The sequence below is a fragment of the Stegodyphus dumicola genome, chromosome 5, assembly GCF_044657685.1.
Source record: "Stegodyphus dumicola isolate Sdum_Otavi_A_Nest chromosome 5, ASM4465768v1".
Classification (NCBI taxonomy): domain Eukaryota; kingdom Metazoa; phylum Arthropoda; class Arachnida; order Araneae; family Eresidae; genus Stegodyphus; species Stegodyphus dumicola.
This window is the reverse complement of record NC_140772.1, coordinates 191,980,319-192,052,407: the sequence shown is the minus strand read 5'-3', so window position 1 is coordinate 192,052,407 and position 72,089 is coordinate 191,980,319.

Genomic DNA, 72,089 nt, shown 5'->3' with positions numbered 1-72,089 from the left:
TGGACATCTATGCTATCTTCGGATTTCGAATCCGGGTCATTCGATATGATAGTCAGCGTGGCTAACCATCCTCCCGATTGGGCGGCTAATTAATTCATTAAATCAATTAAAATCATAAAAAAATGAAACTCTTAGACTCATACGTATGTATAGTTAGTAGATAAAAGGCCAAAGGGGTAAGTTTAGCAAAAATAACTATTGCGTTGAAAAAAGTTTAATACCTATTATTAAATTTCTTTTTTAAAAAATATAGATTACCAAAATATTTAAATTTAAGAGTTAATTGATTGACGTGTTTTACATAATTAGCAATAAATTAAATGCACTTTTAGATGCATTTTCTACGATTAGAAAGTTTAATGTTTTACAAACATAACGCAATCAAAATCACAATTGTATTTGAAAATGACGGTAACAGTTTCTCATTAAAATTTGTGTAATACATGTGATACAGCTGTTTAAATTATTATTTCTTGTAAAACTGGCATTCAGCGTCTAAATAGCATGCGGCATTCTTTAAGGCCATTCTTCAAAAGAATATTTCGAGAACTATATTCTTCAGAAGACGCTCGATATAAGAAACGCGTAGTTAGTTAATAGTTCTTCAAAACGGAAGTGCGATGAGAAATGTTCTCACTAAATATTTATTCGTTGCTGCTCGTTAATGCTCACCATAATTATTCGGATAGAGGAAGGAAGATATGTGGTAAAGAATTTCCATGGAAGATCTTTAAAATAAATCGGCTCAGTTACATTTCATGAGTAAAACGAATTAATAAGTTTTCGTAACTAGTGTATTACGACGGAAATTTAAACTATCCAAAAGAAAGAGTACTTAGAGAGAGATTTTATGCATTCAACTAAATTATTTAAAATTAAATTTAGAGAACAGAGTCAATAAAAACAATGCAAACTGATTTTTTAGCTTTATGCTACGTTAGCAATCTTTCTACTATTTTTAATGCAGATTAACATATTTGTAACTATTTGGTAAGCAATATTAACGAGAATAAATATGAATTAACATTTAAATAAAGTTCTCAATTAATTCTAATGTTTAGAATTACGCAAATTCCGCAAATTCATGATTTCTTTTCCACCAGAAGTCGTTTCTTCTTTCTCAAGTTTAAAATTGGACTTAGACCGCTTGTGGGCTCAAGATTCAACTTTTGGATATGGAAAATTCGTTGCACGATTTTATATAGGTAAGGGAAAAGACGAGGAAGGTCTTTTTTTTTTTAGCTTCCTTTCGTTTTTCTAGCTTTATTTCATCCTTGCTTATTCCCTTATTCCAAACTTGAAACAATAGTGGAAGAAGGAATAGGATTCCCATTTCAGCTGAGAAAACGTGCAAATGTGAAATATATATGCAGCTCGGGTGTCTGCCTGTTTTGCACGTGAACGCTTTTCCTGATAAGATTGACCCTCGCTGCTTGAATAAGAAATGTGACTGAATAAATATAAGAATAGTATCGACGGCGCATGCTTCAAATTTGCCTATGTGAGACATCGGAGTAATATAAGGTGTCCAAATGGTGGAAAATCAAATGCCATATGTCCATCAATCATCTTGTTTAAGGTTTCTATTATTTTTTAGAAGAAAACAAAATTTATGCATATGCAAGGAAGATAGTATGTTTTTTTATCTAAAAAGCTAAATTGAAAAATGAATCAAACACATTTTATAATTAAATCCTTCAAAATATTTAAGTATGTTTCAAACGGACCTGTAGATAGAACACTCGGTGCTTATTCGAAAGGTTCAGGTTCAAAATACCTATGTCTCCTGCTTCAAAATATCTAATTTCACTACAGTGGCGACCGAACTAAAAAGATAGCAGATGATGATTTTTCGCCACTAGGATTTGGCAAATGGTTCTCTTTATCCCCAATCGCCTTTTAAAAGGGAGAATACGTAAGGTTTTTTTTTCTTTCCTGCTTTCTGCATGCCTGCGTGGTGTAACCATACAACACTTGGCGCGTATTCGAGAGGCCCAGGTTCGAGTTCCGACGAGGGCACTGCAGATTTTTTACTCCCTGCTTAAAAAAATAACCTAACTGACTCTTCAGTGGCACCCGAACTATAATAGTGGATGATAACTCTTCACCACCAGGAATTGGCTATTGGGTCCTCTAATCCTCTGCCTCCCTTTAAAAGGGATATGATATCAGGTGATTTTTTACCTCCTTTCTGCATGCCTTCGTGGTGTAACGGTAGCATACTCGGCACATATTGAAGAGATCCATTTTCGAGTCCCGGTGAGGACATTGTTCATTTTTCACATCTCCAGCATAAAATGTCTAATGACTCTACACAATGACCTGAGTTCCAATAAACTTAAGTGTCGCATTTTCCAAGATGAATTAGAAAATTTAATGGTTTGTTTTTTATAACTCATAAGGGCTTTTCGGAAAATCATCTCAAGATTTCTACTAAGGAGGATTTAAATGCCGTCTAAATGCTGCTTTTGAATATTAAGTTGCAGGAAGCACTATGGCTTCTAATATTTTGATGGAAGAGCAAAGTATTTATGCAAAGAAGAACGCAAAAGTTGTAGAAAAAAGGACAACTTTAAAGACTTTTTAAGAAAATTTAAAATTACAAACGCCCTTATTCCTGTCCCCCCATTTCAAATCTTGTTACTTTGCTACTTAAATAAAGTAAAATTTTAAAACAGGATTTTTACAATAAGCTTTCATTTAAAATGGGTATGATAATTAATGCTCTAAAAAGAGAAAAATTATTCATTATATAATTTAATGGAAATAATAAGTTAGAGTAATTCTATTTACAGAACTCATCTACAGTTTCATATCGAGAATAATAAAAGACTGGTGCTCCCATGATAAATTTAAACAGCTTTTATATAACAGCTCTTTAGTATTTTATATAACACGTTTTTGGCTTTTTATATAACAGTTTTTTTTTGGTTTTCTCTATATAAAAGCTTTTTGGCTTATATACTTGATAATACAATTAAATTAATAGAACATTTAAAAAGAGAATGGCATATACATTAAACAACGCAATTAATAGATTTCGTTATTTAGGCCCTCCATGCTTTCAAGATGTAAAATTGTTGCTCAATTCTGTCAGTTGATTTATTTAAACAATTTTTCATATTAAACTATAGGATATAGAATTTTTCTCCTTTTAGCGCATTAATTATCATATCCATTTTAAATAAAAGAAAGCTTATTGTTGGAAATATTTTTTAATTGTATTTAATTTTCAGTTTTTTAGTCTCAGTTACACGTTATCAATGATGAAACTTTCAGTCATTATTAAAACACAAGCAATAAATTACAAGAAAATTATGGTGTGAAGAAAAATAACTTATACATATAAAGAATGTCTGTTTTTGTGTTTGTTTGTTCTCGTTATTGATTTCTGATCAAGTATGATAAATGTTTTGCCACATTTAATCGACTAAAATTGTATATGGGTAAAATATTGGATGGAACTTGAGCTTTTACAACCATTTGATTAGAAAGACAAAAATCATTAAAAACTGCGTGCTATTGTTGCTGATATAATGAGAGAGAATTACCTTATTTTTCTATCGAAATTTTTTATTTGGGTTTCATATCACATCAGACTGAAAAATTTATGACTTTGAATAGTAATTTTTGCATCGTTATTAGAAAAGGATTATAGCGATATCGTCATCGAGAGAATGGAGAAATAGCTTAGGAAGCTCAAAAGCAATTTTTTCCAAAATTTCAAAATTTTAAATACGAACTAGTACTTTGCGCACGAAATGTCTAATTTATGTCTGGGGAGAAAATCACGTCAAAAATTCCATTAAATAACATCGATCGTTTTAATTTAAGTCTATTTCAGATATCTCGACCCAAGGCCTAATGACTTCAGATCCGGGAAGCTTAAAATAAAATTAAAAAAAAAAAAAAAAGAAAAAGAAAGAAAGAAAATCCTGCATTGAACTATTTTAAAATAAATTCGACTGATTGTAGTAATGTAAAAAATAGAGATGAAATTTCCTAAAGCAATTTGAACATTGATTTGCTTTACATTACCATCACCCCAGATAAGAAATAAAAAAAATAGTTTAAGTCGTTTAAAAATGCGACCAAGCATTCAAAGAATACTGTAGAATAAAGCCTGTAACTACACTGATAAAGGCTTTACCAATAAATATTAATGGTTCAGGAAGGAGGCGAGGGATATTTTTCCTTTCTTGAGCATGTCTTTCGGGTGCAATTGCAAACACTTTTAGCTAGTATCGACTAGCTAAACGTGTTTGCGGTTTGTGGTTCGAATTCCTACAAAGGCGTTAATGATTTTTCTTGTTTCCTGCTCCTAATCACTCTATAAGACTAATTGTTTTCCAGTTTCAAATGTAATTTTAATTTTATGGTAAGAATTTGAAATGTAATTCCTTGGTTTGGTTAAACATAAAATATTTTAACTTGACAGCAAATAAGATATTTTAGAGGTTAGCGTAATTGATAAGGTAAGCATCGTCTTAGAGAACATTATTACACTGAAGCTTATTCATGTACTTAGAAACATTGGTCACTTTTAGAGTCTGTCGCCTACGAAGGTAGTCCTCATAGTATTTATAAATGATATAAGCAAATAAGATATTTTAGAGGTTAGCGTAATATATATTTGTCTGTTTTGATAAGGTAAGCATCGTCTTGGAGAATATTATTACACTGAAGCTTATTCATGTACTTAGAAACATTGGTCACTTTTAGAGTCTGTCGCCTACGAGAGGTAGTCCTCATAGTGTTTATTATGACTCTTTGTGCTTATAAAGTGCTGTTCCAACAGCAGACTATTTGTTAACAATAAAATTTTCATAAGAAGTCGGAAAGTATTTCTGTTGTATGGATTAATACTCGTACTATGCTAATAAATTTGAAAGCTGCATTAAATAACAATGCATAATAATAACAATCCCTCAACTTCAGGTGCAATTTTTTTTTTTTCGTGTTATGTGCTAAAAGTCTGTTACTGATGGCATTAAGATTTTATTTTGTATACAGAGAGTAGCTGTCGTACATATAAAATCACTGTAATGTTCGGCATGTCAGTTAAAGCATAAATATTGAAAAGTATAGTGGAAAAATAGTTTTAAAATATTTCAAGGGTTGTCAAAACGTGTATTGATCCAAAATCTCAACTCTCGAAGCTTGTGATTGCCATTCTTGCTCTTCTAAGGACAAGAGTCAAAAAGAAAAACAGAAATGCAATTGATAGGAATAAAAAGATTTGATATGTCTTTTAAAGAGCAAAACAAAAACAAAACCTTCCCCTGAATGTTATTCCTCCTCTCCCGATCCTGAGAGGACCGAAGTTATTCCTTGTTCAGAGATGTCAGATATCATCCTTGTGACGAAGAAGGTCAAGAACTGGACATTATACCCCGCAGTTATCTGCTGCTTCAGGAGATAAGGATGTCAAAACCAGTCGTCTGTTTCTCTCCTCAGTACTCAATTGCGAAACTTAGTCTGAATGGTCATTTCGACTTGTTTTTTGGTTTTGTTTATCGGGCAAGGGAGAGCGATATTTTGATCGATGCTATAGAACGTTACTTACAGGCATTATTTCCGTGGGAAGAAGAGAAATGAGTTGCGATCTTCTTTAATCAATCACATGACAATGATCGAAAAAGTCACAGAGGAAAAGTTCCAAGTACTCTTGAATAATTAACCACAGATAGAAAACTTCCAGCTAATATCTAATGTCTAAATCTTTAGATTCTGTCTGTTTGTTAGATTACATTGGACTGCCTATTATCCGTACTAATTATTACACTGAAATGTACTGGGAAACGATAAACCAGTAACTTCTTAAAATAAATAAAAACGAACACTTTAGTGGTCTTAAATAATCGATGTTAACAAGATCTAGGTGCAAGGTGGAACGAGTGAAGCATTTGCTTCAGGTAAAAGATGAGATATAGACGAAAATTAAAATATAATAAATTAAACATTATGAGAAAATGGTAAGAATAATATCTCGAGAGTGCAGTAACGGGATTGGCAACTATTACTGAGCTAATCTTACTTAGACTATTAATTGTTGCTTAAGGTAGAAAATGTTTCGCGGTCAAGAAGAAGAAAATAATTTAGGTGTTCAGGAATTTTTTTCTGGTGAAAAGTAATTAAGTGAATGTGACTATATTATTGTTATGAAATCACATGCGCATCCTTAGGAAATTAAGTAAGCAATCATTGCTGCGTTACTAATGTGATTAAAAGTTTCACCAATTATCTTTTTATATCTTGAATTAAATTGCTCTTTAATGGCAACATTGTTAATAAATCTTTAATTATGTTTTGAAAATATTTTGTTGTTCTCTTGTTAAACGAAAAAACGGAGTTCAAGAAGAAACAGTTTGAATTTCTTTTGTCTTATCTAACAGTCATGAACTATTTAGCTCATGCATATAATTTTAAATACTGATGCAATTTTCCACTTCATGGTCTTTACAATTTTCCCATTGTTTGCATTTCTTTTACCTAGTAGCTTCTTCCTAACAAATTACATACCTCCTGCATGTCTGTAGAGGTGTATTTTTAAACTCGTAATCTTTAGTATCAGGAAGTTGAGTAGGTTTATCCTATATTGCTTAAAGAAGAGTTTAATCAGAACATAAAATATACATAGAACTTCAGTTATTATTTAAGAAAACTCTTACATTTCTTTGGTATAACGCTTTACTTTATTAATTAAACGATATTAGCTTTATTTCGAACCTGTTTTTAAAAATCTCAGTTAGCTATGAAGTCATTAAACTCAGTTTGTCGAGTCGTACAATATGACGGGTTGACTCCCCGAAATTTTATAATTTTTGTTTAAGTCACACGTTGATTTTCTTTTGCGAAATAAATCCGAATGTGTAAAGTAGAGTTAAATTAGTTTGTCAGCCCACATAGTTCAAGAACTTATTTACGCAATGCCCTTTAGAACAGGCTTTGGAAATTTTCTCTTTCCTTTCACTTCTTTCTTCTCACACTTCTACACTGCTGTTTTAATTGCTACGCCGTAAGAAAGCGTTCTGTTATAAAATTACACTCTTTTGTGTTCTTTTTTTCTTCCAACCATTATTCCAATTTTTCTTTTTTTTGCTTAAAAATGCATCAACATGAACATGAACATCAGACTGATTTTTAAAATGTCCGATTATGTTATTTCTCCATCAGTAAAACACTTATTCTGAATGATTTGATTAGTATTTTCCTAACTATGAAAGAGAATTAAGTATCTAATTTCATTTCAAATCATGACACTGACATTTAGTGCATCAAAACACTTCTTTAGCATTTTTGGTTGAAGCACAAGATTTTTAGAATACTGTATTACATCTCCAGGGTGTCCGCCGATAACATCGCGGCAAAAATATCGCGGACGAAAACGTCGCGGAGAAAACAACGCAAGGCGAAAACGTCGTGCTACAAAACATCGTGGGAGAAAACATCGCAAAGAGAAAACATCGCAGTTCTAAAACATCGTGGTACAAAACATCGTCGTCGAAAATAAAGCGGTTCAAAAACTTCGCAGTTTAGAAACATCGTCATCGAAAATATCGTGGTAAAAAATAAAGTATCTACAAATCATCGCATGACGATAACTTCGCAGACATGCTTTTTTCAGGTTTTAATTATTGTAAATGGATATTTCCATAATGATTTGTGAGCTCAGTATGTAAAGAAGGATAATTTTTATTTTCACATATTTTATTAACTAATAAATGTTTGCTGAAAAAGTAAGAAGGAAATTAAGCATAAAATCTCAGCAAAAATTTATTTGTTAATAAAAAGTATGAAAGTAAAAATTTTCCTTCTTTCCATCTTGCGATCACAAATCAATATGGGAATATCCATTTACAGTTATTAAAGCCCCGCTTTATTTTCGACGACGATGTTTTGTACCACGATGTTTTAGAACTGCGATGTTTTCTCCCACGATGTTTTGTAGCACGACGTTTTCGCTCTGCGTTGTTTTCTCCGCGACGTTTTCGTCCGCGATGTTTTTGCCGCGATGTTTCCGGCTGTAACCCATCTCCAGAGCCTCATTCTTTTCTCTTTAAACTTCCAGTTGAGAAATGAGAACATAAATATGTTTTGTAATTCGTTGTTCTTACCTCCTCGAAGAATTGTTATTGTTTTTAATTTACAATAAAAACCCTGCCTGTCGTAAATAACTTTGTCCCTAATCGACGATGCGCAAAGAATTTTTATTTATGTTAGGTATTTTTAAAATGCGTTGCTCAAAATAGTGTAAGTTAATCATTTAAAAAGTCATTTTGACTCGATTTCTTACCGAAATATTTCAACAAGTACTATTTTCTACCCTAAGTGTTACAAATAAAAGTTTTTATATGCTCTATAATAGGATGTAAAAATTTTACATTTTCTTTTGCACACTGTCATTTTCGTTAAAAATAAAATCCAATAAGAATGGTGAACTTTCGTTGCAACATGCAGATTGTAAACTTCTATACGTATTTCTTTCTTAATTTCATTTAAAGCGTAATTGTTCTGCTTATACCATTTAATTTTCGAAAAAGTTGCTAGGAAAAAAGCGCAGGAGTTCTGAAAATTGAAATTCGTTTTCTGACTATGCCAGTTTTTTGAATGTACATTTTGTTTTCATTTAAGAAGAATAAGACATGTTGATGTAACATTTTATATTTTTTATACATTTAGTTTTCTTTTATTTAAAAAATTATTAAATGCCCATTCGTTTCCGAATGGCAGCAATCTGGAATTTTCAGATTTACGTAAATTTTTCTTTACTACTCATGTCACCATCGATTTCCTCATACCTTTTTCAATAAAGAAATTTAGCATTTTCCCTCTTTAAAAAGCGATTTGCATAATTATAAATGCATACGTATACATACGTATATTTATACAAGATCACACACATACATTTATATATGTAATTATCATTACTATTATTATTTACTTGTTCTGCCCTAAGGCACTATGCGGAAGGGAGGATGCATTCGGGGAGGACTTTCTAAGGAAAACTGGCTAGTATTAACACTTTACACACAGAAGAAAGCCACGAAAGCACCCATGCAAACAGCACTTTCGCGGGATTGGAATCTGGAACCGAACTACCAGTGTTCAAAGACTTTACCGCTCGGCCACTGGTTAGCCTTATATATGTAATAATAAATTGTTCCGAGGAGGTTATTAAGTAGATGAAAGTTGCTGCGTTGTAAATAACTGGAAATTGTCAATTACTTTATAACAAGGCACAGCACAATCGGGGCAATCTGAAACCCATAATTTTAATTAAGGCGTATTAAATTTTTAATAATGAATGGAAACAGCCAAGCGAAGAGACGTGGTTTAATAAGAAACGTAGGGCAGAAAAGAGAGTGCATATATTATGGCCAGAGTATTCATAATCTCAGGACACTCTGTTTTAATCCTGCACAGCGATTGGGCAAAAGTTTTCGCATTGCGGTTAATGCAGGGAATATGTAGATGCCTTGAAGCGGCTGTATTTATATTTTGAATCAGAAATTTAAAGGTCTATATCAACTGAGTGTCTTTCATATATTTTGCTATATACATATATATATATATATATACATATATATATATATATATATATATACATATATATATATATATATGGAGAATGTCGACTTTCACCGGAGAATGTCAACATTCACCAAATACGTCGGTGAAAGATCGAATATTTCTTTACATTCTTGTACATTCGGACCCTCACCGGTGTATGTCGACAATCACAGATATGCTCTGGTGTAGGTTGAAAAGGTAGGAGTATATGTACACGTTGTCATTGCAAAAGGAAGTGTTCCACAAATAAATGCAGTTGTAAAAGCAAGGGCCTCTTGTGCAATTCAAAGTGTCATAATAGCTTAAGTTGTTGCAATAAATAAGATTTGAATCACATAATTTGGTAAGTTTATAACTTCTATTATTTTCCTTTCTCATTTTGAATGTACTATGTGTTTTAAGTTCTTATATTCTTAAGTTCTTATTCTGAATTTCAAGTGCGTTTTTTCGCGAATAAATTACGGAGAAGGAAATATAATATTCTTATATGTTCAACATTCACCATTAGTACATGGTGAATGTTGACATACACCGGTGTAAGTCAGAAATAAGAGTATTTAGAAAATATTTCGAACATACACCAAGCGACTATGTGAATGTTGACATTCAGCGGTGAAAGTCGACATTTTCCAGATTTCGGGGTTTCACCGTAACATATATATAATTTATAATAAGAATATAGGCATTTTAATTTAATTTTAATTACTTTATGTTGAATTTATTTACGTATATACATATATATATATATATATACTAGGAACCCGGCGGTCATACGAAATGACCGCTGTTCTAGATATTATAAATTGTAATTAAAATGATTTGTGCAAAAGTGTCTGCTAATTTAAACTGAGTTACCCAGGACAGGCGCCTAGGAAGCCCCTTGTGCTTACTGCCCCATGGGGTTTCCTCCTTCTACTTGCTTAATTGCTTAAAGTAGAGTGCAATGAAGGAAACCATTGGCGGTACATTTCTTAAGAACCACCGCTAACTCAATAAAGAAAGGCGATTTAAATAATGAAATGTTAATTCACATGTCAAAGATCTCTTTCTACACAACATTTCTTGTGTAAATCTTTCCATCATTTTAAGCTCGCCTTGCAGAGGACCATCCATTATTTTTAATTTTACGTCCGTTCTTTCAGGAACTCTTGAACAGGCAACATAATGTTGACCGTGTCCAAATGCAGTCGCAGGTAAAAAAATGCCAACACGTTTAAGCATTTGGCCCTGAGACTTATTGATGGCCATAGCAAAGGGAAGTTTTACAGGAAATTGTCTACGTCTCAATTGAAACAGCAACCCTGTGCCGTGGCAACTTCACCCCATTGGCTAGTACAGTTACGCTAGCAACCAATAAACTATCGGCGACAAACAGACACTTAAGTTGCATATATATATATGAGGTGAAGTAGCAGTTTCTTCTCCGAAAGGCTCCCGGGCTTAGCGAAGCACACCGTTAGATTCTGCAGGTCCGTGGCACGCCATTTTGATCGTTCGCGTCTTCTTGGGACTTTTAATTAGCCGAGATATTAATTAAAAACTAATTTTCCCCTACGTTTTCCCTACACTTTCCACTTTCTTTCTTGGGTTTTCTCTATTAGAGGGATTTAGCTACGTGCAAATTCTTTTTTCTCGAATATCTACGGAACAGCGTCGAGTTGAAATTCGAGACGTGTATCCTCGGATTTCAAAAAATTCTCCGAATCCATCGATACCGTTCTCATCTTCGTACGTTTTTAATCGGCCGAGCTATTCATTAAAAACTACAGAAACGGTAATTTCCGCGCTAATTTTTCCGAGTGGCAACAATAAACTATCGGCGACACACACTTTAGCGGCTTATATACGAGTATATAAAATTAATCTCCTTTTACTGAAACTCTAATTCAGAACTCATCAGAGGAAAATGAATAACACATACATATATAAATATAAAGAAATATGCATATCTATAACACACACATATACACTCTTTTGCCAAAAAAAAAAAAAAAAAAAAAAAAAATTGAAGCACCATGAAGGAAGTAGTTGTTTTTGATGAAATTGAATATGTTTATAGCTCATACACAGATAATAAAATGATTAAAAAATCAAGATAGTACCTATTCACGGCTCACAATCACCCATTGAGTGTTCAAATTAGTAGTAGTCGAACCGCCCCTGGCGGCAATGCATGCTTGATTTCGTCGAGGCAAGGAGTGGTAGGGATTCCTAATGTCATCCTGCAACACATTCTGCCAGGCATTCATCAGTTGTCGCTCCAGGTCTTATATTTTATGGTGCTCAAATTTGGCGACCTACCATGTCCCAGACATGTTCAATTGGTGAAAGGTCTATTGACCTTGCTGTCCAAGGATGAGTATCAACCGCAGAGACAGTCCAGATATATGCGAGCGGTATGTAGCATGGCATTATCTTGTTGGCCCTAGGATGGACCCAGGATGACGTGCCACGAGCCCCCACGATGACGTGCCATGAAGGGTAATGCAACTGGCCGCAGGATGGTATCAACATATTGTTGAGCTGTTAAAGATGTACGGAGGATGTCTAAAGATGACCTGCTATCATAAGAAATAGCGCCCCACATCATCACACCAGGGGTTATGGCTGTATGCCTTTGTAAAACAAAGACTGAGTGGGACCGCTGGCCCCGTCCTCTACAGACACGAACACGGTGGTCATCTGCTTCAAGAATGAAGCGGAGTTCATCGCTGAACATGTACAATGCCAGTCTGATGGCAGCCATGATGATCGGCTGCGACACTACTCCAGACGAATCTGCCAATGTTATGGGGTCAAAGGCATACGTCTTAAAGGCCTCTGTGAGCGTAACCCTGCCTCAGACAAGCGTCGTGAGATGGTGGACGGTACCACGGGAGGTACAGGCGTGGCTGTAGTGCGTTGAATAGTCGACAATGATACCGCTGGGGGGATTCGGGCCTGGCGAACAATCATCCTATCTTGCCTTACATTTGTGCTCCTAGGCCTTCCAGAGCCTTCAGATCGTCGGCAATTTTTTTGTAGTTCAGTTCTTCTTTCTGCCAATTCTGCTGACAACAGCAGTGTCTGTACGCTGCAGGTGGCGGCTTATTGCTCGGTATGACGACCCAGCTTCACGCAACCCTATAATGCGACCACGTTCGAAGTCATTTAGTTGTCTGTAATGTCTTCGATATCGTCGCAATAGCATAGTTGCTTCATTACGGAATTACAATGGCAGGAACAAAAAAAGATAAATTTTCCGCCTCTGTTACTGGTTTTATACATTGCGAATTGCGCACTAGAAATGCGCGCTATGATCGCATTCATATGTTCAGTTGCCTTGAAACTTTGATCATTTGCTTGTTCTATCAAGATGTTTTTGCATACCAAATTTCGTCACTATCGCAAAAGTACTTCTTGGTGCTTCGATTTTTTTTTGCGAAAGAGTGTATATGTAATTTACCTTCAAATGCAGCTCGTGAATGTAGATGACATTTTGTAGCTAAAATTTTTTTTTAAAATTTCTTTACTTATTAATTTCGTTCACTGAACGTGATAATTAAAGTAAATTTTCTTACTCAACTTTAGAAGAAGAGAAGTTTACAACTTTAAAAGTATAATATGTAAGATAAAAGTGCGACAGTTTTATTTTAACAAATTTTAAAAAAGTGTAATAAGTACTAACAATTGTAAGACATTTCTCATACATTTCGTCTAATAAATCCTTCATAATAATTTATTAAATGAATAATAATAATTTAATTTTAAGGAAGGAAATTGTAATTTGTTCAAAATCGATTTTATTTGCTTTGTGCTATCTTCTCCAAGATTAAAATGTATATGTATATAAATATAAGTAGTATAGACACACACACACACACACACACACACGCACACACACACACACACACATATATATATATATATATATACAGAGGCAGATACAGACTAGTGAAAATTATCTGTATAAATATATTGAAATGTTTGCAGGAAACAAAACAGAAAAAATCTGAAATGAAACAGAAGTGTGGCACAATTCCTGAAATAAATAATTTAAGAATATTTATGATAAATATAATTTCATTGCATATGTGTGAAAATCATGATTATATTAATAAAAATAATGGTAAAATTTGCAACTGAAAATGTAGAAAACGTGAATACTTTCGAATACCAGTTCATATCTTTTAGTGAAACATCAGGACATATTTTTTATTGTAACATCCTAAGGTAATGTTTCTTTTTAGATGCATTTCTTTTTAGTTTTCATAAAATATTAAACATTTGCTTCAGAATATACAATAAAATAATAAATTGTTTAATATAGTAGTCTGATTAAGCAGTAGGAATTAGAAATGAGATACATTCATAATTATACCTTTAGTAACTGATCTGAAATATCGCATTTCCTGAATTCATATTTTTGGGGGGAATTTTATTTCAAAAATTTGAATTATTTGCATTTGAAAAATTATTTTATATATATATATATATATATATAAAAAGAAAAAAAAAAAAAAAACACTAAACCAATTTTTTTTATCAGGAGCTACCCATTGAGCAATTTGTGCTCTTGTGGTGTAATACATGGTCCGTGAGACTGGTAATACTAATATCCAGGCATTGAGCTAGGCCTTTTGTCCCCTGCTGTAGTCTTTACGTTCCCATGAATTGCGTCGTTCTGTCGCCAGTTGCCAGCTTAAATTCTAAAATTTTGCAGCATGGGTTGCACCGAGTTTACTAGCATCTCAGCTTTGAATGCAGGCAAACAAGTGGTCAATTTTCTTGTAACTCGCTTCAAAACTTTCCTTTCTTGTGCATTGGCCTTTTTTAAAAAATAGTTATCAGTTTATGTCGAGCAAATCTCAGACTTTTCACACATAGCACATAGTTTATTCTAATAATAAGTAATAGAAACATAGAACTAATAGCTCATTTGAACAAAAACGTCTCCCGTCCGTAGGAATTAAGTATTTCTGCCAGAAACGAGGAAACTGGATTTGGACTTCGTTTAAAATATAAAAAAAAATTATTAGAAATTTGTGTTCAAAATCAATAAAGCCTAGCAGAAATAAAGATTTAAAAAAATAAGAGTAACAACGATAGCAACAATAAAAAACGTGTTAATTAACTTTATATTTCTTTTGAGTAAGATGACAAATTTTACTGGCCCAAAGCAATCGAAAGAAATACTTGACCACATTGGTAATCGTTTATTTCCCTTCGATGGGTAGTATTTCATAATTCAGATTTACGACAGATGCCTGAGAAGATATGCCTGACATCTTGCAATTTGCCATCAGCAGAAAAACGAAATTATTTCATGGGAGAAAATACGTGGTGAATCGAAATAACTACAGCGGACAGTTACGGCCATTATCAACCGTATCCATCCCCACAATATTCAAGTCGATCTCTGAGCTCCGAAAGAATATTACATTATCATCATCGAAATCTCCAATAACAGCTACCATAAAAATAGCAATACACTTAAGCTTAACGGAATGCCTTAACAACTCTTGTCACAGAAAGAAGCACGCGGAAACAATGTTCCGCTGTAGAAGTCGTTCAGAGGGAGGGTCAGTAATATATAGTGGCTTCAGTGACCCTCCCCGCTCACTGCTGGATGACTGGTGATTCGGGAGGTAGGAGGATTGTTCTCAATCACGTGACGTACCGTCGATTAAGTGGAGCGGAATGCGATTGAGGAGGAGGGTGCTGCAGCAAAAAGTCTTTTTTCTCTTCTCTTCTCTGTTTTTGTTTTTCGTTCTGACTACAGAGGTCCAGCGTCTTCAACGGAAAAGACGGAGAGCAGGATGTCGGAATTCCAAATAGTACATTTTATTAGGTCTCTCGTGCGGCGTGAGTACACAAGGGGAGAATAAGGTAATAATTGTGATAATACGAGTCTCCCTAGAGAGCAATCAGATATGTACCTGAGTATGATCTACTTCTACCAGCATCGAACTCTTTTATTCGAACGCTGAATGAGAATCTAGTATTGAACACAAGTTAAATTGAAAAGTAGATCTTTCCCAACGATTAAACAATTCGTAGCCTAAGGTAAAGTTTGCACATCTTACCTGGTCAAAACCATCAATCTGATAAATCATTACTCAAGTAAAAGTCATTTAATTGTACTTTCTCGCAGCATTCAAAAAGGAAGAAATTGAATTACGACACCTAACAGTTTAATAATTGAATCCTTTTACGTGCATCTTAGGAAATTTCAATTTCTTTCTTTTAGAGTAGTATAAAATATAGAACAATAACCTAGAGTATGTGTGTATCCCAAAGTGTAAATCGCAAAACACACAGATTCTGCTTTTGGTATGGTTTTGAGGATATGCATTTAAAGGTTGGCTTCAAAATCCATTTCAAAGCATTCTTAAATTCGTGTCAACAAATTATGCTAGTGAGTAGCAACATAGTGGAAGAATACTAAAGAAAGTTAATAAATAATAATAATAATATTTTAAACCTAGCTAATCAGCTAGGTTTAAAATACGACATCAATTAAACAAACAGAATTTTAAAATTTCATAGTAACGAACATAAATTTTAGGTCATAAAAAACGTTAATATATATATTTTTAACTGGGTATTTTAACTTCATCTCATTCTATATTTATTCAGAATATTTCTACCTTTGTTCAATGAGTTTGCCTTGAAACCTTTCATATTTATTAAAATTTATCAGCTGACGTAATTTTAATTTTAATTACACTATACAGCTTCTAACCAGTTTTGTTTAAGTTATTTCTGCGGTAATATTTTTCTTATTTCATCTGATCTTATCTAGAAGATATAAATGTTAATATAAGGGTAGTTTTCATAACATACGAGTATACCTTTCGGCTTGTTGACACTTTCAAGACATCAAGTGCTATTTTATTTTGGCTGATTTCAAATTATTGATCTGTAGTTAATCCGACAGTTCTGCTTGTTATCAGGCCAGAAGCAGGAATGCTGCATTTTCAAATTAAAACTGCAATTAATATTCAATCTTGAATAATTTCTTTGGAGATTATTTTTTGTGATTAATAATTTTTGGGATATTATGGGATAAGTATTACTTTAACATTTAAAGTTTTTTAATGTCACTTTAAGGTTGTTAAATATAGCAAAAAAATGGTGCAGCAAAAAATGGTTATTAAGTTTCGTTTCGATATATAACATACAAGTTCATAGTGTTTAATAAAGGTTTTGTTTTATTGCCAGACTTTCGTAGTTATTCTTCGTTTTAATTAATGTAGTTATGCAGAGGGAAAAAAGGTTTCAGAGCCATTAGGATCTACCCTTCGGCTATAATGAATCCAATTATTGACTATAATCTTACAAACCCTTAAAAATATTTTCAAAATCATGGCTGAATTTTGCCTTTTTGTTTACACTGTTTCTCTTCATTTCTCAGAAACAGATAGCGGTTTTTAGTTATTTATTTATTTATTTTTGTTTCCCATTTATTTAGTAAATAGCACTTGAAAATTAGTGTTTCAGGTTTCGGCTCTCAAAACATTGCTTATACCAAAACGGGACATGTCAAACCTTGTGCCTTAACACCGATTGGTAATAATTTGATGATTATGAATTAGTTCAAAACAATTAAGGTTTTTTTCACCCTCCCGCTGAGCTCGTAGTCTATAGACTGCTGATACCTTCACTCTTGTTAACACATCTTTTTAGCTCAAAGGGGCGTTAGGCCAGAAGGGCTATTAGTCTCGAAACGGTATTTTGTGTCAGTTCACTAAAAATGTCTGTTTCACTTATCAGATTGTTGCCACCAAATATTATCGTCCTGTATTATATTTAAAGAAATTTAATAAATAAGAATTTATATGAATGTATGTATATTTCTCGTACTGTGTCAAAACGACTTTACATAGAGTCCTAAAATTCTAGATAACGTAGACCTCCACCGGAATATGGACACCTGGAAGCCCGAATTAGGAATTTGCTTTATTGTCTATTTCATATTTTGTAAAACTTTAAAATGAATTTTAAAATGAATTTATGTCTTGCATTATATTTGAAGAAATTAAATAATAAAAAATCTGCATAAATGTATGTATTTTTATGGCATGTGATAAAACAACGGTACATAGAGCCATCGAATTTTGGAGGACGTAATCCTCCTACGAATATGGGCATGTGGAAGGCCAAATTTGAAATTTGGAATTTGTTTTATTATTGATTTCATATTTTGTAAACCTTTAATGAATTTTTGAGTGACAAACTCAACGATTTAAAAGCGAGCAATGGTAACACTCTATGGGAAAAAAACCATTTTATCTCCAGCTGGCGGAATTGTGTATCGGAAATTCTAAAGATATGCTCATTTTAAAATTATTTTGTGACATTGCTATTGAACTGAATTTTATGGTTTAAGTGCAAAGAATATGATATTTAATAAATAAAGATAACACACAAAACGTTTAAAAAACTCCTCTTTGGACGCAATTTAAAATCTGAAAACTTTCAGATATTTTTTTTTTAATTTTTAGCTTTTTTATTATTTAAATCAGTCTGATTCAAAAATAAGAAACAAATATTCTTAAGAACTGCATCTGTTGCATTTAAGTAGCTTAGTTTGTTAATCCACGACAGACAGATTCAGTTTGAAAAATAACTATCTCACATTTTGTCGAATGGCAACAGACTCGAGTGAAAAGTGAAACGACACATTTAAGGCGATTCGACGCAAATCCCATTTCGAGACAAATAGCCATTTTTGGACTAAAAAGCTATTACAGGCCCTCTTCCTTCCGACTTCTTTAAGCAATGAACTTATGGCAGACACTGAAAATTTTTTTGTAAAATTAACTTCATTTAATGGTAGGAAATTTTCGTGTTTTCCTACCTTATTTTCACCAAAGCGTTATAAATTTAAAGCTTCAAGAAATCTAATTATAAATTGAAATTCTGTTAAAAGTATTTCTATGCATCTGCTGTGATCAGATTTATCGATTAGATTTTTATTTATTAGATTTATAGATAGAGCAGTTTAAAATGATTTCATAAACTACCCTCACACTTCATAACGAACTAAACTCTTAAAATCTGCAAAATATAGCAAATGAACACACACTGGTGTGCAAAACTTAAGCAACAGGTGTTCTTTTTGGCATAACTCCCCGAGAAAACATCTGAGAAACATGAAATTCAGAATTAAGAGACAGCATTTTGTATTTAAACGATGACGAAATCATAAACGCTCTAAAAATTAACACAATGCATACAGTATGGAACCAAAGAAATACAGGCTTTATTGAACTCATAGTATTGTTACACATCATTGTCTGCACAAGAGGAAGAACATCAAGCAGGTGTTCCTTAATATGGGATATGCACTTTCCTTATTGCAATGGTTGCTTCGAACGGTCTCTCCATACTCAGCACCAGATTTTCCAACAGATCTTGAGGTAAGAGTGCCCATTCCTCAATCAGCATCTGTTCCAGTTGCCGAGTGTTCCCCGGAGGATGTAATCGTGTCACAAACGTCTCTCCAAAGCATCCCACACATATTCTCTGGGGTTTAAATCAGGAGAGCACGCTGGCCAATCCATTCGAGTGACATCTTTAGTTTTCAGTAGCTTCTGAACAGCAAGAGTCCGGTGTGGCCGTGCATTGTCATCCATAAAAACGAAGTCTGCTCCAACGGCACCTCGGAACAGACGCACATGGAGAAGGATCACCTCCTGACGATAGCGATCTCCGGTTACAGAGCTTCTGTCGAAAACGTGGAGCTCTGTCCGCCCGTTCAACATAATGCCTCTCCAGACGAGATCTTCAGAAACGGTCTCTTTCCCTAATGTTAGTGAGATTAAACATGTCCCGATGTCTCTCCAAATCAATTTGTGTTGAGAATCGTTTGAGGCACTAAAACGATTCTCATCCGTAAGGAGGATACGATTCCATTGATGAGATGTCCAGTTTTTGACCTCCTTGCACCCCTGTAAACGGTGACGCCGATGGCCCACTTTCAAAGGGATGCGGCGTTCAGGATGGCAGGTGCATAGGCCACCTTTATGAACGTGTTTGGACACAGTAAACCAAGACAATTGTCGCCCGTTGCTGTTCACAGTTGTTGAGCTGTGGCGCTTGCTGACTGGTTTCGGGCTCTTTTCGTCTACAGGACTATATATCGGTTATTTGGTGCAGTTGGTTTCCTGTGATGGTCACCACCAACCTTTATAATAGATATAATAAATGTACCTATGGTTTGGAAGGCTTTCTAAACGCGAGAAACGCCGCTTTTCTTGATTCCGAACTCTTCAGCTATACTGGTCACACTTCGCCCCTACTCCAGATTTTCGATAATACTTCCATGTGTGAAGTCATCCAGATCATTTCTTACAGCCATATTTCACGAAAGAACTCCTTGTACTTGCAGTGAATGTCTTTAATTGCATCTCCATCCTTCCTTTTATGGTAATCTCGAGTTGAGCGCGCCGACCGTACGCGTTTTGCGTACGCTCATGTAGCCTGTGAAGTTTTCTTCTTGACATTTGCATACGTATGACCTATCTACTGAATTGCGTGTTCATTGTACTGAACGCAAGAACCCTTTTTCTACAATTTTATGGCAATCTGATTAAAATTTACATTGTTGCTTAAGTTTTGCACACCAGTGTATAATATTGATAATGAATGCTGTACTATATAAAATGCTTTACAGAATACTTAGAATGTATACCAATTTAGATTTCGGTTTTTAATGAAACATAAAAATATGTTTAAAACAGTTTTATAAAGAATGTGTAGCAGTTTATCCATATTATATGCAAAATTTAGAATATTTAAAAATTAAATTTGCTTCGTATTTGCGTGGAGTTTCTGGTTTCGGATTTTGAATCTGTCTTCTGTGTTCTTCAATCGTTTGGCGCTTGGCTTTTGTCAGCAGGTGCAATTCCTGCGACTCTGAATTTTACCGGATGTTGCCACTTTAAACTCTTCAAAATGTGTTGTCCTTAAATGCTGCCATCCAGGGTAGAAGCAGCTTTTGCAACTGCATTAGTTCTGCACAAGCTTTCGAATTTCTTTAATGCAGTTGTCTAACTAAAAGTAATGAAATAATATTAGAAAATATGACTCAAAATAAAAATGAGGTATTTCTGTATACTCTCATATGAGCTTCAAATCATCAAAGCAATAGCCTTGTGTTGGCTTAGATTTATTCAATAACTATTTGGCGTTGACTAAATCTACGCCAAACACCAGGTTGTTGCTTTGCTAACTTTATATTTCATTTTGGCGTGTTTCCCTTCTTTTTTGATCATATAAACTATAAAATAAAACGTGAGTTTAAGGAATGATTGAAAGAATGTGTGAACTATGAGAAATAATATTCCGAGTTCAGTTAAAATATTTCCTATTCTTTAAACACTTTTTAATTTTTTTTTTTTTATTCAATAACTATTTGGCGTTGACTAAATCTACGCCAAACACCAGGTTGTTGCTTTGCTAACTTTATATTTCATTTTGGCGTGTTTCCCTTCTTTTTTGATCATATAAACTATAAAATAAAACGTGAGTTTAAGGAATGATTGAAAGAATGTGTGAACTATGAGAAATAATATTCCGAGTTCAGTTAAAATATTTCCTATTCTTTAAACACTTTTTAATTTTTTTTTTTTTATTCAATAACTATTTGGCGTTGACTAAATCTACGCCAAACACCAGGTTGTTGCTTTGCTAACTTTATATTTCATTTTGGCGTGTTTCCCTTCTTTTTTGATCATATAAACTATAAAATAAAACGTGAGTTTAAGGAATGATTGAAAGAATGTGTGAACTATGAGAAATAATATTCCGAGTTCAGTTAAAATATTTCCTATTCTTTAAACACTTTTTAATTTTTTTTTTTTTTTATTCAATAACTATTTGGCGTTGACTAAATCTACGCCAAACACCAGGTTGTTGCTTTGCTAACTTTATATTTCATTTTGGCGTGTTTCCCTTCTTTTTTGATCATATAAACTATAAAATAAAACGTGAGTTTAAGGAATGATTGAAAGAATGTGTGAACTATGAGAAATAATATTCCGAGTTCAGTTGAAATATTTCCTATTCTTTAAACACTTTTTAATTTTTTTTTTTTTATTCAATAACTATTTGGCGTTGACTAAATCTACGCCAAACACCAGGTTGTTGCTTTGCTAACTTTATATTTCATTTTGGCGTGTTTCCCTTCTTTTTTGATCATATAAACTATAAAATAAAACGTGAGTTTAAGGAATGATTGAAAGAATGTGTGAACTATGAGAAATAATATTCCGAGTTCAGTTAAAATATTTCCTATTCTTTAAACACTTTTTAATTTTTTTTTTTTTATTCAATAACTATTTGGCGTTGACTAAATCTACGCCAAACACCAGGTTGTTGCTTTGCTAACTTTATATTTCATTTTGGCGTGTTTCCCTTCTTTTTTGATCATATAAACTATAAAATAAAACGTGAGTTTAAGGAATGATTGAAAGAATGTGTGAACTATGAGAAATAATATTCCGAGTTCAGTTAAAATATTTCCTATTCTTTAAACACTTTTTAATTTTTTTTTTTTTATTCAATAACTATTTGGCGTTGACTAAATCTACGCCAAACACCAGGTTGTTGCTTTGCTAACTTTATATTTCATTTTGGCGTGTTTCCCTTCTTTTTTGATCATATAAACTATAAAATAAAACGTGAGTTTAAGGAATGATTGAAAGAATGTGTGAACTATGAGAAATAATATTCCGAGTTCAGTTAAAATATTTCCTATTCTTTAAACACTTTTTAATTTTTTTTTTTTTTATTCAATAACTATTTGGCGTTGACTAAATCTACGCCAAACACCAGGTTGTTGCTTTGCTAACTTTATATTTCATTTTGGCGTGTTTCCCTTCTTTTTTGATCATATAAACTATAAAATAAAACGTGAGTTTAAGGAATGATTGAAAGAATGTGTGAACTATGAGAAATAATATTCCGAGTTCAGTTGAAATATTTCCTATTCTTTAAACACTTTTTAATTTTTTTTTTTTTATTCAATAACTATTTGGCGTTGACTAAATCTACGCCAAACACCAGGTTGTTGCTTTGCTAACTTTATATTTCATTTTGGCGTGTTTCCCTTCTTTTTTGATCATATAAACTATAAAATAAAACGTGAGTTTAAGGAATGATTGAAAGAATGTGTGAACTATGAGAAATAATATTCCGAGTTCAGTTAAAATATTTCCTATTCTTTAAACACTTTTTAATTTTTTTTTTTTTATTCAATAACTATTTGGCGTTGACTAAATCTACGCCAAACACCAGGTTGTTGCTTTGCTAACTTTATATTTCATTTTGGCGTGTTTCCCTTCTTTTTTGATCATATAAACTATAAAATAAAACGTGAGTTTAAGGAATGATTGAAAGAATGTGTGAACTATGAGAAATAATATTCCGAGTTCAGTTAAAATATTTCCTATTCTTTAAACACTTTTTAATTTTTTTTTTTTTTTTATTCAATAACTATTTGGCGTTGACTAAATCTACGCCAAACACCAGGTTGTTGCTTTGCTAACTTTATATTTCATTTTGGCGTGTTTCCCTTCTTTTTTGATCATATAAACTATAAAATAAAACGTGAGTTTAAGGAATGATTGAAAGAATGTGTGAACTATGAGAAATAATATTCCGAGTTCAGTTAAAATATTTCCTATTCTTTAAACACTTTTTAATTTTTTTTTTTTTATTCAATAACTATTTGGCGTTGACTAAATCTACGCCAAACACCAGGTTGTTGCTTTGCTAACTTTATATTTCATTTTGGCGTGTTTCCCTTCTTTTTTGATCATATAAACTATAAAATAAAACGTGAGTTTAAGGAATGATTGAAAGAATGTGTGAACTATGAGAAATAATATTCCGAGTTCAGTTAAAATATTTCCTATTCTTTAAACACTTTTTAATTTTTTTTTTTTTTTTATTCAATAACTATTTGGCGTTGACTAAATCTACGCCAAACACCAGGTTGTTGCTTTGCTAACTTTATATTTCATTTTGGCGTGTTTCCCTTCTTTTTTGATCATATAAACTATAAAATAAAACGTGAGTTTAAGGAATGATTGAAAGAATGTGTGAACTATGAGAAATAATATTCCGAGTTCAGTTGAAATATTTCCTATTCTTTAAACACTTTTTAATTTTTTTTTTTTTATTCAATAACTATTTGGCGTTGACTAAATCTACGCCAAACACCAGGTTGTTGCTTTGCTAACTTTATATTTCATTTTGGCGTGTTTCCCTTCTTTTTTGATCATATAAACTATAAAATAAAACGTGAGTTTAAGGAATGATTGAAAGAATGTGTGAACTATGAGAAATAATATTCCGAGTTCAGTTAAAATATTTCCTATTCTTTAAACACTTTTTAATTTTTTTTTTTTTATTCAATAACTATTTGGCGTTGACTAAATCTACGCCAAACACCAGGTTGTTGCTTTGCTAACTTTATATTTCATTTTGGCGTGTTTCCCTTCTTTTTTGATCATATAAACTATAAAATAAAACGTGAGTTTAAGGAATGATTGAAAGAATGTGTGAACTATGAGAAATAATATTCCGAGTTCAGTTAAAATATTTCCTATTCTTTAAACACTTTTTAATTTTTTTTTTTTTTTATTCAATAACTATTTGGCGTTGACTAAATCTACGCCAAACACCAGGTTGTTGCTTTGCTAACTTTATATTTCATTTTGGCGTGTTTCCCTTCTTTTTTGATCATATAAACTATAAAATAAAACGTGAGTTTAAGGAATGATTGAAAGAATGTGTGAACTATGAGAAATAATATTCCGAGTTCAGTTAAAATATTTCCTATTCTTTAAACACTTTTTAATTTTTTTTTTTTTATTCAATAACTATTTGGCGTTGACTAAATCTACGCCAAACACCAGGTTGTTGCTTTGCTAACTTTATATTTCATTTTGGCGTGTTTCCCTTCTTTTTTGATCATATAAACTATAAAATAAAACGTGAGTTTAAGGAATGATTGAAAGAATGTGTGAACTATGAGAAATAATATTCCGAGTTCAGTTAAAATATTTCCTATTCTTTAAACACTTTTTAATTTTTTTTTTTTTTTATTCAATAACTATTTGGCGTTGACTAAATCTACGCCAAACACCAGGTTGTTGCTTTGCTAACTTTATATTTCATTTTGGCGTGTTTCCCTTCTTTTTTGATCATATAAACTATAAAATAAAACGTGAGTTTAAGGAATGATTGAAAGAATGTGTGAACTATGAGAAATAATATTCCGAGTTCAGTTAAAATATTTCCTATTCTTTAAACACTTTTTAATTTTTTTTTTTTTTTTTTTTTTTTTTTTTTTTTTACCAGAGGATTTAAATAACATTTTTTAAAATGTGTTCTATTGCTTACGCGAACATAAACACATTTTCGATAAACCCCATTTTAATAATATAGGGTAAAAAGAAAGCAATTTTTAGCCCAAAAGGGTAATTTGCCCAGAAGGGCTATTAATTTCGTTTTAGCATTTTGCGTCGGTTCAATATAAACGTCGGTTCACTTTTCAAATTGTTGCCACCAAATATTAGAACCCTGTATTATATTTAAAGAAATTAAATAATGAAGAAATCTGCATGAATGTATGTATATTTCTCGCACTGTGAAAAAACAACGGTACATAGAGACATCAAATTTGTGATTGTGAAGTCTTCTATTCGAATATGAACATCTGTACGAAAAAAAAAAAAAAAAAAAAATTTTTTTTCTCCAGCACGCGAGACTGTCTATCGGAAATTCTAAAGATATGCTGTTTTAAATATTTTGAGATATTGCTGTTGAACTGCATTTTGTGCGAAATACATGATATTTAATAAATAAAGGTAACAAAAAAAAAGCGTTAAAAGAAACCCCTTCGGGAATAATATAAAATCTGAAAGCTTTCAGACTTTTTTTATTTTTATAATTTAATAAACGAACTCAAGAATTGAATAGAATTTTGTCTAAGTTTCTAGGCATTCCTAGTAACTTATAAGTTTTTTAAAAAGTCTTAAAAATCGTTCAGAAGCAAAAAACTCCTGCATGCATTTAACTTTTTCTTTTACAATTTACCAATAAAACTCGAATATTTATAGGATGTAAGATTAATAAAATATTCAACCACTGCCTTTCTTTTCGAATTCCCTCTTTTCCTTTTTTACCCTATACATCCGCGAAATCCCTTTTAATACATCCGCGGGGATGCGAAGCTGCATGAAATTGTCGGATTAAATTGACTGCACCCCCACCAACACTTTCCCCTGTCGAAATCATATCTGCCTGGATAGTAGCTAGCGACAGTGCTTGCTCTCTGCTTAATTGCTTTCTGCGCAGCAAATCCTTTCTAATTAATCTTTTACTCGGTATTGCTTGGTTAAAATGATTGGAGGGACTTTGATGAGGAGAAGAGGGAGAAAAGTGCAAAAGATAAATAATTTTTTCCCTCTGCCTTAGGAGCATAATACGCAAACAAAATGAATAACGGGGTGTTTAATGTGTTTCAAGAAAGCTGAGAGATTCATTTTTGTTTGTGATCTTTTTCTCAATTCATTTCGCAGGAAAAGGTTTTAGTGTATTTTCGAATAAATGATAGTTGTATCAAGAAAAGAAAATCTAATTTAATATTTTTCTCACATTCCATTTAAATATAAGGAAGAAAAACGAAATGTATTTTTGAAATTTCAGCCAAAGTAAATTAGTTGTCAAAGAGAAATAAGGAATAATTGAAGTGAAGAGCATTAAGAAGGCAAAATGTAGAACAAATAATAAAAGAGAATGCCTGACATCTGCGTTATCGTGTGAATAACCAACTTAATACCGTTACATAACTCTTCTTTATCAATAAAAACATTTTTATAGCAAATCAAGAAATACATAACAGCTTAAAATGTATTGTATCCATCTTTAATTAAATGTTAATTTAAAATGAAAAGGCTCTGTGTTTTTCACGAGAAAACCAAAATTATTTTGATTACAAGCGAATGAAATTGCACATCAGCTATTTGGAACCGTCTTAAATATTACAGCTGCAGGGCATCAATACCCACTAAGGAAATCTGAAAAGACGAGGTAAATAAGGAAAACGAATTGTTGCTGCTGTGACGTATTTCACTTGTCTGATAGTAACATCCAAAACAATCCATGGATTTCTTCCCGGCAAGGAGTGCAAGACTGCTCCTGTCATTGGCAAGAACCTTGAGCACCGTGCAGGTAACAGTATGACTTTGAACAGTTACGCCCCCCCCCACTTTCGATGGGGAACAACCCAAGTGTATGACTCTGAGGGTCACCAATTCCTCTTCCCCTACCATCAACCTCTCGAGAGGACTTTCGGCTAGCCGCATATTTAGAGTACCCCTATGCCGCACAGACACTATACATTTACAAACATCCACACCTTCTCCGGGATTCGAACCCGGGCCCTTCGGTATAGCAGTCAGCGTCGCTAAGAACTATCCCATTTGGGCGGCTAGGAAAAAGAATAATAAAAAAATTATAAAACAAGAGGAATGAATGCATACTTTTCGAAAGAGGTTTAAAGTAAAATTCATAACATAATTTGTCACGTTTTGATAAGTTTAGAAGATTTCAAGAAATTTGATTCAGCTGAAGATTAAACAGCGTTAAATGGAAGAAAAATTAGTGTTAGCTTATAAGGTATTTCTCCGGCCTTCTCAGCATGCCTTCGTACTGTAGTGGTCTGCACGCAGGGCGCGTATTCCAGAGAGCAATGGTTCGATTCCTGGCAAAGGCGTTGCTAATTTTTCCTCTCTCTCAGACTTCCAGTTAACCTAATGCCTCTACACTGGCGCCCGAACTAAAAAGGTGGTGAATGAGGATTCTTCACACCCAGGATTTGGCGATCGGGTCCCCTAAAAACCATATTATATATGGAATAAAATATATGGAATATATGGAATACTAGTAAGTTCAATTTCGAAAATTGTTTTAGAGTAACTTCAATGTAAACTGTTAAAAATGTTTAACGGGGACTTAAATTAAATCATGAATAACAAAATTTCTTTTGGGAAAAGAAATAAATTAAAAGCAAGTAATTAAATTAAATGCAAGTAATCATTGCCATTGATCGGAAATTAGTTGACTTTTCAAGGGGAACAAACCAATTCCCTTTCAATGAACAATAATTAAGAAATAAATACGAAGGTGTTTCGTCTTTTACTCGAGTAATAAGGCGATGCCAAACCGGCAATTCAAGCTAGGCCAAACATTTCCGTGAATAGAAGGGATTAAGAACCAATGCAGAGAAACAAAGAACTCATTCTTATTAAGCATTTTAGGTAATTCAATTTTGAGTGAAAAGCAATTTCTGCAGTAAAATTGATATTGCTCGAGTCATTGTCCCCCGACACCCTCCTGTTTATGTATTTTAATTCAAAACTATTTGTAAAAATTAAACATTCAAAATTGGCATTATGAAATAGAATTCAAAGTAACTGAAATAAACATTAGAAAATTACAAATTTTAAGAAATATAATGCAATCTTTGCAAAAACCAATCAAAAAATAAAAAATAAAAATTTAAATTAAAAAAATATATAATAAGAAAAGGGAATGTACATGAAGATATAAAAAGCCAGAAAAAGCATTAATTAAACTATGTTCTTTCTAGTGGGAAGAGGGCAAAGTGTTCTCTTCGCGTCTGACTCAGAAGGCTTGTGTTTCCGAAATTCTTTATCGGCAGCGGGGGCTTTGAATTATATCAGTTGGTAAGACTTGTGTGAAGTAATTTATGGTAGTGGGAGGGACTAGGAATTCTTGAGGGACGTATGTTGTGGAGCTCTTATTTGGGTGATGGTTTTTGCTTTGTACTATGCAATTCAGTTAGTTTTCGTTATTTAGGTGCTCCTGTTTATTACTCGGGATATAAAATTGCATATGAATATTTAACCCCAATTACGTAATCTTTTATTCCCATTAAAATATATTATGATTATTTTTCCTACTTTTAATTCATTTATTATTTTATGAGTTTTAAAGAAAGTTTACATTAGAAAAACGTTAATAGTTTATTTGTTGTTTATTTATTAATAATTTCTCTTTTTCCTTCCTTGTACGAAGTAAAGGAAGTATTGTAATCGCGAAAACTTCCTGGTACCATATTTCAAAGAAAATATCCTTTTGGATCTCTATCGAATGCAATTAATGATGTTTCTGCATGACATTTGTACGTAAGGATAGAATAAAGTACTCTTTCTCCCCAAGCGAATTACAAAATTGATTTAAAATGGATTCAGAAGAGATTTTTTTTTTCGTGGCATCTGTACGTAAGTACAGAGTTATGCGAGATACATGCATATATACGTGCAAACGGCAAGTATATATGCATGCGAGATACATGCATATATACTTGCCGTTTGCACGTATATATGCATGTATCTCGCATAACTCAAAAACGAGTAGCCTTGCATATATGACTGCTATAATATGTAGTTGTGCACCTCGCCTTTTGGTTGCAATCGGCCGCACCAAAAGTATGTAAATGTATGTATATATCTATCTATATATATATGTTATGGTGAAACACCGAAATCTGGAGAATGTCGACTTACACCGGTAAATGTCGACATTCACCATGTGCTAATGGTGAATGTTGAACATATAAGAATCTTATATTTTCTTCTCTGTAATTCAGTCGCGAAAAAACGCACTTGAGACTTAAAATAAGAACTTAAAACACACAGTACATTCAAAATGAGAAAGGAAAATAATAGAAGTTAAAATCTTACTTAATTATACATACAGTACGCTCTAAATGAGAAAATAAAATGATAGTAATAAAATACTTACTAAATTATGTGATTCAAATCTGATTTCTTGCAACAACTAAAACTATTATGACACTTTATGACCTCTCTTTTCCACCTACAACAGGGCATATCTGTGATTGTCGACATGCACCAGAGAGGGTCCGAATGTACAAGAATGTCATGCAATATTCGATCTTTCACCGACGTATTTGGGGAATGTTGACATTCTCCGGTGAAAGTCGATATTCTCCAATTTCGGCCGAGTAACAGAGTGGTAACACCCTGTGACGTTACAGCTACTAGCACCCCGCGCGGACACAGGTGCTGAATTATAACTTCTTGTTTTGTTCGCCGACGAAATGGACCATACCTGCAAAAAGCAGGAGTGCAGATAAAACTCCCTGAGAGTTTCCGGACACAAGGAACTAATTATGTTTTTCTTCGCAGATAACAAACCGAGTGAAATCTTGGTGTAAGAGTTCTTCATGTGATTTTGAGGTGACAGAACGCATCTTTTGCGTTCTAAACCACGCCAGTGGTTTCTGTAGAACAATAGTTTTTTTATGCTGTAACTACAGTAAAAAGGACATTTTTTTGCGTCTAATCTGCGTTAGCGGATATTGTATGATTTAGGGCTGTAATGATAAGTATATTTTTATGTTTTAATCAAGAAATCTATTTTAGTATATCAAATAAATAATTTAAAAGACAACCTGTCTTTCTTTCACCGATACGGGTGTCCTGACGTTACAGCTATAATAAATGGTGGCAGCGGTGGCATAAGAAAATCCATGCAGAGATCGAAGACCGTCCGAGTCTAAAATTCATCTCGAGTTTGTAGGACAGCCATTGTCCGAACATCATCAGTGTTTGCAGATAGTACAGACCGCCAGGCTCTGAAGTGCAGCACGAATTTACGAACATCCGTTCGAAAAGTGATTTACAGCTCTTCGAAGTGGGAAATAGAATCCACGAAGAAGTTACGGACATCAGTCCGGAAAAAGAGGAACGACAGTCTCCTGAAATAAGCTCATCTTTAAGCGCGGTGATAAAGGTGCTACTTGTGCGATCATCTTTTGTGTTCGAAAAAATTTACCGCAGTGAGCGTGTAGGACAATCATTGTCCGAAGATCATCAGATCATTTTGTTGTGTAGAGTATTGAAAAAGTGATATGTGGGTGATCACCCTTGTGATCGAGAAAATTTAGATCATCAGATCTTGTGTGTGTGCGATATAGGTGCCTGGATCATCAGTGTCCATAAAATCTTAAATTGTGAAAAAGCGAGGTTGTGACGTCATCCGGTTTTGCATCGCAACCATTTCAACTCTCTAATCCAGACGGGTAAATACCTTGGATTTTTATATTGAAGCAGTAAAGTAATTTAATTTATTTCTGTAAATCAGTATGTAAGTTCACATAACTGTTTTAAGTCAACTTGTTCCTGTAAAGCTTAAAGAAATGTGCTTTTTGGGTTTTATGTTACAATAAGAAAGTATAAAATTTAGAATTTAAACCTGTGTTAATAGATTTTTTTTTAATATCTGAAATGTTAATGTGTTGTGCTTAAATTAAACTTAATATATTAGATTGTGTAAAGGAGTAGAATTACTGTAACTTGAAGGTTTTAGAGTTAGGTGGCATTCTGACATATCATTTCTAAGACGTTTTGAATGTTATAAATATTAGAACTTCAGTTAAGGTGTGTCAAACTTTTATTTGTGTAAGAACTGAGAAATGTTTTTTTTTATTGAAGGAGTAAAAGGAGAATGATAAAACCCCAGTATCTTTCCTTTTAACTGTTGTCATATTAATGTTAATTACTAGCATATGGATAGGTATTGTGTAATTTATTGTATTTCTAAATGCATATTTTTAACATATCCCAATTTTTGAGGAAAGTATATGGTATTATCATAAGCAAGTGTGTTTTACGCAACTGAATTTAAAGCTTTTCTTAGGATAATATTATTTGTAGTTTCATACGTCCTCAAGTACACAATTTTTGTTTTTAATTTTGAATGCATAATGTGCATATTATAGTGTAAACTATCTTGTTTATGTCTAACATCTGTAAAATAGGTTGTGAAAAAAATTATAAAAGTTTAATTTTTACTCTCTCTTGTGAAAATGATATCTGTTTAAATCAATTGTATTGTAACGTCAGTACACCCGTGTAGGGTGAAAGAAAGACAGGTTGTCTTTTAAATTATTTATTTGATAAACTAAAATAGATTTCTGGATTAATACATAAAAATAAACTGATCATTACAGCCCTAAATCATACAATATCCGCTAACACAGATTGGACGCAAAAAAGCGTCCTTTTTACAGTATAAAAAAAATTATTGTTCGACTGAAACCACTGGCGTGGTTTGGAACGTAAAAGATGCGTCCTGTCACCTCAAAATCACATGAAGAACTCTACACAAAGATTTCACTCGTTTTGTTATCTGCGAAGAGAAACATGATTAGTTCCTTGTGTCCGGAACCTCCCAGGGGGTTTTATCTGCAGTCCTGCTTTTTGCAGGTATGGTCCATTTCGTCAGCGAACAAACAAGAAGTTATAATTCAGCACCTGTGCCCGCGCGGGGTGCTAGTAGATGTAACGTCACAACACCTTTTCTCCCCAGGGGCGGGGGTTTTCAGAACTCCAATTCCCGGTAGCTACCACAGCAAGTTTTCAAAGTAAACTAATTAGCAGTTATTAGCATTAATACATTTTACAACAACACTGGGCTAAGTACCAAGGATAATATATAACAAGAACTACTATATTGAGGACAGTAAAAAAAACATATAATCAACATAATACTGAGAAATAAACTTAATTATACACATACAAATTAAGAACGTATAATTTTCTGAAAAATGTAATATACAACATACAATATACATTCCAACTTTAACATTAATTATGTTTTTAGCCAGGCTGAAAAGGGAAACCTTGCAGATTTTTAATTTTCCGTTTGTGATAAACTCTCCATGGTAACCCAACACCTGGATGAGAACTACTACATTTGACATCAAAATAAACATGTACATTTAATTTGACTTTAAAATCAGAAAAAACTACCTCATTACAAGTTGGATTTACATCATTCATGAAGTAGCTATATTTAATCCCCTTTGACCCTTCAGTACCCGGCACCAGTATAGATAAATGATGAATTGGGGGACTCTTCTACTTTCCTTGGTAAATTTACACTACTCGGTGTCTTGGGCAATTCTCCCACGAAATTTTTAGGCATTTGCAAACCTCCCGAGTCTGGTTGGTACGAAACGTCATTTAGCTTATCTACAGTTTCTTGTTCGTGCCGAACCGAAAAGGTAATTCTTAACTTGTACACCTTTCCCAAAGAGTTACTGTGATCGTTTAACGCGACTAAGTCACAAGATGGCTTTACAACGTCACTTTTCTTTTGTAGGTCCGCTATAAAAGAATATTTTATTGTAGGCAGTGATAGTTCATTCACTTTCGTTTCAGGCAGAAAGAAATTGGTTTTCTCTATCCTTGTGTTTGAGACAAAACTTTACCCCTTCTATAATGAGGGAAGAAACTTTGCTTGAGGGTTCGAGTTCGCCGCGTTCAGACTCCAGGGGACAACTTTTCCCCATTTCATTCTTTGATTGACTCGGAGCTCGAATACCGGTTTTCACCTGAAAGAAAAATTTATCGTGTTGATCTAATGCTAATTTTTCGGCGGTTCTGTTTCCTAACAGATAATGTTCCAATTCATTTCGAATGACCGCTGCTTTTGTTGTTACTTGGCCAAAAGTTCCTTTTATTGGAACGTTTGCTAAGGGTACACAAATTGGGGCCTCATCAAACGGGTATTTTACCCAAACACTCTCGCCCGTCAGCATCGAAGGAGTGAGATATTTCTTGCAAATTACGTCAATGCATGACCCTGTATCTCTCAAAACTGGAAGATCAAAACCGTTCACTTTAGGCATCGTAAGATACGGGGCTAAACAATCTTCTTTAATCTCCTGGACTCTATTTACAATAAACGGAGTTTTGAGATCCTTTTTAATTTCCGGACATTGAGACCTTAAGTGTTGGGTTGAACCACAAGAATAACACTTAAGTGGTCTTCTCATATCAAATTGACGCTCATCCTGATTCCGGAGATGTTCCTTTCTGTCAGAGGCATATCCATCTTCCCCTCCAGACTGGTGATTCTTTTTCGGATCACTATTTCCCCTTTGTGACTCCGAATCTTCGACCATTCGTCAATAAAATGTTGCCGCACTTCGGCATTTACACGACGCTTCATTTGGTCCGTTATCATGAGATCCTTTAAAAGTTCAAAATCCGTAATTTCCAAACCTGCAATCCATTCTGCAAAATAATTCCTTAATTCAAAGGCAAAATCTCTCCAAATGGTTTGGGGGTATTTCTGAGATTGCACGAATTTGATGCGAAATTTTTCTGGACTAAGTTTGAACCTTTTACGTCAGTACACCCGTGTAGGGTGAAAGAAAGACAGGTTGTCTTTTAAATTATTTATTTGATAAACTAAAATAGATTTCTTGATTAATACATAAAAATAAACTGATCATTACAGCCTTAAATCATACAATATCCGCTAACTCAGATTGGACGCAAAAAAGCATCCTTTTTACTGTAGTTACAGCATAAAAAAAAACTATTGTTCGACGAAACAACTGCCGTGGTTTGGAACGTAAAAGATGCGTCCTGTCACCTCAAAATAACATGAAGAACTGTACACAAAGATTTCACTCGTTTTGTTATCTGCGAAGGGAAACATAATTAGTTCCTTGTGTCCGGAAACTCCCAGGGGGTTTTATCTGCGTCCGGCTTTTTGCACGTATGGTCTATTTCGTCCGCGAACAAACAGGAAGTTATAATTCAGCACCTGTGCCCGCTGGAGGGTGCTTGTAGCTGTATTGTCACAGTATGTATCTGTAGTGTGAGGGAGCTAAAATTCTTAGGATAATGATTTCGGTTATATCATGGCATTCTTTGCAAAAGTTAGGAATGTGGATCTTAAATCCTTGGCTGAAGAGTTAGGGGAAAAAGTTAGTCCTGAACTTAGGATATTGGGTTTAAGACAGCTGGTTTTGGGAAATGAATCCTATGAGGAGGAACTAGTGAAAGGCCTGTTAGAAAATATCACTTCAACGAGGCTTGAGAAAGAAAAAAAGGAGCAGGAGGAAAGAATTAGGAGAGAAGAAGAAGAAAGGCAAGAAAGAATTAGGAGAGAAGAAGAAGAAAGGCAAGAAAGAATTAGGAGAGAAGAAGAAGAAAGGCAAGAAAGAATTAGGAGAGAAGAAGAAGAAAGGCAGGATAGAATTAGAAGAGAAGAAATGGAATTTGAATTATTTAAGTTACGTTTACTAGTCGCTAACGGAAATGACTCTGGAAATGGTGAGAATGAAGAAAATGGACTAAAAAAAAGCCGATACGATCTAAAAAAAAAAACATGATGCCAAAATTTAACCCTGAAGAGAACGATATCAGTTTGTATCTAGTCATGTTTGAGCGCCAAGCAAAGCGTGCGAAACTTCACCAATCAGAATGGGTTTCGGTTTTATTGACAATTTTGCCAACTGACATAGTTCAGCTGATTATGCGAGAACCAGAACAGCAGGTTTATGATTACGCTTATATAAGAGGGATACTGCTTAAAAGGTTCAAACTTAGTCCAGAAAAATTTCGCATCAAATTCGTGCAATCTCAGAAATACCCCCAAACCATTTGGAGAGATTTTGCCTTTGAATTAAGGAATTATTTTGCAGAATGGATTGCAGGTTTGGAAATTACGGATTTTGAACTTTTAAAGGATCTCATGATAACGGACCAAATGAAGCGTCGTGTAAATGCCGAAGTGCGGCAACATTTTATTGACGAATGGTCGAAGATTCGGAGTCACAAAGGGGAAATAGTGATCCGAAAAAGAATCACCAGTCTGGAGGGGAAGATGGATATGCCTCTGACAGAAAGGAACATCTCCGGAATCAGGATGAGCGTCAATTTGATATGAGAAGACCACTTAAGTGTTATTCTTGTGGTTCAACCCAACACTTAAGGTCTCAATGTCCGGAAATTAAAAAGGATCTCAAAACTCCGTTTATTGTAAATAGAGTCCAGGAGATTAAAGAAGATTGTTTAGCCCCGTATCTTACGATGCCTAAAGTGAACGGTTTTGATCTTCCAGTTTTGAGAGATACAGGGTCATGCATTGACGTAATTTGCAAGAAATATCTCACTCCTTCGATGCTGACGGGCGAGAGTGTTTGGGTAAAATACCCGTTTGATGAGGCCCCAATTTGTGTACCCTTAGCAAACGTTCCAATAAAAGGAACTTTTGGCCAAGTAACAACAAAAGCAGCGGTCATTCGAAATGAATTGGAACATTATCTGTTAGGAAACAGAACCGCCGAAAAATTAGCATTAGATCAACACGATAAATTTTTCTTTCAGGTGAAAACCGGTATTCGAGCTCCGAGTCAATCAAAGAATGAAATGGGGAAAAGTTGTCCCCTGGAGTCTGAACGCGGCGAACTCGAACCCTCAAGCAAAGTTTCTTCCCTCATTATAGAAGGGGTAAAGTTTTGTCTCAAACACAAGGATAGAGAAAACCAATTTCTTTCTGCCTGAAACGAAAGTGAATGAACTATCACTGCCTACAATAAAATATTCTTTTATAGCGGACCTACAAAAGAAAAGTGACGTTGTAAAGCCATCTTGTGACTTAGTCGCGTTAAACGATCACAGTAACTCTTTGGGAAAGGTGTACAAGTTAAGAATTACCTTTTCGGTTCGGCACGAACAAGAAACTGTAGATAAGCTAAATGACGTTTCGTACCAACCAGACTCGGGAGGTTTGCAAATGCCTAAAAATTTCGTGGGAGAATTGCCCAAGACACCGAATAGTGTAAATTTACCAAGGAAAGTAGAAGAGTCCCCCAATTCATCATTTATCTATACTGGTGCCGGGTACTGAAGGGTCAAAGGGGATTAAATATAGCTACTTCATGAATGATGTAAATCCAACTTGTAATGAGGTAGTTTTTTCTGATTTTAAAGTCAAATTAAATGTACATGTTTATTTTGATGTCAAATGTAGTAGTTCTCATCCAGGTGTTGGGTTACCATGGAGAGTTTATCACAAACGGAAAATTAAAAATCTGCAAGGTTTCCCTTTTCAGCCTGGCTAAAAACATAATTAATGTTAAAGTTGGAATGTATATTGTATGTTGTATATTACATTTTTCAGAAAATTATACGTTCTTAATTTGTATGTGTATAATTAAGTTTATTTCTCAGTATTATGTTGATTATATGTTTTTTTTACTGTCCTCAATATAGTAGTTCTTGTTATATATTATCCTTGGTACTTAGCCCAGTGTTGTTGTAAAATGTATTAATGCTAATAACTGCTAATTAGTTTACTTTGAAAACTTGCTGTGGTAGCTACCGGGAATTGGAGTTCTGAAAACCCCCGCCCCTGGGGAGAAAAGGTGTTGTGACGTTACATCTACTAGCACCCCGCGCGGGCACAGGTGCTGAATTATAACTTCTTGTTTGTTCGCTGACGAAATGGACCATACCTGCAAAAAGCAGGACTGCAGATAAAACCCCCTGGGAGGTTCCGGACACAAGGAACTAATCATGTTTCTCTTCGCAGATAACAAAACGAGTGAAATCTTTGTGTAGAGTTCTTCATGTGATTTTGAGGTGACAGGACGCATCTTTTAGGTTCCAAACCACGCCAGTGGTTTCAGTCGAACAATAATTTTTTTTATACTGTAAAAAGGACGCTTTTTTGCGTCCAATCTGTGTTAGCGGATATTGTATGATTTAGGGCTGTAATGATCAGTTTATTTTTATGTTTTAATCAAGAAATCTATTTTAGTTTATCAAATAAGTAATTTAAAAGACAACCTGTCTTTCTTTCAGCCGACACGGGTGTCCTGACGTTACAACCCACTCTGTTACTCGGCTCAGTGAGCAAATTTTTTTTAATTCTTAGATGTTGGTAAATTATGCATTTTTCGCTTTAAAAATAATTGAATTATGAAGACCGGAAGATTTTTGCGCATTCTAATTTTAATTGTAATTTTTTTTATTTGTTTCTACTGTATTTGGAGTTTTATGCTTTGTTGTATCTTTCAGTTTTTAACAAAGATTTTTTTTTATGCATTTTTGCCTTGCCGCGAAGGGAGAACTTGTTTTATAGAATGAGAAATATATCTCTAATGAAATTCGAGGAAATATGTATTTCGTATTAGCAGCAAATATTATCACCTGTCTGTCTCGGACAGAAGAGAATGTTTATGAGTAGCGCATTCGCATTCGGTAAGCGGCGCTGAATCGTCCGTGAAAAACTGTTTCTTTTTTAGTTGTTTAATTTCTTTTATGTATCATTTTAGATTTATTATAGTATTTGAACAGAACATGCGGCAACGATTAGATAATTCTTCAGATGATGTAATTTTTGTGCATTCTGAGTTATAAAATGAATGGAATGTAACGCTGTTAAGTGAACCTAAGACCAGAGTGTCGCTATGATAAATAAATACAGTGAATTTTAAAGATTGCGTTTCTCTATTATGGTTTATGCGTTATCGACAAAGTAGATTTAATTCAATTCAATGAATTTAAATGAAATGCAGGAAAAGAATGCGTATAATTTAACATTCCGTACATGGAAACCATGTGGTGTACACATCAGATTTTTTTAGTCTCAATCACATGTTATCAATAAAATCATTGAACTGAAAACTCCTTTTCAAGAAAGAATACTTTTTTTTTTTTTTTACTTCTAACAATTTTGCTGTTATTTGTTCATACGTGAGACTGTAGGATTTTAAAACCGTTAAAGCCAAAGACCAAATCGCAAAAGAGTTAAGAAGCACTTTGCTCAAAGACTATGAGGGAGTATTCCAATCAAGTTGCAAGTGTTGGGAATCTGTACGTAAAATGTTAGAAAAAAATCTACTTTGATAGGAATGAAGGCTAAACAATTTAAATAAATTGTAAAATTTACTTTGTCCTTTTTTATTATTTTTTAAATCGATACAGTATTTAACAGATAGCTAGGATAGGAATACGAAAGATTTATCATTATGTTTAGTGCAACCACAAGAATGATTGTCAAGTTTTTTGAATTTTTTAGCTTGAAATTTGTTTGAAATCTTTCAAAATCTAAGTATCGCGGGTTTTTGCATGGAAGATGCTTGAATAATAATTCAAAGGTAAATATATCACTTTTGTTAAAAAAAATATCATTCCCACTCCAAAAATGTTTTTCAAATTCCCTAAGTTTTTTTTTTCAATGGCAGATTGTGAACAGTTACAGTGTAACACAGTCCATTAATCTATACAAGGCCAAGTGTGAAGGTCTCTTTATTATGGAGGCATCTAATAGGTGGGCCATCATCGCCTCCTATGAAGGGGACGGACAGTTACAACCATGCCTTCTCCGGGATTCGAACCCATTCCCTTCTGTATCGCAGTCAGGCTTCCCTAAACCCTCTACCTTCTGGAAGACTAAATTCCCTAAGTAAAACTTAGCATTTCTGTTCTTTTTTTGCCTCTTCTTTTTCAGTCCATATCAGCATTTGTTCATTAAAATCATCAGAAAAGTTTAGCGCAGATTGTGGGAATTTATGTCATCTTCTCTGTTTGAAAATTTTAAGAAAACTTCATGTAATATTTATGCGAACTTTGTGCATTGAGTTTGGCAGTTACAGATCATCGGCAGGCTCTCAGTAGAAGAAATGTATACAGTGGTATCATCCGGAACAGTGCAATTCGGATTGTAACAAGAAGTAAATTAAAACGTCGTTTAATCACTAGGTACGTTACCATATTTTAAACACAAACATTTGAGAACTTGAATTGCTTTCATCAGAAACATATCACAGCCATTTTATTTCTCAGATTTATTAATCTCTGAAGCTACAATTTCCTCTGACCAAGATGCAATGGTAAAAGTCAAAGTCTCAGACTAATTTTCAGTTATTCAAAGTCGGAGGAAAAGTCTGGTAAAACTCAAAATTTCAGACCTTTTAAAGATAAAAGTTTTCAGACTATTCAGATTATCCAAAATAAGGCGAAACCATTTATGACGGATTCCAAAAGAAGAATTCTGCTTATGGTTCGATGTATGGAGTGGTAGGACAGATGTAGGTATTTCGATGAATGTTATTTCTAATGTTTCTTAGATGTTTGTGTGTTTCTTAGGCGTTTTCTTAGGTGAATGTGGTTATTAGGAGTTATTTTATAGTAGTTTATAATAGTTTATGGTGGTGTAAAAACAGTGCTGACGTTTCGTTTCTAGTTAATTTTCTCTTTTACTGCGATTCCTCTTACAACTACGCGGATCCTGCATATTAATTCAAAAGATACATGAAATTTGTAATCAAGGATTTAAACATTCACTTCGTTGAGTACGGAATATGCTGTACATCAGATTTTTACTTTTAATAAACTTCTCTGTAGTTGATGCTGAATAGATGTCTTTATAGGATTTACGGAACGTAAGTTCAAAAAGAAAATTATAATTAAAGAATAGTTACAGTCATAAGACTAAAAATTAATTCTCCTAAGAACATTTAAATTGAATTAAATTTTAGAAGAGACAAACTTAGTTATAGAAGTTGTTAATATGACCAGTGACTGCCAAATTGCTTCATTCTGCAAAGGACGTGTATCATAATATTATAAAATAAACAAGTAGAAAGATGAATCTATGCGACGTATTTATTCTATTCATAAACGAAACTATGGTAAAACTGATGTTTGTAACATGAACAAAAAGTTTACAATACACAGTCTAAGCGCGGAAAAACCAATAGGTTTTAAGCTTTGTAAGTTTTTATGCTAAATGACTTATAAGGTATTTCTTCCGCCTTCTTAGCATGCCTTTGTGGTGTAATGGCCAGCATACTCGGCGCGTATTCGAGAGGTCCATGGTTCGAGTCTCGGCGAGGTCATTGCTCATTTTTCATTTCTCCTGCTTTTAAAAAATATCTAATGTCTCTACAAACTTAATTATACTATTATTTTACCATATGTGTAAGGGAGTATTCTTTAAGTTCAGGTAAGTCTTTATCAGCAATCGCTGATCGGTCCTTCTGTTAGGTCTCCCTGTTACTGCATTGTTTTATTGACTTTAGCTTCATTAACTGCCATTGCTTCGTGAAAACACCAACGCATGAGGAGCCAAAGCTTATATTAAGCCCGTGTTACTTTGCATTTAACATTTTAATTGGACTTGCACATTTTTTCTGGATTTACCGCAAATTGTAAAGGTTGTGCTGTGTTTTAGTCTTAAGTGTCATGTAATGATCAGGCGAACATGTTAATAAAATATTTATTTTTAAGCATTCAACTGAGTTTGTATTTACTGTGCTTTAAAAACAAGACCAGTCGATAAATCTTTTATTTGCCTTTACGAATGTAAGACCTTGACATTTAAAGTAGTGCGAAACCTCAGTACTTGTACAAGTAAACAGTTTCAATTGTAATATTCATTTACCACACATGCATCTAAAAACTAATTAACAGTTTCAACAGTCAATTTCACATTCAGAATACTTAATAAAATTTGAGTGCTTTTATTCTGAATGACATTCGGCCATGTGCTTTGGGATTTTTTTCTTTGGGTGCTTATAGTAATCATTTTCATTTCTTTCAGCGAAGCTGATAATGACTTGATTAAAAACCAGAAAACGAAATTTTGCGCAAAAACCTTGAGTTCATTTTCTCTCCCAGGCGCCACACCCCACACATAAATAAAGGCTATAAATATTCTCAAAATTAAATTACGAAGTACCTAAATTTCAGAGCGATATTATTTCTAAAGCTCAAACAATAAAAGTAACAATTTTTTTTAAATTTATTCTCTAATGAGCTTATATAAAAGATAAAATGAATATCAGATTTGCATAGAAGGGAACTGAAGCTCTTATGAACGGAATGAGACCAATAGAAATTGTTTCGGTCTTATTATCCACCAACAATCCAATCAACAGCGATGCAAGCGTAATACGTAAAAACACGTGTACTGCAAAAACTCACTGATAGCTGTTTAAAGAAGTTACGCAGACCTCTCTTGCCCCCTTATTATTACTTTTATCTCCCATTTGTCCCAGGGGGCTGCGAATTATTTTCACGACACAGTGAACACAACAAAACCCAAATAGGCAGAAACCGGGACACAAGAAAAGCGGGAAGCAGCAGCAGCATGATGCTTACTCGTCTGCTTAAACTGGCCCGTCCGGGCGAAAAATACACGGGGAAGCGGCTCAGCCAGGCGACCTCGCACCGTTGAGCCCCTCCGTCCGGCCCACTGGTCCGTATCCGGGAGGTCCAAGAAGGCGAAAAGATTGATAGAAAGAGGAGGGGGGAAGGCCCAGTCCTGCTAGATTTCCTTTCCTGTGCTCCAAGCTTTAAGCGCGCAGCGCACCGAGAATTCGCGTTTCATTAAACCGGGAAATTTTTGCCGGAGAAACGAAAAGGGGAGAGAAAGGGGAAGATGGGGGAGGGGAGGTTCGGAGGCAAGGAACCAGTGAGACGGTTCGCACAGGCTTTGGTTTCTGATGTGGCTAAATACATACAGAACACTGAGACCCCCACCAGCAGAAAAGCCTAACGGGCTAGAAACGCCGGACGCTATATAAGTACCACCGACAACACTGCCAACTTTTCAGAAGGATTTTCTTGGTCTTCTCGATCGGACTGCGTGCCCTGGTTTGCTTTTTCCTTACCTGGATCTTCCAGGTTTCTATGATGAAAACCTTAAAAGAGGCAGATTTGTTGGCAAACGAGCACAAAAATCGAGTTAAAGATTCTCGAGGAAATCCCTTTTCTTTAGCCATTAAAGCAAATGGTTCTCTGGAGCTTTTGAGGAAGAATGTGTTGGATTAAGATACAAAATAATTTAGTGTGTGTTGTGTGCCTGTGACATTCATAAAAGCTAAAAGGGAATTTTTTTTATTTTCTGGTGTGTGCCCAAATTAAAAGATCGTGAAGAAATTTACCTCCATCAAGCTATTGGATACAGTTTAAAATTTGCAGTGTGCACATAATTTTCTAATTCACGTAAATTTAAACCTGCAGCACAAATTAAAGAGAAATTCTAATCGAGAAATTTAAATTTGATTCAGCAGTCAGTTATTATAGCATCGATAATATGGATTACTCCTCTGATGTGTGCTTTTTTCCAACTTATCGTGAACTCAAGTCCTGTATGTTAGGACGTCAAGGAGATATTACTTGCTTTGACTTGCAAGACAACCATAACTTACTATATGACCACAATTTACTACTACTTGCAGAATAACTATTTATTAAGGATATATCAATCTCGTATGAGTTTAATTTTATAGGATTTAGTCAGGAGACAATAAAGTGATTATCTCAAGACCACGTGTTCCACGGTTTACCCAAGATGCAATTGTCAAAGCAGCGTTAAGCAAAGGGAATTTAAGGATAACTTTTCCATCTTCTATATTTATTACAGTTCTTAAAATTTTCAAGGAATAACATTCTTTCTTATGGTTGAAAAAATATTAATTTTATGGATTCCTTAAATCTATATTTTAGAAAATATTGAGGTATTAAAATATTATTTTAGTTCCCTTTTTCTTCTTAATAAAAATTATTTTAATTCATCTTCTCCAATTCCAATGTATGTCCTACTAAAATAGAAAATAACATTTTAGTTGACCTTTGACGGTTTAGATCTGCCTAAAATATTAAAGTTTTCCAAAGCCCTCAAAAACAAGTATTGACCTTAAAATTCCTTATTTTAAAATTCCTTATTTAAAATTCCTTATTCCTATTTCTTTGTATGTCGTACGTTTAACTCAATTCCGTGTAAAAACTTTTTTTGTAAAGTAGAGTAAAAGTAAAACGATTTCATGTATGTTAATCGTTAATGAAAAGAAACTTTTAGTTACCGAAGGTTAGTTTTGTCACCCATTTCATGCTATGTTTTAGTTTCGCTATAACAATTTGTACTAAACATTTGAAGATTACTTTGAGAATTACTAATCAGTTGTCGTCAAATTTCTAAAAACCTCTTTGTCTCCAATGTAAATGAAAAGCATATCAGTTATCTTTATTAACCCTCCGAGCGTTACGAGTTTGGCTCTGATATTTCAAAGTTTCCCAAAATGTCATGAATAAGTGGTATTTCTTTTATTATAATTCCAAATTAACGTTTTCACTTTGTACCTTGACCTCCGATTCTTCCGGTATACATTCAACCCGAAATTGGTTAGATCAGGATCTGGAAAAAGTTTACATGTATAACGAATAGAAAAGCCACCGTTCAGTACGGAATTTCAGGTCCATATTCCTTGGTGGGCTTTAAGTAATATCATGCTGTACAGTATGTTATAGCGATATACAATTTGTAATAGCGATGTAAGATTAAATAAGTTCAGTATCCTAAGGATTCTGTAACATCAAATGCAATTAAATATACCTGATTAAATTTAGTTTAAAGATTTATGTCAAATTAGGAATATTTTAAAAATAAAAAGATATTTTATTTATCTTCATTAAAAAAAGCTATTTAATTATTACAATTTTTAATTATTATTAAATAGAATACCACGTTATTATTAACTGCAAATATTTGTTTCTGTAATGTTCATTACTCATGTATATTCATGTATATGGAAATAATGTATTATACTTTATAAATTTTAAAAATATTCTCTTAAGATTATTAATAATTTGACTGTTAATAGCACATTCATTATCCTTATTAGGGAGCTTTAAATAATTTATGCGTATCGATTTTTGGTTTAAAATACTATTCAAATAAAATTCTGAAACCTGAACTTTAAAATATGCTGAAACTTGTATGAATAAAATTATTTAAATAAATTTAGACACTGGGTAATTGTTTAATGTCACAAGCTTTTGCATAAATGAGAGTAACATGTGTGATGATTTCTTTATGTGCAATATTTTATATTATATTGATATTTCTAAATCTATAATTTAATGTGTGTGATTCTGCAATCTGTATATGTGCTGTGTTATGATATAAAATACTAATTAATTAAAAAAATCATTGAATAAACGAAGTTTGAAAGATATCCTAGACAATACATTCATTTCAGTATATTAAAACTGATATTTTCACGGGAGGTAAAAAATATATATAAATATTTATGTGTCTCATATATAAATTCATTATTGGAGTATGCGATATATAACGAATTGTAAAATGTGTTTGACAGTAATGATTACTTATTTTAATACTTTTCGTAAAGTAAATAAGTTAATCATTGCTTTTAAAGATCCATTCTTTTTGGAAAGAAAATTTCATTTTGATTCTAATGTAAAATTTCATGTTAAAGCTGCAGCAGTGCAAGGTAACATGATTCCAGTATCCCAGAGAATCTCATTTAATATTCCATAATAAACTCAGCATAAAATGTTTGCCAATTTATAAATATCATTGGCACAAAGTTTTGTTTATAAACGTAGGCAAAGGCAAAATTCTTTTGAAATCGTCTGATGCTGAAAGTGTAGTTCCTTAAGAGCTAACATCAAAATAAATAAGCAAACTATTAATACAAATGGTTTGCTAACATACATTTTTTTATATTATGAGTTAATTCTACTTCATTGCATTAAAATGTTTGCTAAAACTGGAAACCACAACATGAAAGCAATGGTAACTTGAGGTGTCAAATCATTGCTTTCGTCATCATCGTTCACTCAATAATTCTAAAGATAATAAATAATAAAAGTTAATTCAAATCGTATGCAGCATGTCTGGATGGTAATTATGGATTCAACTAAAACTCAAATAAGTTAATAAATAAATAATGCATGATGGAAACTCCTTAACTGTAAATATTTTACATATATTGCAGGAAAGAAATCGGTTAATATCTTTTAATTCATGTATTTGGAACATATTAATAACTTTTTCTTTTAAGGATTGTAATGGAAATTTTTGCAGTATGAAAATCTTCCAAATGTTTGTTCGGAAAATACTTGATACAAGTTTTGTACTTTATAAGCAGTTCCTTATTTAAGCTCTTATTATATATATATATATATATATATGTGTGTGTGTGTGTATACATGAAATAGGTAATAGTGCTTTGCAAATGCGTTATTTTCTGCAGCTACAAAAACAGATGAAGAACCATGCAATCAAGATTGCGACATTTTAGTGCAAGACGATATCTTTTACTATGAAGTTTTGTTTCAAGTGCTAATCGGAAAATGCTATTAAATAAATTATAGGAAATCACTGTGAAATATATATATCTTGTTGTTTTTGAAGAAGAAAACTAGAGTTTCGTATTTAATTTTGATTGCGTACAAAATTAACATTGCATTTAAAAATGTGAAAAAGAAGCAGGATATCACACTAGATAAACATTATCTAGAAATTACAATAAACATCGTACTGTGCTCTTATAATATTTGGTCTACATTAAAGCACAACTGGATATGAAAATTTAAAAAAAAAATGGAAAAAGGCTTAAGGGAGCTCTTCTCTTTTTATAAAGAATTTGATGTTTCAGGTAAGACGCGTTTTTCTTCTTTATTTATTTCGCATATGTGTTAAAGGTCTCAGTCTTCAAAACTAGAATTTTATTTTATGTTGAAAGAATAAAAACAATTATGGATTAAATTATTTTTATTAAGAATTTTATATAAAAAAACAGAGCAACGGTAAAAGAATAAACCATATCGGTACCTTCACTTCAAAAAAAGTTTTGATATTTAACTTTAAATCTAACTTTTATGTCAAAGATTACTTTTTTAAAATTTATTACTAAAATGAACAATGCAAGTGCAAGAACAAATTAACATTCATATTTTAAACTAATTAATTCAGATGCAAGACAATGTTTGTTAAAAATCGATTGTTTATAAATGTACGTAAATCTGTTTGTAATTTATTTATAATTATTAAATAAATAATATTTAGTTGCATCTAAAAAATTAAATATTAACGTACATTTCCATTTCAATAAATTAAGTAAAATTCTGAACTTTCAAATGTGGAATTTTTTAAATTCGCCTTCATTTAATAATTAGATAATTAAATAATTTCAGAAAAGCATGTAAGGGTCTATCAGAAAGAAGAAATATATTTATATTTTCGTGAACTTTCTAAATATAACTATAATAAACTATATATGTATACAAATCTCTGTCTAGCTTTAATTTACAATGAACTAATATTGCATTTGTCCTTCTCCTTTTTAATAGCCACTTTAAGTATAAAGTTTTATGTTTTAGAGCTTAAATTTCTGGGGAACTAATCTTAAATTACTGCTCAGCTTAAAATTGTTTCAGCCGTTAAGCTAAAATTTCCATATTAAATTCAGATTGCAGTTTCTTTTTTATTTAAGCTTTTGAAATTTCAGTTGTAAATTGTTTGAAGTGTTAGATTGTACTCTTAAATTTACATATTGCAATTATTTATTTATTTATTATTAGCTTGTTTTCAAATATTGCTCCGTTTTTTTAAAGAGTTTAATCATATAATAATTAAAGATTTTTAAAGAGTTTAAGAAGCACTTATTTATTCTTATCTATAACTTTACATTTTACTGGTTATTTCCTTTGGTATTAATACTGAGATAATTCCCCTTTCCCCCCTTAAAAAACTGAAAAATAAATAAATAAAAAGAGACCAAAGATTTTGTGTCTCATTTTAAATACGGGAACAAATATTTTAAGACGTATCAGGATTCAACTATGCAAATTGAAGCCGAAAAAATGATGTACCCGCGAATTATAACAAACACATAAATTTACCGTCAAGGAGAAATTAAAGAATAGAGAGAAATGCAATACGTACTTACAATTCGAATTCGGTTCGAATTTTAAACTAGCATAGTTATATTTTATTAATGAAAATATATTACGTTTATAAGCAAATATATTTCTATTTGAAATGCAGGAAATTGATCACTGCTTATCTAAAATTAATATTTCGCGTACCTTCTAAGTTCTATTAAGAAAAAGCAAATTAGTTTTCTTAGAAAGATAATTTGAAAATTTGGGTAAAATCATGTAATGCCTAATGTAAATGATGCTGTTAATAATTTTGGAGCACAAGAAAGGTATCTAATTTGTTGCAGAGCCTGAAATTTCTGTGCAAAGCTAGTTTGCTTATATTAGAATTATCGCATAAAGAATATTGCATTTTACAGCTTATTTTTATGTTTATCTAAAAAGGAAAATGAATAGGATCATTTACATTAATTTTCAATATAAGAAATTGTAGATATCGTATTTCTGCGCATTACGAGTTTACAAATTGGTAAAATTTAACTTTCTTTGCCATTGATTTCAAATAAATTTGTTTATTTGGGTTGGATTGTATGGCATTTTGGTGCTTTTTTTTGTGTATAACGTGTATGAAAGGTAGTTATTTTGTTGCTAGAGGTTGAGTTGATTCAAATATGAGCGAAAGAGCTGGTTGCATAATTAATTTCTGTATTTTTCCTCATGTGTAACATGAAAATACGTCAGTTTCCCTTAGGAAGTCCTTCACGAAGGCATCCTTCCCCTTAGGCAGATTGACTGTGTGTGCTTTGCTACAATCAAATAACTTAATCTAACCATGTTTAGTTTCTCTTAGAAAAATCCTTCACGAAGACGTTCCTCATTTCAGGAAGATAACTTTAATATACTTTGCCGTGGTCAAATTATCCAAAACGGCAACCTAAAGTGGTTTGCCTTCATCGAGAGTAAGCTATACGGATCATCTCAGAACAATATCTGTTTAGCAAAACTTCAGTGTCAAAGTTTTAAACTAAATTCTGACAATGCATTTTAAATCAACTTCAAATAATGTCGAATTAAGGCCTATTTTTATAACTAAAATTTTGCATGTATTTCTTATTTTTATTTCTTTTTGTAAAAAAGTATACTATATATGTTATAACTTTGAGATATGTATTTAAATTTTTATAAAGTGTAAAACTAATGTTAGGATTTAATGAACTAATAAAAACGGTGACAAAATTCACTAAACTGCTAGACTTTAAAACTAATATAAAAATATGCAATAAAATATAAAAATTACATATTCATATCAGTATGAGGGCTTCAATTAAGTGAATACACGAAAGATATTTTTATGCAGTGATAATTTAAAAAATATTATTTAAGCAAAGTAACACTTTTTTAGATAAGCAATATAATATGGATGTCTTAAATTCCTATTTCCAAATTCTTTTATCAGCTTTTAAAGTATTAAAACTTTTCCTCTGTTATTTCGTACAGAAATATTTTCGTAGTGTCAAAGGCTTGAGATCCGTGAAGGACATTTATTTCTTTTCCTCCTCATAGGACCTATTGTTTCTTGTTATCATGATTATGTGATAAGTCAACACGACAGATGCATAGAATAAAGGGATAAATCAGCATCATAATTCAAAGGGACATAAATCAACATAATAATTCAAAAGATATAAATGGATACCATGATTCAAAGGGAGATAGATCAGCATTAAATGTGAAGAAAAGAAGTTTGAAATTCTATTTCATTAGTACCTTCCATATAATTTCCACTAATAACAGAGATTTACCAAAACTGGCAATTCAATCTCAGTGAATGGGCTGCTTTTTGTGGTTTTCCTCATGTATAACTTTTTTAGGAGCTGCTTTCAGTTAGAAATTTCTACCTTGATGGATTTCCTCACAGGCAAATATTTTGAAAATTTTGCCATAACCTCGAAATTATAATCTACAGTCTTATGTGAAAATTAATAATTAGCATTCATATGCACCATATAATAAATATTCAATCTTAAAAGCAATTAATTATTGTTACAATTTTATATTAGATAAAACTTACATCTTCAAGAACATTGAATTTAAAATTAAAAGATTCCGTTTGAAATTGTTTTAATATTTGCCTGAACTAATAATCTTCCATATTTCGTTTATAAATGATCTAAGTATTACGATATCCAGAAAACTGGTGTCGGTATAATCTGAGAGGAAAAAGCAAACTTCTATTCCTGTATTTAAGATTGTGCTCATGCTGGTATATAATTGTTTGTGTGTTTTACTGAAATATAGTTTAAAAATGATTACTAAATAACACTCTCGTTTTAGAAAAATTCTCGTAAAAATTTAAAATCGAGAAATTCTGGGACTTTTAGAAAATTAGTTAAATAGGGATAACCTAATTTTTCCTAATTTCGGCTGAGAAAAAAAATGCTAAATCTACAAACTTGGATTCAACTTCTTTTGTATCAACAATTAGTAATTTAAATATGAATGTTTCCTAATTCTGAAGTAGAAAGTTGAAAAGCTGTTATGCAAATGAAATATATAAAAGGAGCATACTGTGAACTTTAAAGTTACTACGTCTGTAATCGGTGATTGCAGATCCTGAGAGTTTTGCGGATAAATATTGTATAAAATCTGTAGAAGCATTAGGCCTTTTTTTAAGTAGAAGAGTTGAAAAAATGTGCATTGCCCTCGCCGGGTCCGAACCTGGACCTCTCGAATTCACGCTGAGTGTGTTGATCTTTTGAAATTGTCCTTAAGTTTTGTGTACAGTGTACAGGAGAGGTGACGCAATTGCGTCCAGGTTTTGCAAGTGACTTTTTGAAGTGACTCAATTGCGTCAAGTCTCAGTGCAGGATGCTATATCTCACGAACCATGCCACATTAACGATCACCTGAAGGTACTTATATTCCAGGGTCTTACTTAACACAAACTGAGTTGCTGTACCCCCTGTTGTATGACTATCAGCATTTGTACTCAATTGGTGGAGCACTCTATTGTCGCTAGGCCTAGCCAAAAATCTCTATAGAATAGTAAAATTTGTAGCTGAAGTCTTTCTGTGAGTTTGATTTTAACAAATATTAGATAATATTTATAGCTTAGGTTATAAGGCTCTAAGCACTGAAACTCACCGTCTATATATTCTTTAAATACACTATAGCTAAATATGTAAACTTACATTTCCTAAAAAGAAAATATTTTTCTAAAATAGACTATTGAACTAGGTGTTTTCTCAATAACAGTAGTAGCAAGCTTTGTCACGAATCATTATGTTTTTAGCTTATTCTTTTCTATGCTTAATGCTTGTAAAATAAATATAAATGTAACATATGGCAGGAAATAAGACATGCGATTTATTTATGTAATTACTTATTTCTTAAACTTTTTAACTCTTAAATGGCAATAAAAATTTTACATTCATTTTCAGTTGAAGTAGTTGTTTACGAAAGTTCAGATAGCTTATACTATTTTCTGTATTCCGTTACCTTTTTTACAGTTTTAACGACTATTACAGCCACGATGTATAAATTTTCAAGACTCATGCAAATTTATATTTTTCCTTTCACAAATGAAATGGAAATTATACCTAATCTTTTTTTTCTTACATTTTGTTATGCATTTCTGTCGCTGATAAAGAATGCTTTGTAAAAACAATAGTATGAATTCTTTTATTAATAGTTTTTTTCGCTGTAGTTCTTTGAATTCATATTAAAAACCGTTGGACAAATAAATACAAGTGGTTCTAGAAAACTGTGTGCTTCGCAGAGAAAATTAAATTTGAAAACGAAGAGATTTATGGCTTTGTAAAAAATCATCATTATATTCACTTACAAAATAACTTATGCACAAACGATTTAAATTTATGACAAATAGGTTAAATTGTTTATACGATTAAAAGACAGCAACTGAAAAAAAAAAAGAATTTACTCCACGAAATGTAATGAATCTTTAGTTCTGATATCCGCTTCATTAAGCTAATTTTAAGGTTGAGTCCAAATGTGTTTATTTATAGGTTACGAAATAATAAACGTCAAATAAAAAAGAAACGGTTTACATTTATAACCCATTATGCTTTTTATCGGAATGAATTAATTATCTCATTTACATATTTTCACAGATTGCGTCCTATTGATTCCTTCAAGATACACAGGCATTTTAAGCATGATCTCCGTGTTTACCTCATGGACAGTTCCCTTAATTGCATAACTGAAATTATTTTTTCGTTTGCAAAATATTATATATTTATTGCTTCAGTTTTCAAAATCATTTTTCATTTGAGGAATTGAATTAATTATCATTTAGGTTTTAGCAAATGCAATTTGTTAGGCTTGATAAATTATTCTTTCATATGCCTTAATATAAAAAATCCCTTACAAAAACGATATGCGTTTATCATTCTTCAGTAATGTATTTTGCCTTTAATTTCGGTGAATGCAAATTTTGTGTTTCTCAAACATTGCGCCTTTATTGATTCGAAGGAAGCGATGATGTCTATCAATAATTATTTTAGATTAGCATAATGCTCGTTATCTTAACCTGCTATTTATGCATTTACTATGTATTGACTTAAATTTTATCGTTAAAAATTTATGGTAGAAATTTATTATTATATTAATTTCTTCATAATGTAAAATGAAATAGAAATTTAATAATATAACTACTGCTAGTACATTTTTGGTATGAAAAATGTTCCCTGATCTATGCTTTCTCAGAGAATCGCAGATAATTACACAAATCAATAAAAGTTTTAGGATGAAATTTATTTCAAAGTATTTAGCAGTTCTGATTTCCACTACGAAATATAAATCTCTGGGCTCTGTCACTAACTTCTGTTTTCAGTAAAATATTTTATCGACTCCATTGTTATGTATCAAGGTGTCAGTTTGTCTTTTCCTTCTTTCTTTTTTTTTCACAGTTCACAGAAGAGCTGGTCTTCTTCTGTAAGATACTCATGAGCCTGTTGGGTCCTGTTGATGGAAGAAACAAACTGGAACTTAGTTCTTTGTCCTCCGGGGCTTGACAGTTTAAAGTGAGGGATAATAAAAGCAGGACCGTAACAAGTAGAAAAGTACATGGCAGGAATAATGCTCTTGTAGCTAGGTGAAAAAAGTTGATGACGGCTTATTTGGAGTACAGATAAGTTACTGTTGCCTGCAAAAATTTGCTAAATAAATAAATTACTCAGTGACATTATCTAGTACAACATTATAATGAATAACAGCAATTATACAAGCAAATTTAAGAAAGGAAGCTGCATAGCTTATTTATTATAAATCTGTGAAACTAAATTACAATAATGAATAACCACAGTTATACAATCAAATTTAAGAAAGGAAGCTACAGAGTTTATTTATTATAAATTTGAAAAATTAAATTACAATAAGCCTTAATATTTGCAAGATATTTTATAGCTCTGCTAATGCAGTACTTATAGTTAAAATGTATTTATACTAATGCATGTCTATTTTAGATGCTTTTCACTACTACAATATATGTAGACATACAAATACAATAACGGTATGTAGAGGTAAATATAAAATCGGCACAAATGTCTTTATAACTTTAAGTTAAGGCTAACTAAGTTGACTCGACAACTTACCTGGCGTAATAATTATTTAAATAGCCAAAAAGGCGTATCAGCAACTCCAAGTAACAACAAAGACAGAAGCGTCTAAGAGCTACACTGGCTAGCGAAATCACGCTCTGAATAAACTTCAAGATTCACCCTTTTAAATATTGACTTCACTTAAATTAGTAGCCTGACGAGGAAAGGAGAGGAGAATTTGAGGAGTTCAGGAAAGGTAACAAAAATTTGAATAATTGGTTAATTGAACAAAGAGAAACCCTACACGCCTTCGTCCTTTGTAGCTTCGATGTAGCGAGTTCTGGATGAAATCTAATAGTAATTCAAGACACTCGGCATCTATAATCGCTTGGATGTACCATGTTATCACAATGAATTGAAGACGCCCTCTATACTCACCGAAACGTTTACTGTGGGTGACTTAATTATATTGTTTTGTGTTATTAACGTGTTTAGACAATTCAGAGCATGCCGTACTCATGGACCGGCTTTACTTCTATATTGTTGCTCATTCAAGGGACCCCTGGAGTTCAAACAATTGTCTAATCTTTGCAAAATGTGTCTTTCAAGGAATTTTCAATAGCAGAAGAGAGACAGAGGGGGCTATGTGACTTTATATTTGTATGATTTTTTCCGCTTTAAAAAAATCCCTTTCGAACTCTATTGGAACTCTATACGCACCAGCATGCTGTATATTATACCTCAGAGGCGCAGAGTGAGTGCCCTGTATTACAGGTATTATGTTGTTTCCATTCCATCTGATTCTGGTGTTTTGACCAAATTTAGTACATTAATATTCGAATTAAATTCTATGCTTGTTGGCATGGAAATTTATATCACTGACTGATTCTTTGATGAGAAGTATCGATACTTTTATCGCCTTTCCGAAAAAATATCTTCAACATGTTTGCCTTTATTTCTCGACTTGATCGATCTTTAGAGCATACTGTGGTACTCTATCTTGATGGTCAATACATCTTGTCGTGGGATCTCTTCTAAATTTTGTATTGGATGTAGTAGGGTGAGCGCGCCAACAGTCAAATTTTGCTTTGCTAATAGCTCTGTTAAAAGTTGCTTTGCATTTGAGAAACTTAATGATAAATTGCAATCTTTCACTTGGAGCATAACATTCCTGCATTCATCACCCCGGTTCTCTTACCTGCTTAGTTCAGCAACTAGTTTAAGAATCCACCATGGGTTTTTTTCTCTGCTTAGTATAATCTTTTCTCTCCAGAACTTTACGGCATATAGAGAAAATTGTGCTTGTAATTTAAATGTGAAGAATATTAGATAATAATAATAATAATAACTCTTGTCAGTTCGAATAGCTATCGCATAATATATAGGGTTGAACATGTGGCGATAGTGCATTCATGAATTTAGACGGTCAGCCCGTTTGGTCCAGTTTGTTTTCTACGATATATTTCAGTGTAGTTTTAAGAGAAAAGTGGATAGGGCCATAATCGCTAATGGAATGTCACTGATCTCTCACTCTGTGATAAATAGAAATGTAGTTTTCAAGACTATGGTAATGTCTGTCTAGCTTTGGGACTGAATTGTCAATGAAGTAGGTGTACCAGTAAACTGGGTCTAATCAGTGTGATTGATTATAACAAATCTGCTGTATGACATAATCTACGGTAGCAGGAACTTGTGTATTACCATTAGGTGCACCCCATAATCTGTTGGCTCCATTAAAGGCCTAATCGATGATATTGTACTTGGCATCATATGATGTTGCAATATAAAAGTCAAGTAGCGCAGCTGTAGTATCTCTGGTAAATTTATGCACTAGGTGACTGCTGTGTTCCCGTGGATACCTTATGGTAGGATTGGACAGTTTGGCTGTTTTTTCTCAACCTCAGTATGTAACTAGGTCAATCTGTTATTGACTATCTGACTTATATAATCGGACCTTGTGTATAATTTTATTTATCTAAATGTCAGACTAAGGTCAAGTCAAATGGATGGATTCTTTTAGGAATACAATAGAGTACAGTTGTGTATGTCTTTCTTCAGAGGTAGCAGTCAGAAATTATGATTTTGTATTCGGCAATGATGTTGAATCATTAACTGAAGCTTTGGGATAACAATGTAATCCTGAATAAAGGAGGTCTTATTTGCAAATTAAACTTAAATGCGCTCCTGCTTTATTGCTTTATAATGAAAAATGAATAACCATTAGGGCCGTTTGCTTACATTGCACACGAAATAATTATGAGAATTATGAAGATTTTGTCTGTTATTACAAACTATGAGGAAAAAACCATCAGTGCTATTATGGCATATCTGTGTAAATCTGAAAGTAATAGCTTTACTTGTTATGCTAACTTTTGAATAATCACAGAGTTCGTGAATAATCTTGGACTTGAAAATCCATTAAGGCAAAATCTGATGCATAAATTCCTTTGAAAGCGTATGGATGAATACCTAAGGTTACCAAAAAACGAAAGATAATATCCGGAACATAACATATTGCAATAGTCTAAATTTTTTAGATTATTATTTTTTTAGAGTTGATTATTTTTACTTAAAACTTTTAAACGAAGAATATATGGAGAATATTTCTGTCAGCGCATGTGGATAATAACCATGTTGTAAGAAAAATGATATTTTAGATTTCTAGTTCGTTCTTAGAAAAAATACCAGAGGTAAAATATCCGGAAAAATAGACTATATATTAAAGTAATTCTTATTATTTGTAATATTGTACACGTATAAAATAAAGATATTTTTAATAAGACAATAAAAATTTGGTTACTCAAAAGCACTGCCTGATACAAAAATATGAAATCCTGATTTAAATTCAGAGGTTCTTAGACAAAGTACCAGAGGTAAAATATCGGGGAAAAAATAGACAATACATTAAAGTAATTCTTATTATTTGTTATAAGGTATTTCTCCTGACTTCTTACCATGCCTTCCTAGTGTAGTGGTCTGAACGCAGGGCGCGTATTCGAGAGGTCTCTTGTTCGATTCCCGGCGAGGGCGTCGCTCATTTTTCATCACTCCGGCTTCGAAATAACCCTATGTCTCTACATTGTAAAATTTTACACGTATAAAATAACGGTATTTTTAATAAAACAATAAACATTTGGTTACTCAAAAGCACTGCCTGATAGAAAATTATGATATCCTGATTTAAATTCATAGTAAAAGATGGTAGAGTGTTTGAATTTTCTGTAGCAAAACATATGTTAAACATTATTATAGCTGATATTTATTGAAAAGGCAGGCTCAGGGTCAGAAAGCTGAGTATCCTTGGTGCACAGTTAATTTTTAATTACATTAAACATGTGCTCTTCAATTTAAGCATTAGCTCCTAGTCTTGTAAGAAATGAATTCAAAGATATTATGTAAAGCTTAAGAAATAACGAATTTTTTTTTTCCGTTTGGATGAATGGTGCAAAATATTTTGTATACTCTGATGGTTCCTTTACTGATCTTCAAAACAATCAAAATATTCTATAAAAGAAGAAATTTACCTCTTTGCAATAATTGTAATTCCTTATTGTAACACAGTACTGTAAGCAGAAGCTTTATGACATTTACTTTGTTTATCATATGTTCTTTGTAGATGTATTTGGAAACACGGAATATTAGAAAATATTTAGGCCATTTCTTTCAGTTATATTACTCTAAAACTGAGTGCTTTATTTGATACAAAATTCGTTTATGTACAGGTAATAATATAAATTTAACTTCAAATTTGCAGAGAAGAATTCACGTGCTCCATGCGGGTAATTTATTCGTCAAAATAAATGTATAAGGTATTTCTCCCGCCTTCTTAATGTGCCTTCGTGGTATAGTGGTCTGCACGCTGGGCACGTATTCCAGAGGTCCGTGGTTCGATTTCCGACGAAGATGTTGCACATTTTTCATTTTTTATTGTTCCAAAAAATACTTAATGTCTCTACAGTGGCGCCCGAACTAAAAGGTTAGTGGATGATGATTCTCCACACCCAGGATTTGGCAATTTGGTCCCCTAAACCCCAGTCGCACTTTAAAAGAGGGAGTATATAAGGTATTTCTCCCGCCTTCTTAGCGTGGTGTAGTGATCTGCACGCTGGGCGCGTATTTCAGAGGTCCGTATTTCGATTCTCGGCGAAGGCGTTGCTCATTTTTCATCACTCTTGCTTTAAAAAAAATAACCTAATGACTCTACAAAGCTACCACAAAGAAAGCAAAATGGAAAGACAAGCAAAATAAATAATAATGATAATAGAGGTATTTTTATTAATTAGATAATTCACAGTAAATTAAAATTTTATTTTGATTATGGTTACTGGATGACTGTCTAATAGGTAGGACGTACAAAGATTCAAACGAAAAAAATCATAAGTATGGAATTTATAGATCAATGGGAGCTTGAGTCTGCTATGCCAATAGATTTGTCTCCAGAATAATTAACCAAACGTTTTATAAACCAAAAATTAAAGCAAACTTTTCCTGAATATATTTTACATACGAGAACACTTTTTATTCCGGAAGTGTGTTCTGTTTCCTGGGGAAAACAAAACTTTAAGCAAGACAAGAATGCAGAATAGCTTAGAACACAAAGATTCAAATACAATCTGCTATAAATTATACATAAATTTGCTCAAACTAGAACCCATTACTTCTATTTTTAAAATCACAAGCATGATTAGTATGTGTGTTCATCAAAAATTATTTAGTCATACGCATGGCATGCTTTCGTTGAGGGATCCTTAAAACGTCTTTTTAATTGCGAATTATTGAATAGCCATTAGTCTTGCTACTAAAAGGCTGGAAGTGGTGGCCATTTCATTCTGGAAGCAGCTTATAGGTGGCCATCGTTACCTCTTATGAAAAGAACGGACAGTTACAACCATGTCTTCTCCGAAATTCGAATTCGTGCCCATAGCTTCGGCATAATCACTGCACCGGCTGGGCAGCGGGTTCCTGAAACTAGTATCACTTATCAAGAAAAGCTGTGTCAACCAACAGTTTAGCACAACTTTTCTATGAGTTGCGTGGAAAAATTGAATTATGTCGTTCCTATAGATGTTAAAATCGGTTATAAAGTGTTCTAAATAGTCTTTGGTGCCGACCAGTTTGTGAGAGCCGTTTAAATGAATTTGATTTGTATGGAGAAAAGAACAAAAAGGAACTCGAATGAAGTAGCTATGTTCTGTAGCTTAGACCAACGGTTACTAATGGGCTATTGAGTTAGCTGCGCTTTATTATTTATCCATATAAAAATATGTTTTATTGATCTGTTGGAAGCAGTGATACAGTATGCATTGTATTAATTAACCTTTTTCATGCGCCTGTATAATAATAATAAGTGATGTTTATTTGTTTCTACAGAATACTGCATATGCAAGAACAGTATTAATCCTACTTTTTCTTTTCAATTGTTTTTATTATATTTTCTCTCTATTCTTATTTTAGTTCCTTTAATACTAGTTTGTTATTTTATCATATTTTTTCTCGTCTCCCAAATACTAAATGTGGAAATACGCTAAATGACAGAACAGCATGAAAATCACTGTGAATAATATAAGAGACTAATGAAGCTCGAACTTACGCATCAATTATGTAACATAACTATGCGTAATCTACGATGCTTGAAGTTGTTTCAGTAAATGTTTGTCTGCTCATCCCTTCCATCCCCCTCGATATGACATTAATGATTTAGGCATCTCACCCTTAGGTCGAATGTCATCCCAATGACGAGCAGTAACGAGAAGATTACTAATGGTCCTAACGTTACTAAGTAGTGACACTTTTGACTTGGTTTGATTTCCGACGGAAGAGTTTGGTTCTAGAAGTTTTTCTCACGTGCAGCGTAAATATGATCTATTCTGTTTAGGAAATTTTCGGCGAACGATATTGCTTAATATAAGATTTGATTAAATAAATTAAAAATTTAATCGGCTACGTGAAATCAGCTATTTAAAATTTTGGCAAACAATATATTGATTTTGAAAAAAAAAATTAAAAACAAAACAGATATTTTCCTTCAACTTATGAGAATTCTGTACTATAGAATACTTTTCCTACTAAACTCTATACTGCATTATTGTCTTACTCCTAATCCTAATCCTAATTTAAACTCCTAATCGAAAGAAATATACACAGGGTGGTCATCAAAAAACTTAAAACCCAATATATTGGGATGAACCCTTATATTGGGGCCAAACCCAATATACGTCCACTTACGGTCTATCCACTCAACCAATCGAAATGAAATTTCAGATATTGTTGCTTGAATATATGCTCTCAAAATTATGAATATTTAAAATAATAGAGCTCTCACAGTTACAGTTGTAATGAAAAAAGTTTGAAATTTTCGAATAACAGCACCCCTTTTTTTCGCTGGGCAAATTAATCAGCGCATTGGCAAACTATAAAGGGCTTTGTAACGATAGGCGCATGACAGGAACTGCCGGCGTAAAATATTTGCAAAAAAGACTATTTAAAAGGATAAATGCTAACACAAGAGAAGAAGGAAAAATGTTTTTTTGTTTTGGGTTTGGTTTATGCGATTACGGCAAAGCCTCAAGGGCTATCTGCCTAAGGGAAAAGAATCCTTCGCGGAGAACTTTCTGAGGGAAACTGGTTCCTATACACATTACCCCATGGGAAAATCGACCATGCAGCCAGCGCGTTCACGGGATTCGGATCTCGGACCAAAATACCAGTTTTCAGCGTCTTCATCGTCCGGCCGCTGGTGGGCCCCATCTTTTATTGAACTTACAGGTTTTCAGTGTGTACAACTTTCCAAGGTAGAGGCATCTCCCTTAAATTAGCAGTTTCGTTGCCATATCAATCTCCCCCCCCCACCTCACTTCGAAAGATTTCTCGTTCTGGGATTACCTGAAATCTAAAAGCTGTACACATCACACCCATGAGATTTGTCCTAATTGAAATGTGCTACAAAACGTGGAAATATACAGGTTCCTCCTACGATATTACATTTGTTGTTGTTTTCAACAATTACCGTATACGATGGGTTATTCTCCGCTAGAGAGGGCACATTAAAAATTTCTAATTCCAATAAAAGTATTTTTTTTTCTCTTCTCCCTTGGGCTATCACTGGTCCTTTACAGCCCTTTTATTTGCAAATTGTTTACGCTCGAAATTTCAGTCATGCATGTATCATTCCAAAGCCATTCATGGTTTTTCTGTGGGCCGATCAAGTTGCACAAGAGAAAAGTGGGTATTGCCATTTGAAAATTTCCATATATTTTCCCTGTAACCGTAACCGTGAGAGCTGTATTGTTTTAAATAATCGCAATCTCTAGCGCATACCTTCAAATTACAATACCTGAAATTTCATTTCTAAAGTTTTGCATGAGAATATCCTTTATAAGGTATTTCTCCCGCCTTCCTGGCATGCTTTTGTGGTGTGATGGTGTGCATGCTGGGCGTGTATTCCAGAGGTCCACGGTTCGATTCCCAGCGAAGGCATTTGTTCATTTTTCCTTTTTCATGCTTCCAAAAAAACACCAGGATTTGGCGATTGGATCCCCTAGGACTAAAACTAGGAACGGGGGACGTGGGCACCATCCCTTTACAATTATGGATAATTGGTTTAGCGCCACGTCCTCCAATATCCAGAGCAAGGTGAGAAGAGGCCACATGTGAGAATCACACCAGACGCCCAGACCCAGCACCGTGTTCATCCGGGTAGCAGTCCAGCCGACTAAAGTGCCCCCGAGGAATACTCTAAGCCCAAATGCCGGGTCCTGTATTAATTTGTTTCCAGGAATAAAAAGTACAGTGCCAAACAAGGGCAGAAACGTTACATAGGTTAACATACAGTTAAATAGTTGATCACAATAAAATTATAAAATTATGACATTATAAATACCTGGACTTTAAAATCACAGTCGCCCTTTAAAAGGGGAAGTATACAAGGTATTTCTCCCGTCTTCTTGGCATGCCTTCGTGGTGTGGTGGTCTGCACGCTGGGCACGTATTCCAGAGGTCTGCAGTTCGATTCTCGGCGAAGACGTTTCTTCATTTTTTATCTTTCATGCTTCCGAAAAATTCCTAATGTCTCTATACCTTAACCTTAACAGAAAAACATCATTTAGAAGTATTATTAAATCCAGTGGACTTGCTCTTAACAAAATGCAACAGAGCAATCTAGGGTCTGAAGCACATGTTTCTTTCTTAGATCTTCAAATTTTCTTAGTTTTCGCTATGGAAAATTCAAAACTATTGTACTTTTTCTTATAGTTATAGAACAATTTTTAAGCCTTCATAATCTGTAGTGAAGGCCTAGGTTTCAGAGATCCAAGCGGTAGTCTGTGCCTGATTCTTAACGGACATCTAAAAAGATCTTCTAATTACAATTCGAGTCGTCTCTGCAGTCGTTTCACAAAGGAGTCCATATATTATTTTCACGCCATTGACTAAAAAACCCGTCTGGAAAACAGTGCCAGTCTCCGAGCTCTCGCCATCTTCTCCATCTTAATGGGATTTAATTTGCAATCCATTGACTACGGGATGCATTAGCGAAGCTCTTAACGACGCAAAAATGGACTCGCTCAGTGAGCAATAAAAACAAGAAACGTCGCGCAAAGAGGCTCTTTAAAATAAATAAAAACAAGAAGACCCTTCTAAAATAACTAAAAATGCGAGAAAATAACTCAACTATTTCACGATTCTAACAGACGTTACCAATATCCTTTCCGGGAAGTTCCGGAATCTCGCTGTGGGCATTAAAATTGCCGGCACACAGAAAAGAAAGACCGGATTCGCTATTATGGACTCAAATGGCTGTGGGGGGAAGCAGGGGCCAATGCGTACTGACTCTCCCCTCTTTTCCGGGTTCGAGTCATGGGAGGGTTAATGGCGCGTGAAAATGGCATCATTAAGTGAATTCTGATCACCGAAACACAGCAGGAATTCTTGGAGAGCATGATCGTCTGCGAGGAAAGGGATAGGGGGTGGTTCGAACATCGTCCCCAATTTAGGTCTTTAATGTGTGGGTGCCTTTTTCTGGATGGCACAGATCAGGACTGTGTACTTCGCAGTAGGTGGCGGTGTTTAGGATCGAGATGCTCGCTTTTTTGTGAGCGTTGTGTATTAAATGGATGTACTTACGATGAGGGTGGTGTTTACAGACGATGAGGAGGAGTTTGTATTTTGTGGCGAATTCTTTTTTTCGTTCTTCTTCAGCAAGGAAGGTGTACTTTGTGTCCGTTTTCTTTTATGAAGAGGGTGTCAAATCGTGTGACCCGATTTATTAAATGATTATTTCTCTCGCAACGGAGAAATAACCTTGAGAAATATTTTTATGGGAAACGATCCAAAGAGGAAGAAAGAATACAATTTGATTGCACTCTCTTTTGATGACGGTGGGATATTACCTCGTAACTGTGTGTCAAATATAAAGTCATTTTATTTAATATCTAAAAATAAAAATGGAAGAAATCTATAACTTGAAAAATAAATCTGTCTTAAAATAATGACTTTAAAATGCGAAACACTGGAACTATTTTTTAAGTGATCCTGAGGGCGAGGCACTAGCTGAATTAATAATTTCAAAAGAAATCTTCCATGTTTGGGATAGAAGAAATTATTTTCAGTATTTTATATAGATTTTGATTTAAAATGGGTTATTTCCAGTTAAAAATAAACCGAATATCGGAGTTGTATGACTTTTCCATAAGCTTTTATTTTGTTCGATCAGGGTGTTTGTTGCTATGGTCAAAAGGTTATCATTGACTTTTAAAGTACTTCCTAGTAAACTACCGAATTCAAATTTTGATATATAATGTTTATGGATGACAACACAATATAGTGAAACAATCTCTTTAAAATTCTGTTTAGTTTTTTGCCTAAAGGGACGTTAGCCCAGAAGGGCTATTAGTCTCGAAATGGCATTTTGCGTCGCCTCAATTTAAATGTCCGAATCACTTTTCAAATTTTTGCAACAATATATTATCACCCCGTATTATATTTAAAGAAATTAAATAATGAAGAATCTATATGAATATGTGTATGTTTCTTGCATTGTGAAAAAACAACGGTGCCTAGAGCCATCAAATTTTGAATAACATGGGCATCTGAAAGCCTGAATTTGGAATTTAGTTTATTGTCGATTTCATAATTTGTAAAACTTTAATGAATTTTTTATTATAAAACTCAACAATTTCAATGCGAGCAGCGGCAGCATGGTAGGGAATAAAACCTTTTTATCTCCAGCGCGCGAGGCCGTCTAAAGGAAATTCTAAAGAAATGCTGTTTTTAAATATTTTTATCCCAAAGGGACGTTAGCCGAAATGCTTTCGAAACGTGTATGCGTGTGTAAATGAAATAAATGCCCCTTTGGGCGTAATATAAAATCTGAAAGCTTTAAGATATTTTTATTTTCATTTTAATTTTCTGATTTATTTTTTATTTAATTCTTAAATGAATTTTTTCATATATCTTCGCTTAATTAATGAAAAAAATTAGAAATTCATGGTTTGCATCATCGGATAGATTGGGGAAAAAATCATTTAAATAAAATTTGTGATCTTTCGGCGAATTCTTAAACATTTATTTTACTTTATTTATTTTTTTTTTAAATCTCAACATCTAGAAATGTAACAGCTACAAAATTTTGAACTTTTCACAGACAAGAAGCCAAAGTCTTTGCCAAATTTTGGAACCCAAACATTTAAAGAAATAAGAATTATAATAAAGATGATGTAAAATTTTATTAAATTTATTTTATATTGGCCTTTATTGGAGTTGGTGCATAAATTTCATTGTTTATCAGGTTTAACTTTTGACTTCGTATTGAAATTCTTAACTTTTTGGCTAAACACTTTAATAGGAATTGTACTTATTTTCAAATTCATCATATTGTTTACAAATGAATCTATGCTGCCAAGGCGCAGGATTTAAAAATTTGCCCTACTTTAGATTTTTGGATTTTGCTACTATATGTATGCATATATATATATATGCTTTGTTTCGAAAGTTTATATACATTTTTCTAAGAATTTGATTTTAAGAGTTTATAAGGTATTTCTCCAGCCTTCTTGACATGCCTTCGTAGTGTAATGGCTAGCACACTCGGTGCGTATGCGAGAGGTCCGAGGTTCGAGTCCCGGCAAGCGCATTGCTCTTTTTTTAATCCCTCCTGCTTTTTTTTTTTTTTTTTTTTTTTTTTTTTTTTTTTTTTTATCCTAATGTCTGTACAGTGGCGGCCGAACTAAAAAAGGTGGGGAATGATGATTCTTCACCTCCAGGATTTGGCGATTGGGTCCTTTAAGTCCAAGTAGCCTTTTAAAAACGGGAGTATATAAGGTATATCTCTCGCTTCCTTAGCATGCCTTCGTGGTATAATGGCCAGCACACTCGGCGCGTAATCGACAGGTTCGAGCCAGACATTGCTCATTTTTCACGTCGCTTGCTTCGAAATAACCTAATGTCTCTACAATTTGATTTTCTTCGCTGATTTTCTAAATTTTTCTTAATTTTATTCTTATAAGATTTTTTAAAAAATTCTGACATACGAAAATGTTTCTGTCTTAAAGATTTGAAGTTTTCGAAAATTATTAAATAAACTCTTCACCCTGTTTTAAAAACAAGAACCATAAAAAATTCAACTAAACAGCTTTCTAGATTTGTAGATTAGTACTTAAATCTAGCCGTGTTTTTATAAGCTTTAGTTTATATAATGGCTTATGGTTTTTATCAATGTGGTACAAATTTTGCAATTTATTTTTAAACTATTCCATGATAAGCTATGGAGTTATTATTTTGCACAGGCACGTATAGTGATTACACAATTTGGTGAAAAGATTTTTTCTCAAAATTTAGTTTTATTTAAATGTTGAAGCAACTTTTCGTGCGTATATCATTTTTATGAAGGAGCTAAAACTTTCAGAATTTTGCTGCTCGCACCATCGGATAGTTCTTTCTTTTCAATGAAATAAAATAATTTTATAAACAATGTGTATGAGATTTCTAACGTAATTTCTGATTTTTCGGCGAAATCGTTAATTTTTTTTTTGAACATTTGACGTAACAGAATGGGGGGAAATAAAATGTGATTATTCATTGTTGAAAATCATCTTTGATTGGCAACTGATTGAAACTAAAATGATGAAAGTAAAAAATGGAAAAACTATGTTTTAAAAAATAATACAACATTTGAATCTCCTAAAATCATTAATGAACTAGAAAGAAAAAGATAATTTATCCTATAATTTAATGGGAACAACAGATAAAATAATTCTCTTTAAAAACATCTAGCTACAATTTATTAAAAATAAGAAAATTTAGGCACTTAAGTCGAGTGATCGAATTGCTTTGCCAAAAATATAAAACATTATCTTTATAAATTTATCAGGGTCTAACCATCCTACCATCCTTTTAAGATTCGTGATTAAAATATACGTGAGATTCATGACATTAAATTATAGCTGAATTTTGTAAATAGAATTATTTAATCTATTGTTCCCATTAAACTACATAATAAACATTTTTCTCCTTTGAGTTCATTGATTACTCTATGGTATTTAAATAAAAATTTACTTTAGAACAGCTTTTTGTTAATAGCACCGGAAGTCTATAAATCTCCAAACATACTTTTTGCCTGTTTCATTTTTGCCCTCGAATCATTTTCCAAATTGTTGTCACCAAATGTTATCGAGATGCATTATTTAAAAAAATTAACATGACGAAGAATCGCTAAATATGCATCTATGCTTCTCGCACTGCAGCAATATGACGTCACCTACAGCTATCCAAATTTTAATACATATAGCCCTTTACCTGAATAGGGCACCTCGAAGCCTGAAGTTTGATTTTTAACTTTGTTTTGAATATGCTTCATATTTTGCGCAAATTTGACGAATTTTTATTTAATAAACTCAGTAATTTCAAAGCGAGAAATTGCGACACTGTTTGAAATAAAATATTTTTGTCTCCGAAACTCCGGACTATTGCCATTCGCAAAATGTAAGATATTTATCTTTCAGTTTTAATCCACAAATTCTGCTATTTGAAAAAAATGAGTTTCCACAGCCTAAAATAGATTACTTACTATCTCCATGCACCAAAATGCTGCCATTCAGTAAAGCCTAAGATATTTAAACTTCATATTTAATCTTTCTGTTAGTAAGTGTTTCTGAGGCCAACACAATTTCAAGTCAGAAAATATCAAAATTTCATGCTAGGTGTTTCAAAAACTTCTTATAATTTAAGATTACCTTTTACTTTAGCGTTAAACTTTTAATTAGCAAATCTCTTTGCCAATAGCTCTGGTGATACCTCTGCTGAAGAGGTGAGGACCAGATTTTCCATTTTCATGTTAGTAAGTAGCAGATCAAGCGATTGAAAAGTTTTACGTCTTATATGCTTGGCTATTACGAACTTGACTCCACGTTAGAAGACTGTTTAGTGAATGATCACTAAGCATACAAAGTTAGGAGAAGAATGTATAGAACTTTTTATTAATTTCACATATGACACCAACTTGTGTTTTAAAAAGCCAACAATTTTGGCTTAACTCAAACAATAACGAATAAGTAAAAATTAATGAAGTTAAACATAGCCTAGCGGCTTCACAAGTTAACTTTCGCACAAGCTGGCTCTGATTCAAAAAGTCTGAGTAAACAAGCTTGATGGCAAGAATAACTTAAAGCCACTGAAATCTTATCGCTAGAAAGTCAAAGATAGCAACGTAGCCTTCAAGCAGCCAGAACACTCTGTAATTTTACCTTCTAAAGCCTTTCCTTAAAAACTAAATTCTTCCTAACTCAAAGCAAGTGAATGGGACGAGTGAAGACCAGTGAATGGGACTACCACACTGGATTCACTGTTGTCCAAATATCGTATTTAATTTCTTCCAAAATTTGCTTAACCAATTGCATTTAATTGCTGAAATGGACTGAGGCCTCTGCATGCTGGAAATACATAATCGTCTCTAGGATCTGTTGGTCATTCAACAGCTCGGGCAAGGCTTACTCCAAACAAGTCTTCTAACACCAGCTATGCAAACAAACAGGCAAAACATATGGGACTAAGTAATCCTCCACGATGGTGGACTAAATATTGACAGCAAAACCTGTATTATGCTGCACAAAGCCTGTCTTATGCTACAGTGTGTAAAGTTTGTTTAGCACGGGTTTCCTCTCTGCGCACACATGCCAGTTATAGAATGGTGAATTGTGCCTCGTCTGTAAATAAGACGGAAGCCGAAAAAAAAGGGTCCCATATTTTTTTGTAGATATTATTGAGAAAAAGCAACCCGCTGTAAGTAATCATCATCTCGTCAGCAATTACGCAAGCTGTCCATGGTGTAGGTGGAATTGGTTCGAATTCAAGATAACTGGTTCGGTTTGAGGAAGATTGAGGCAAATAGTAATTGTTCATGGACTGAGAAATAGAGCGTCTTCTGTATGGCAAAGCGCCATCTCTTCAACCTCAGGAGGCAGTGCCGTTTGCTCACGATTCAACGCATTTCTCTTGAAAGAACCTGTGTGTTCTTTCGAACCCGCATTTCTCTCGAATGAACCTTTACAACTGCTTTAAAACTGATGTGTTTTGAAGCAGTTGTGCAAACGTGTGGTGGTTCGGAATATTTAAAATGAGGTAACTCTCTCACTATAGATACACTTCCGTTCGTCTGTTACAGTTAGGAATTCCATACGCTAAATACGTATCTACTAATTCTGCATTTGTGGAATCTTCTATCCTACCACCTATGTAGACGGACGCTTAGATCTGTAGTGTATATGAAGACCTTAGCGTTCATCGTTTCTGTATCTTTCTTTTTGCTCGGGTTCTAATCTCAGAGAAGGCAGGGATATCTGTCAGTGTAGAGTGTCTGTGCAGCAAGGGGGCGGCCAGAATACACGGCGAGCCGAAAGTCCTCTTGAGTGTCTGGTAGCAGAAGAACAGTGTTGGAAGACCACCGGACTCCCCTGGAATGTTCTTCATCAAAATTTTGGAAGAGCTGGCAGTTAGCATGGACCGGGGATTCGCGAATGCAGAGGTACCGGCCTTGCTTCAAGGTTTAATTGTACCTCTGCTGGCAGTTGCGAGGATGCTATATCTGTTCCCTACTAATTCTCTCTACTACCGTTTATCCTGATTTGTCTTTGAGTAACGTACGCTTTCTAGAAGGTTGTACACTTTGTAATATGCTTACGGATTGCGCACTTGATATATATATATATATATAAGGTTCGATTTAGCTTGAGCCCCCAACACATACATATACAGGATGGTTTAAAACTATATGTCAAAAATGTAAGGGCAGGTAGAGAGGACCTGAATACGCAGATTTCGTATAAGAATGTATGTGTGGTAACGCCACATTACTGCACTAGCACATAAAGCAGTATGAATCACAGGAAACTGAAAAGACAAGTGAAGACAAAAGGAAAAAATTTCTTGCCTTCAATCAAATATTTTTTCCCCCATTAACTAGCTAAGACGGAGCGTGTGCGCACTGTCTCTCACTACCCACTCCAGCGGGTCATCGACTGTGCTTATGTAATAGGACCCATCATAAGAATTATGTTTAATGAAAATTCTGATAAAAATGTTCAAAACCATTGTATAACATTTTCTCTCTCCTACCTGCATGCCTTCGTGGTGTAACGGTAGCAAACTCGAGACGTATTCTAGGGGTCCAATTTCGAGTCCTGGCGAGAGCGTTGCTCATTTTTCATATCGCCCGCTTCAAAAAGTGCTAATGACTCTATAATATACGTATTACTCTTTATCCATGTTACAACTTGCCCCTACTGATTACAATAGGAAAGCTATGGGCTTGTTGTAATATGGGTAAGTAGTACTGGTTGCAGTACGAGTGTAAAACTTATGAATTAGAAAGTAACGGTAAGTATTCTAACACTAATGAATTATAAGGTAAGTAAAGATAATGGTGTTCTTGTGCAATCGGTTAATTTACCTTCAAAGACGGCCACAGCTCCATTAAGACGACCAGGGGCTTCAAGTACAGAATCTTTTTCAGAAGTTTCATGTATGTCTATTTCCTCAGTTCTCGTAATGGAAAATGCAGGAATTACAACAAATTTATATAATGATTTTGAGATCTAAAATGTGAGGCCTTAGTTTCGAGCTGTGTAGGTGTAGGCTCTAATCTGGCCCTGATGACTATGTACTTCTCATATTATAAGTGCATGCTTGTTGATGAATTTTGCGGTAGCATTGCTTGCTACTCTTTTGCTTAAAGTTGAAACTAAAATACTTCAAACAAGTAATAGCCTAATTAAAAAAAAATCAATGAAATTTAAAGAATAAAGAATATAAAAGATGAGGAATTCAGTCAACTTCAATGCCACTTCGTCAAGAGGAGGAACAGTGAAATCAATTGAAATCTCTCTTCCACAAAAATCCTTGCTTTTCTGTATCCAGAAACTTACGTTTTCAATTATTTGGATAAAAGTCTCTTTCTTTAAAGGTAAAATTTAAATTTGAATTTTTCACTAAAGTATTTTATTATTTCACTTACGTTTTCAATTCTTCGGATTCTTTATTCTTCGAATTCGGTTCTCTTTGTTTAAAGGTAAAATTTTTATTTGAATTTACTTGGTATTTTTCTTTGCTTTGGTGAGGGAAAATATTTTGAGGGGAACTGTTATAATTAAATTACAATGGAATGGTTCATCGGCTAATTCTGGAACCAGAAAAGCAAGGATTTTTTGTGGAAGAGAGATTTCGATTTATTTCAATGTTCCTCCTCCTGACAAAGTGGCATTAAAATTTATTGAATTCCTTTTCTTTTATATTCTTTATTCTTTAAATTTTATTGATTTTCTGAATCAGGGTATCACTTGTTTGAAGTATTTTAGTTTTAACATTTCTTAAATTCTTTTTTACATGTATAGGGTTTTATGAAATTTATTACTTATGAATTTCAGTTCTTGGTCTTTGTGAAAATTCAATCTAAATTTCTTACTTTATGTCTTTAAAGTATTTCTTTATATTGCATGCCTAGTGTAACTCCACATATTTCAGTTGAAACGTCTCAAAAATGGTCTCGTGATTAGCGGAGATTGACTGATAGTCTGAAATCTAAGGTGTCGATTCGACTCTGCCTAAGATGTTTATATGTACTAATTCAGAAGACAAACAACAAAAATCAGCGTTATATTTTCAAAATTTTCACAGGACTAGTTTCGATGGTTTTACCGAACCACCATCCTCAGCTGCAAAACCGCAAATGAACAAGATAGGAAATAATGATTAGGTAAGCTAAGAAAGCCTGGCCAAGAATAAGCAAGTGGCTCCATCTGTTGGTGAAACCAGAAATAAAACATAATTTCTTTAAAGGCCGAAGGCAAAGATGGATTGGAATTAGGATCGTTAACTAGAACAGAAAGATATTTTTGAATGTGAAATGCCTCTAGAAAATCCAATTCTCCAATGGAAGATGTTTTTTGAATAATTTTGGCAGCAAAAAAATTGAAAGTGTGGTTTTCGGACCAACAATGTTGAGCAACAGAAGACTTCTGTGTTTCCTTTTTTCTAACATATGCCTCATGCTCCTTGACGCAAAATTTTAAGGCTCTCTTAGTTTGGACAATGTAAATTAAACCACACTGGCAAGGAATCCTATAAATACCTCAGGAATTCCTATCCGGAATGGGGTCCTTGAGTATGAAACTCGGAATTTTATTGATGGGAGAATAAACAACCCGAAAGTTAAATTTCTGCAAAATTAATTATGTTTATATGTGACATTTCCCTCTTCTTGCGAGTGTATTATCAGTCCATTCCCTGTAATGCACCGTAGGTAATGCTGAGATGATGCTGTGATGAGACAGCTAAAGATTTATGAATTCGGATGTTACAGACAAATGCAACAAGTATCCGGCCATTTGATAAAAGAAGGTTTTCGCAGGTAGAACTGAAGTCAACACACGAAGTAGAAGCAAATGTACTAAAATACAGTTGAGGGTTCTGAAATCTAGAAATCTGTTTTCAAAGTTTGGATAAAATGACATTCAGTATCGCACTTATTTTTAATATTTTGTTGTTGATATTTTAAGGTATTTTCTTCCTCCTTTCTGCATGCCTTCCTGGTGTAACTGGAAGCATACCTGACGTGTATTTGTAGAGGTGTAGTGTTTGAGTCTCGGCGAGGGCACTATACATTTTTCACGTTTCCTACTCCCTCCTCCCCCCCAAAAAAAACTAATGACTCTATAACATGTCTTCAACCAAATGGCGTTCCAGAATGAATACAATTTTTGCTGTTTTTCCTGTGCTACTGCGACAATTTTAAGTTAAATTCGATTGCTATTATTTTTTAAACATCCTTTCTTGGTTGTTTTTAGCCTCAAAGATGCATGTTCAGTTCACTTAAGCAAAGAATGGAAATCATTCAATTAATTTTTACTTCCAAAATTAGTGGTGTACAGAAAAGCAGATGATTGTTAGTTGTAAGAATTCATCCATGCTAAATAATAAGTTAAATAAAAAAGCAATTACTTACTGATATTATACAGTAATATAACAAAAGTTCTGGGAAACTTAAACATGCGAGAAAAATTCATTGTGAGGAAAATTACACCGCGTTGAATGAGCAAATCAACGATTATACGAGAGGTTTTCCGAAAATATCTTTAGCGTCAATAGCTCACAGCACTTTTGCTGAGCAAAAGAACAAAATATTTATCATATTTATTGATTGATCATATGTTTGTTATCGGATTTGCTGGCAACAACGGAATATTTTTCCAAGGCAAGCTTAAACATAGATCGAAAGTATTGCCAAAGCAGGAATGCAAAGAAGACGAAAAAAAAAAAAAAAATGCAGTTAATACCGTTAAAAGTGCATTTATCAAAAGGATGCACTGGTCCGTGACAGAAGCCAAAACATACATCTTTCACACCTTGATGAGCAGGGGATGGCGACGGCCGGACCGAATCTTTCTCGTCATCCATCAGCAATGACGTCACGTGAGTGACGTCATGGTGCACCAATCACGACTCTCGCTTGTCAACACTGGCCGCAACGGCGAAATTAAGTTACAAATTCTGTACGCCCCTCTGATTCCAGATGCGTAAGTGAATTAAGAGCTCATCAGCCCCGCGGAGGGGCGCAGCTTTGAGCCCCCGCCGCCCCGGGAGACGTTAACTTCATACAGCATTGATAAATAATGAAGTCGCTCCAGTTGGCTTGGACCGAACATAGCAATTAAATTCAAGAACGTTGAGTGGAACAAGTTTTCAGTCGGAGGTCTGCTCCAGTGGTGCGTGTGGAGTTCCAGCTTTTCCGTCTAAAAATGACCGCATTTGCGGGAAAACTGACCAGCCTCTGAGTTTCCATTAGGTTGGCTGGATGACAGCTCGCTTTTACGCCGAACACCCTCTGACATACAGAATCAAATTCTCTTGCACGAAGGACTGT